At 34.2% G+C, this 72,089-nt stretch overlaps 2 protein-coding genes, 1 long non-coding RNA gene and 2 other non-coding genes across 15 annotated transcripts; 3 read left to right on the plus strand and 2 right to left on the minus strand.

The window, feature by feature from the left end:
• Nucleotides 1–213: 213 nt before the first annotated feature.
• Nucleotides 214–3,483, minus strand: LOC111896524 (putative pentatricopeptide repeat-containing protein At1g68930). 2 transcript variants are annotated; one of them, XM_042900902.2, is made up of 2 exons: nucleotides 1,620–3,483; nucleotides 214–1,484 (listed from the first exon to the last, which is right to left on the minus strand). In XM_042900902.2, the coding sequence occupies exons 1-2, from the start codon at nucleotides 2,824–2,826 to the stop codon at nucleotides 589–591; spliced, it is 2,103 nt and encodes a 700-aa protein (XP_042756836.1). In that variant the 5' UTR covers nucleotides 2,827–3,483; the 3' UTR covers nucleotides 214–588. The 2 variants fall into 2 exon arrangements, with proteins under 2 accessions (XP_042756836.1, XP_023748273.1); XM_023892505.3 differs by having other exon boundaries at nucleotides 214–3,483.
• Nucleotides 3,484–27,055: 23,572 nt separating this feature from the next.
• Nucleotides 27,056–32,530, minus strand: LOC111896527 (uncharacterized). 9 transcript variants are annotated; one of them, XR_002851941.3, is made up of 15 exons: nucleotides 31,799–32,529; nucleotides 31,089–31,339; nucleotides 30,972–30,997; nucleotides 30,580–30,665; nucleotides 30,138–30,479; nucleotides 29,731–29,784; nucleotides 29,497–29,560; nucleotides 29,245–29,379; nucleotides 28,869–29,084; nucleotides 28,661–28,768; nucleotides 28,527–28,568; nucleotides 28,115–28,244; nucleotides 27,654–28,007; nucleotides 27,488–27,550; nucleotides 27,056–27,361 (listed from the first exon to the last, which is right to left on the minus strand). It is a non-coding gene; the product is annotated as an uncharacterized LOC111896527 (long non-coding RNA). The 9 variants fall into 9 exon arrangements; XR_002851939.3 differs by having other exon boundaries at nucleotides 27,458–27,550; XR_008231424.1 differs by having other exon boundaries at nucleotides 27,056–27,550; nucleotides 30,138–30,425; nucleotides 31,799–32,530.
• Nucleotides 32,531–39,403: 6,873 nt separating this feature from the next.
• Nucleotides 39,404–39,513, plus strand: LOC111896533 (small nucleolar RNA R71). Its single transcript, XR_002851947.1, has one exon. It is a non-coding gene; the product is annotated as a small nucleolar RNA R71 (small nucleolar RNA).
• A 10,637-nt stretch (nucleotides 39,514–50,150) lies between these two features.
• On the plus strand, nucleotides 50,151–53,900 carry LOC111896433 (WPP domain-interacting tail-anchored protein 2). 2 transcript variants are annotated; one of them, XM_023892421.3, is made up of 5 exons: nucleotides 50,151–50,376; nucleotides 51,162–51,689; nucleotides 51,792–52,903; nucleotides 53,259–53,402; nucleotides 53,498–53,900. In XM_023892421.3, exons 2-5 carry the CDS (start codon nucleotides 51,182–51,184, stop codon nucleotides 53,705–53,707), a joined length of 1,974 nt encoding a protein of 657 aa, XP_023748189.1. In that variant the 5' UTR covers nucleotides 50,151–50,376; nucleotides 51,162–51,181; the 3' UTR covers nucleotides 53,708–53,900. The 2 variants fall into 2 exon arrangements, with proteins under 2 accessions (XP_023748189.1, XP_023748190.1); XM_023892422.3 differs by having other exon boundaries at nucleotides 53,259–53,406; nucleotides 53,498–53,635.
• A 7,522-nt stretch (nucleotides 53,901–61,422) lies between these two features.
• LOC111896536 (small nucleolar RNA R160) lies at nucleotides 61,423–61,500 on the plus strand. The gene has a single exon (XR_002851949.1). It is a non-coding gene; the product is annotated as a small nucleolar RNA R160 (small nucleolar RNA).
• The last annotated feature ends 10,589 nt before the right edge of the window (nucleotides 61,501–72,089 follow it).

Here is a 72,089-nt window from a genome sequence, read left to right on the forward strand (position 1 = left end):
TATTCATATCTATATCCTTTTTATAACACCTTACATAATCGAATGCATCTCTTAAACACCGAAATCATCGTGTTCTTTGTGTGTTCTTTAATTCCACATGCCAAACCAGTGTTCATAATTCACATCACCATGTTTGAAGTTGGTGAGTAATTAGTTTTGCTCATTGGGCAACATATGTGGCAATATGTGTCAACTAGGTTACCACGTTTGATGTAAGTGTCTCATTAATTTTGCTTATCTGGCAACTGATGTGGCGCTGCTAACGTGCACACTAAAAGAACATTAGAAATCGGTGCGAATAAATCCAAGCTGAGACAATTAAAAGGTAATGCTAACTCCATTTCTATTTCTTTAAACTTGTTTGTTGCAAAAAAGAAAATACATTGCCCATATTTGCATCAAGAGTAAAGTTGCTAACTTTTACAATTTTCCCTAAATAATATATAAAATACTATTAAAAAAATACATGGTAAAGACTCATCCCATTCCATTCCTTAGTGATTCCATTCCATCCATCCAACCAAACACAGAAAAACAAAATCAAATTACTTACTTCCATTAAAACACAAGTATAACGAAAACAAATCATCACCAAAAATCTCCACAAGAACACTTTCCATCTTTAAACAAATGAAACCGAACTAAATCTCTCACAAGAATCTCTCTCTTTGTGATCTTTGAAATCAACTTAGTTGCATTATGACAATCCCCACACACCCTCAAGTTTTTAACAACTCTAATAGTCATACCCTTAGGAATAAAAATCAACCCAAAAGCAATAGCAAGTTTCTCACTATGATGATTAAGCATCCTTATCTTTTCACTCTCCTCCACATTATGAAGAGCAAATCTTACATCAGGAACATACCCTTCTTCTATCATCTTAATGTTTAACTTCTCAAGCTCATCATAAATCTTATCTAAATAAGGACTTGATCTATCATCAGCTGAAAACACATGCACTTTGTTTTTATATTTAATCCAACTAAACCCCGGGGTTTTTCTTATATCTTTATCTCTCATTTCACTTTTTAAATTCGCCACCTCACCCCATATCCCTTTAGCAGCATACATTTCTGATAACAACACATAACTTGCAGGATTCTGAGGCTCTAATTCTTGTAAACACTTTGAAGCCCATTTACCGATTTCAAAATTCCCATGAGATCTACATGAACTAAGTAATGTAGATAATCCAAATGCATCAGGGGAAAAAGGCATATCATTTATAAAACATTTAGCTTCTTCAATATATCCAGCTCTACTCAATAGATCAATCATACAACTATAATGATCAGAAACTGGAACAATTCCATGTTCTTGAATCATTGATTTGAAATATTTTTTACCTTTTTCAACTAATCCTGCTCTACTACAAGCTGAAAGAACACCTATAAATGTTACTCCATCTGGCTTGAGTTGACTAGTCAACATTTTTTCAAAAAGATCGATTGTTTTATTAGCTTCACCGAATTGGGAATACCCTGAAATCAAAGAAGTCCATGACACCTCATCTTTGACTTTCATTTCATTAAACTTTTGACTAGATTTCTCAATTGTTCCACATTTTCCATAGAAGGATACAAGTGAATTGGAAACAGTTATGAAAGAAATCAAACCTGAAACTTGTGCATGACAATGAAACTGTTCGCCTTCTTCTAAACTAGCAAGATTCCCACATGAACTTATGACACTTCCAAGTGTAAAGTCATCTGGATGTATTCCATTTCTTTGCATTTCACAACAACACCTTATTGCTTCTTCACAATGACCGTTTTGCCCATACCCCACTATCAATGCAGTCCAAGAAACAATGTTTTTGACTTTCATTTTACTGAATACTGTTCTTGCATAGTTTAAATGTTTACATTTCACATACATGTCAACAAGGGAGCTTCCAACGTATACATTGTCCATGATGTCAGTTCTTATGATGTATGCATGGATTTGGGAACCTTCTTTTAGAGACAGAGTTCCTCCACAAGCTTTCAAGATGCTTCCAATTGTGAACTGATCTATATTGAATCCTTGCTTTCTCATTTCTCTGAATATATCGATTGCTTTTTTGGATAAACCGTTTTCGGTAAACCCTGTAATCATGGTTGTCCAAGTGATTGAATCTTTTTCAGGTGTGAGATGAAATAATTGCTCTGAATCTTCAATCATGCCACTACGGAGAAGATTGATAATCATTGTGTTATACATTACGATATTTCTCTCAGGCAATTCATCGAACACTTGTCTTGCATCGTTTATAATACCTGCTTTTGAGTACATTTCAACCAATGGACTACCCACAAATACGTAAGATTGAAACCCATGAGATACTATCTGCGCATGGATCTGTTTACCCAAATCAAGAAACCCGTTGTTTGTGGATAAACTGAGCATAGTCGAAAATGTAATCCTATTCAAATTCACAGATTTTCCGTCTTTTAACATCGACTTATACGCCTTTAATGCTTTATCACAAGAACCAAAACTAGCGTAACCGGAAATAACTGAGTTCCATGAGACACCATCTCGTTTCGGCATGCCATGAAAGATCTTTTCCATTTCCAGTAGGTTCCCTGATTTCGAATAAGCAGAAAGTATGGTGTTCCATGAAAAAAGATTTGGTTGAGGAATTTGATCAAACACTTTGCGTGCATAAGTAATATTGCCCAATTTGTGATAACTGCTGATGAAATTATTGAGCAAAAAGGTCTCGATATCTACTATGGTTTTAATTATAAAGCAATGGAGCTTCTTTGCTTGAAGTTGGTTACGGGTTTCACAACAGAGCTTGAGCAGTGAACAGTAGGAGTTTGATACGGAAATACACATGCTTTAATTTAGCGGGTAGAACTCTTTGATTATCAAAGCGCGAAACGCCAATAAAAGACGTCAACTTAGATTCAAAGTCCCAACGCACCAAATATATCGTGTAAATGTAAACGATCTTCGAGAGAAAGGGGAAGCAAACAGATCATTCCATAAAATCGTGTCTGGTTAGAAATATGAAAAGCATTGAACAATTCCCTAAAGAGTAAATTCCATAAAATCGTGTCTGGTTAGAAATATGAAAAGCATTGAACAATTCCCCAAAGAGTAAATTACTAAAATCCATTTGGTCAAAATTACATGTTTGTTTTTTTTTTTTTTTTTTTTGCACTTCGATCGGTCGTTCCTTCTGGTTTGATTTTGTTGTGTTTTTCGTCCTTATGGTTTGCTTAAAATTGCACGTTTGGTCCCTAACTTTATGTATGTAAATGACGAAGTACATAACAATTTGCATAAGCAAAGTCGAATATTTGTTACAAATCTAGATCCTGCACTCTCATCTTTAGTCTCTATCTATCATCTTAGTATATTAGTCAAGCTATATCTTGTATTTTCTTGGGCCTAACTAAGAAAAGAGAACAAAAAAAGCAAAAGCAAATACGACTTTCAGCCAGGCTGCTTCATTCAAGTCTAGGACTTAGGCAAGACTTATAAATCGAGCAGTTATAAATATGGTTCGCGAAGCATCTGGCTTACCGGTAATCTCCCATTCCCGCCGTCGAGAGACTTAAATAACTATAGCATGCTAGAAACCAGCCCAGCAAGAAGCTCAATTCTTCTATAACATAACGGGGTGGGGTTGCGCACGAGCCGAGTGATGTAGGTGCACAAGAGTACTTCGCGCCACAACCATCTCTTTTTTTATTGGCTTCTTTTCAGGCTTGAACAAGCAAGTACGCAAACAGCCATCTTCCTTGAAGGTTCTAGCAAACGAAGACGGAAGACATTGATCTAGTTATCTTTGTCTCTATCCTCTTTCTAAAGATAGATAAGCAAGGTTTTTCTCACTACTGGCAAGAAGCAACTTTTGGGGAAATGATAGCAAGAAGGATATCGTTGTCTACATTCTACACGGCACTAGAAGGTCGACCCCACTTTCCACACTATGTTGACTTTACTCCTGAGCCCAGTCATTCCCCGCTACTCTTTCACACAGCATTGAAGGCTTTTTCTGTAACCAGCTGAGCTACCTGGACCTCTTTCCTAAAATATGCTTTTTGCTTACGCTTCTTCGTCAAACTTTCGAGCAGAATATCCTAGTCGATAGTTTGTTTCAGTTGAAGGGAGGTTTGTAAATAAACCTTTTGTCGTGTATTCCCGATTAATGCAGCCTTAGATGCTTCAAGTTCGGTATTTACTAGCAAGGAAAAGGGTAGGATCTACCAAGACGGGTGGCATGTGAACCGCTTTGGAGTGAATCGGTTAAGAACGCCATTTTTTTTTATTTTTTGTTAGTTTAGCCAATTTATCATAAAAGGTAAAAGGGGGTAAAGGAACCATGTGTTGATTGAAACGCAACAAAATTAAACCACAAGGACGATCCGAATGCAAAAAAAAAAAAAAAAAAAAAAAAAAAAAATTAGAGACCAAACATACAATTTTGACCAAACTATAAGACGGTTTGAGTAATTTACTCTTCCCTAAATAATAGTATCATTCACTTAAAACATATTTTTTGCATTAGATTAGTTGTATGTATAATGTTTGATAAAACTAGTACAACTAAATGTTAAAATTTAAATGTTTATCATAATATTATTGAATTCTTAGTTTATTTTATCATATAATAATAATAAATGACATGTATTTAAATTGTTTTGTTAAAATAATATCTATATATAATTTGTTAAGATATTATGTTTGCTGGGATTACTTTGTTGACAAAAAATGATTTTAATAAATACTAAACAAATAAAGAATGTGTGGAATACACATTTGTTTAAGTTTGATCAAGTTTCAAAGTACATTGTCATTTATGGCGAAGCCTCTGAACGAACGAGGGTCTGGGGGCAGTGCCCCTGGGAGCGGGGTGCCGGGGTCCAACGGGCGGCAGCCCTTGGCGGGGTACAAGAGGCAGAGCCTCTGGTTAGGTTCGACCCTTGGTTTGACCTTTATCCAAATATTCATTTTTATGTCGGTTTTTATGGTTTTATGACAGTTTGAAACGGTCATATGACAGTTTTCAGACAGAGATCTTAAAGTCTGTTTTGGTCTCATTTCTGGTACATACAAAAATATCATCAAAACATCATCTGTTCTTGTCTCTCTGAGTCTTATCCGATTAATAAATATTGGGAGTACAACCCTAATACTTTAATCTCAGAGTGTTTAACATAATTTTTAGAATTTCTAAGTCTTTTTATACTCAAATTTCTAACAATTTTTATTTTATTAGCATGATTTTTTTTGGGGTATCCAAGACATGGAGCAGGATTTGAGTCTCATTCCAAGTGATTCCTCTTGTCAGGGCCGGTCCTTTAATTTTGAAGGCCCTATGCGAATAATAAAATATGAGCCCATATATATATATATATATATATATATATATATATATATATATATATATATATATATATATATATATATAGGGTGAGATTCAATAGAGAACCATAACTAACCAAGGAATCAAGAAACCAATTTTTTTTCAACTTTTAGAATTTATTTTTTATCAAAAAAAAAACTAAAAATACAGAAATTCATAACTTTTTATCCTTTTTCCAATGATATAAAATTCGATTTCTTTTACGTCAAATTCACAATGTGAATCTTCGAAAATTCACAACATGAATCCAGATTCACACGGTGAATCCGAAAATATTTTTAACATTCATAATGTTAATATATGAATTTAGATATTTTTAGATTTTTTTTTCAATAAAGAATAAGCTCTAGAAATTGAAAAAAAGATTTGGTTTCTTGAAAAACTCATAATTATGGTTCTCTATTGAACTTTTCCTTATATAAGTAAAATAAATCTAACGGTGTGATGAAATGAATGAGGAAAAACAAAAGAATTATTAAATTGATTAAATGTAAATTTGCCAAAGTTAGAAAGGTTAAACTTGTAACTTATTGAAATTGATTTAGTAAACGAAAATAATTATTAAATTTGAAGGGCCAAGAATGTACCTTCCTTAGAAGTACGTAAAAAAGATGTAAATTTGAGAATGGTGAGGATCGAACCAACGCCAAAACAGCAAAAGGAACGCATAAGAGCATTGGGTGTGAGCAACAAGGTGCAACACTAAGTTGTGTCACCTCACATGCCACATAAGCAAATAATGTTATAACATCAAGTGAGGAAATGAGCAACAAGATGTAACAAGATGTAACACCAACTTTTTGAAAATAAATATTTTTATTTTTGTATTTCTTTTTTACTATTTCGTTTTTTTACCTTTTTTTGTTTTCGTTTTTTTTCTTTTTGCGTTTTTTTAATAACTAATATATTTTTTTTATAAAACATATAATTTTAAAAACAAAAAAAAAAGACATAATATTTAAAATCTAAAATCCGATTACAATTAAAAAAACATAATTTTAAACCTAAATTAATAACTAAAATACCATTGAAATCACTACTAAATAACACACACAAATCTTAATTAACCCAAATACTTTTTCCTAATTTGTTCATTCATTGCTTGTAGCACCGCTAGATCAGCAGGTGCTAAACCCTCATCGCTTGTCCGAAGAATTGACAACTGTTGTGTCATTAGTTCCCTTTCTTTTTGCTCCCGCTTCTCTCGTGCCTAACTTTCCAGGAATTCCAAATGACGACGTTTCAACTCATTTTTTTCTTTTATTAATAAATTATGTTCGTCGAATTTCGCTCTCATTTCCGCCGCATCTTTTGCTCTCGTCTCCACCTCCTCCGTATGTCTTGCAGCGCGCCTCGCTTTGTCGCGTCTGGGCGGTCGTCGTGGTGGGGATATCTCTTGGATATCATCCGGGATCTCATCGTCATTGGCGTTTAGGTCGATGTTAGTCCGTGCGTCCAACACGTCGACCGAGCTAGAATTGCGAGACCTTTTGGATTGAACCTCCGACGATGTAGGCGTTTTATTCCACTTTGGATCCGCTCGCAACAATTCCCATGATTTTTCAAAGTCGAAAACATGACCCATTTTGACCCGATATTGTTCCTTAGCAGCTTTGAACAAATCAAAGTCGTTGGGTCTACTTTGTTGTTGCGCCGCAATCCGGTTGTAAATACTGTTGAATTTGCTGCACCGCTTAGTTATCATACCCCATTTGCTGCTCAACATGTCGTTGCGATACAGATTTTTCTTTAAAATAACGTGAAACTTGTTAAGCACCACCCCCCCCCCCCCCAATAAGCTCCTTTTTTCATTCCATTTCCCGCGAAGTTCGTCCTTTGAAGTAGCACACCAAACCGCCGTCAAAGCGTATTCCTCCTCCGATGTCCACCATTGTGGAACGTCTGTATTTTCAGATTCCACCGCTATTGATTTCCCTTTTGATTTTCCTTTCCTTTTCCCTTTCCTACTACTTCCTGCTTCCACTTGAACTGTTGGTTGTGTTGTAGGCGACGGTTGATTGGTTGTTTGTTGCATTGAACCAAAAGTAGAGAAAAGATTTTGTTGTAAATTTGGGTTTTGACCAAATTGATTTTGTTGAACGTAAGGTGAGTTGGGAAATTGCAGTGGCGGTGAAGCGGTATTGAAAGCGGCACCTTGGTATGGTATTTGTGGTGAACCTTGAGACGACAAAAGGTTGAAATAATTTTCATACCCCGCAAATCCGAGAGGCGAGGTTGTGTTTGGGTTTGATGATGGAGGGGGGGGGTGTTTGGGTTTTGCTCCATTTTTTGAAACTTTAATGAAAAATGTGTATAAGATATAGAGAGAATGAGAGAAAGGTATATAAAAATTGAAATAAAGTATATGTATATATATAGATGGTAAAAAAGTAAGTTTTTTTTTTTTTTTTTTTTTGAAATTGACCGTTTAATAACGGTAAAATATGGGGGCAACAGATACTTTTTTGGCGTTACAACTCGTTTCCAAAGCAACAAGATCCGGGCGACGAGATGCAACGGCTAGGGGGGGGGGGGGGGTGTTCCCCGCGTTACGACGGCGTCACGGACCGCCACGTGGGTATCGTCGCTTCTCGTCGAGGCCCATACCGACTACTCTAAAAGATCCCTCTGGCCGGCTGAGCTAACTAAACTTAAAATTCTTAGTTGACAATATAATATATATACAGATTTAACTATATAATTTTTGGTAAAACTCGGGCCCTATTTTTTTCTAGGCTCTGTACGGCTGCACACTTTGCACAACGGCTAGGGGGGGGGGGGGTGTTCCCCGCGTTACGACTGCGTCACGGACCGCCACGTGGGTATCGTCGCTTCTCGTCGAGGCCCATACCGACTACTCTAAAAGATCCCTCTGGCCGGCTGAGCTAACTAAACTTAAAATTCTTAGTTGACAATATAATATATATACAGATATTAACTATATAATTTTTGGTAAAACTCGGGCCCTATTTTTTTCTAGGCCTTGTACGACTGCACACTTTGCACACCCTTAGGTCGGCCCTGCCTTTTGTATTTTCTTTTATTGTGCTTAATTAATTATTTGGTATACATCGACACATTGGATACATATTCTGTGCATGGGATTAAAAGCCACTCGTATGGAGTGGTTTAGTGGGTATATTGTTGTACAGGGATTCCTTTGTATTCATTGGTTCACGTCATTTTTCAAATATGCAAAAATTAACGGCCACTTGAGCATAATATATATTAGTCATTTGAGTTTAAGGGTTAGTTATAATTTTAGAGTTAAGGTTTTAATTGGAAATTTTTGTGTCTTTTTAAAAGAACATGTAATGTAAGATCTTTTTGAAATTAACATTTTTTATTTTAAAATAAAAACTTCATTTTCGATAGAGTAGATTTTTAATTAAAAGATAAATTCCTAACTCTAATCAAATAGAATTTAATGGGCAAAGTGGTTATAATATTACAAATATTTTTCTAATACTTTTTTAAAATCGTGATCGTAAGATCGAATCTTATGTGGTTCACACCAACAAAGATATTTTCCACATTCAAAAACCTTTGAATGCAGTTTTATGGGATTTTATTGTTTCTCACTCGTTTTTTTGAATTAATACACAACAATACATCTATAAAGAAATTATAATGATAAGCAATTATATTTGCAAAGGGAAATGTTTTATGAGACAAAATTATAAATATAATATGGTAAATATGATTATACAATTGTATTTACTAAAATAATAATTATATATCAAACACGATATTTAAAACTTTGCAAGCTTTTAATACATTTTGGATGACATTCGACCTGTTTGATGTATTTAATTTTAACAAGTATTATATAAATTAGTTTGAAATATCAGCATAAAATATAGCAAATATTTCATATTTTAGATAAATTGGTCACAATTGCTACCTTATTTATTATTAACATTATTACTATATTTATAATGACATTAAAAACCAATAATATTTCTTTAAATATCATTATGGTACAAAACATATCTTTTTATTTATAAATATAGTCGTTGTGCTTTATACGTTTGATTTCTTAATAGGTTTAAATAAATCAATACAATTCAAAAAAAATGATATAGAAACTAAAATGAATTTGAAGAAGGGATAATGACTTAAAATGGTAATATATTTTTCGATTTGTATACATTTGATCACCGAGTTTTTTTATCTATATTTGCTCCTTCAACATGTTTTACTGTCTATATTCAATCCTTATAACCGTCTACTCTAGATGAGTCAGAAAAATTAACTTAATAGGGTAATATATTTCTCACTTTATAAACATTTAGTCCTTAATATTTTTGTTGCACATTTAGTCATTGATATTTTTTTTTGTAAAAAAAGTTCTTATTGCTTTTATACACATTCAGTACTTATAACCAATTTCTTTAGGTTTTCTCACGACATGTTATGTTGGACAATTATTAATGAAATGTTCAAGATTATTGATGCTTAATTTGTAAAGGAAAATGCAAATTTGAACTAAAAATCCAAATTAAATTTATAAAATTTTTTTAATTTTTAGTTTAAATAAAATGTTCAAAATATAAATGTTAATGAATGTAACGTTACTTTAAGTTGTGGGCCATATGTTTTTAGGTTATTGAGCCTCATTTAATCTTTATTCTTTGTGTTGTGGGCTATGTGGCTTTGTGAATCTCCATGAGAAAAAAGTGTCTACATTTAGAATTTATGGATTCCTTTGCAAAATAAAGGAACACTAATTAATATAATCAATTTTCTTTAAAAGAAACTTCACCACTAAAAATTAAATGTATAGATATAATTATGTATAATTCATTTTTCCTAGGGTTATTTTACATAAATTGACCTTAGTTACCATGGAACATTCATAACAATTTCCATAACACACGAATGGGAAGTGCTTCACTTCTATTCGTAATCTATTATATATCTATATATGGGAATGATAGTATTGAGAAAAGTTTAATAGATAATTATTATTAGATATATCTATATATGGGAATGATAGTATTGAGAAAAGTTTAATAGATAATTATTATTAGAGTAAATAACTGAAATCGTCCTTATGGTTTGGTCAAAATTATATGTTTGATCCCTAATTTTTTTTTACACTCGGATCGTCCCTGTGGTTTAATTTTGTTGCGTTTTTCGTCCTTTACTTACATAAAGTTAGGGACCAAACGTGAAATTTTGACCAAATCATAGGGACGAAAAACGCAACAAAATCAAACCATAGGGACGATCCGAGTGCAAAAAAAAATTAGAGACCAAACATGTAATTTTGACCAAACCACAGGGACGATTTCAGTAATTTACTCTTATTAGTAGTGAAGGAACCAAATAACCAATCTAAAGCGTCGAAATTTAAAGCGATCAACGTAAAAGGAATGTTTGTAGACTTTTACAATGGATGCACATGCACCGGATTATAACAAAACTCACTTCCTTTTTTAGTTTAATTTTTTTAGACAATGTTTTTTTTCAAAAAAAAAAAAAAAACAAATATACCGTTGTTCGGGTTTTTTCGTCTCTTCTCCATAGAGATCTATATTGATATATAAAAAATAAATTTTTTTTTTAGAAAACTCACCTCATTTTCTTTGTTTGTTGAAAAGTTAAGATCTATTTTTTTTTGTAGAAAACAATGAATAAATATATCAAAATGCATATTTTTTGGTACTCTTTAAGCATAGATTCATATTGATGTTTAAAAAAACAAAATTTTAGTTCAAATTCGTATTGTAAACTTGTTCAGATTCATATTGTGAACCTGCTCAGATTCACATTGTGAACCTGCTCATATTCACAGTGTGAATAATAATAAGTCGGATTCACAATGTGAATAAATCTATTTGTTGATTTTACAAAACTAATTTATGATTAATGAAAACGTTAAAATATTATAAAACTACATTTAATATATTTCGATTCATATGGGAATTTCACTAAGTTAATTTGCGGATGATCACAGAGTTGAAATAGTAACTCAAATTCATATTGTAAATGTTACAAAATGAAATATTTATAATTTAGATTCACAGTGTAAATCTGAACTGATCAAGTTTTTTCATATTATGAATATTACAAATTAAAATATCTAAAGTTTAGATTCACAGTGTGAACTGATCGAATCCTTTTTTAAGCGTTGTTGACGTTTATTAATAGACTACACAAAATTAATATTTTTGATATAACTTTGATCAACTTTCTAATATCATGATCGTCTTTTGGTATAACTTTGCTGACATGAATCAGTTACTTTGATCAACTTTCTAATATCATGGTCGTCAATAATAACACAATAATACAGTTCCATACTACATTTTGATTCCTTTTGATTCATTTGGAATAATAGTCCTACTTTTCACCAAATAACTCATAAAATTCCACACCATAACAAAACATTATCGACATATATCCAGGTGCAATGCATATGATAGTTGGGAATTAACAAAATCTTATCTTCCATCGGCAATAAGCAAGACGAAATACTCGGTTGAACTCATAGTATGATTTTTGAGAGAAAAAATTAGGAAAAAAAACACTTACGTTTAATCTAAAAATAACCTTCTTTTAACATACACTAGTAAAAATATGTAAGATATAGTAGTCAAAACGAACATAAAATAACACTCAACTTTTATCAAATAGTAGTTAACTACTAAAAAGATAAGAATAAAAACAAAAAAAAATCATGAAACCGTATTTTACGGCCTAAACCCATGGGTTTCTAAAAAATAATCTTTGAAAACCATATTTTACCCTGAGCATACTGTAGATAAACTTATAAACTACAGTTATTTTTTTTAATTAAGCGAAAATTCATTAACCGATCTGGTTAGATTAGTAATTTTCTGATCGTATATGTACATGGTTTGGCCGTTTGGGTTTTTTACTTTTTTGTTTCAAGAGGATGTTTTGCTGTCATCGTAGTACTGTGTGCTGAAAAATATGTACAGAGAACAACACAGACCTTTCTTTTTCTATTACCAGAGTGATTACCGTTAAAACCTACCGCTTTTCACGTAAGTATACGTTTTTTTCTTGTTCAAAATCAAGAACTACCACTTTCCTCGTCTATATATAATAAGAACCCGATTAGGGTAATTATGCATACACAAGTTCACATTCTTATTCCCCTTAGATCTTCCTTCGATTCTTTTAGAAATTCCACAGAAGTTCTTAATTCTTCATTACAAAAACAATGAAAAGTACTCCCCAAGATTCAAAAACAAGGAGAAAGCGTGATCATTCCGCTGCTAGGGGATACAACAAAGAGGCTGAGGATGAATATTATCTGAAAAAGATCCAGGAATTAGTAAACAAAAAGATGGAGTTGTTAGCAGTGCAACAAGAAAAAGACTCCAAGAAGACATTGAAGCCTCCCACTGCGAAGACAAAAATGAACAGTAAGCGAAAGGTGAGCACTCGGAGGTTGAAGAATTTCATCACGACTGTCATGAATGGCAAAGATATGACACTCGTCATCAACAAAAAATTGTATGAAAGCGATCTTTTGGAAAGTCAGAACAGGTTGAGTATGCCGATGAAACAACTGAAAACGGATGAGTTCTTGACAGAAACTGAGAAACAAGATCTGGAGAATGGAAAGGAGTTTGAGGTGGGATTATTGGGGCCAACATTGCGATTGCATCAGAAACCATTGGTGATGAAGATGTGGCGATTGAAAAGCACAGGCAGACGCAGTTATGTGTTGAAGACTAACTGGAATGAGTTTGTGAAAGAGAACGAGAAGGAAATGAAGCGACATTCAAAGATTCAGGTCTGGTCTTTTCGTAAAGACAACCGGTTGTTCTTTGCTCTTTCATGCGTATAGAGAGTTTTTAGTTCAACTGTTTATATTTGATTAATCGAGAGAAGAATTATCAGAAGTTGTATATGGATTTAACAATTGAATTTTGATATCAGATTTCAAAAACCCTAAATCTTTGAAGTTTTCCGCTTATGCTAAAAGTCCTGATTCGCTATAATCAAATACATTCTTTATAAACATAAAATTTTGATTGAACAAGTTTGACGGTTGTTCATGCTTGAAGATGGCGACAAACAGGTTTAAAATTTCCGACGATCTTGGATCAGAAACTGTTCGTCTTTTCATTGTTGATTTCGATTCTTCATCTGGTGATTTGAATTCGAGCAAGTTTGATGTTTTGGGTGAGATCTGGAAATGAAATCGTTTTCTTCATCCTCGATTTCGTCATTCTCAATGGGTATCGAAGTTTCCGGCGACTTGAAGTCCATCAACTTTTTTTTGTTTGTTTGTTTGTTTTTCATTCTTGATTAGGGCAGCAGCACTGCAACAGATTTTGAAATGGAAGTGATGATGCTTCTAATTCAAGTTTATACTTTTCTTAATTGTAACTTCTCTGATAATTTCCTTATTATTTTCATATTTTGTTTGATATAATCTGTTTATCTTTTTAATATTTTGTTTTTGGTATAAATACAATATTTCTTTAAGTCATTTTCTAAACAAGTAAATCATACACCCACTATTGTTGTCCTCCTACATCGGGAAAAAAAATATCAGTTGTCGAAGATATGTTTGGTTGTGGGATAATTTTAGATTTTTCTTAACGTGTATCATGGTTGAGGGATTGATATGATCATTTGCATCTTGGTCATTTATAATCTTGGATTTTGTATGGAAATATGATAAACCCTCTTATAATTATGCTCGGTCCATAACAAAGATTGTGTAAAACACATTTATTTGTTTGGGGAGTTGATATTTCTAGTTATTTTAAACATTTTATGAATTTTGTTTTATTTGTATTGTACTTTTTCTGACCTGATGCCATTGTAATAGAAAGAATTTGAAGAAGCAAAAAAAGAGTTGCATGGGAACTAGAAAATGGTAAATCTTTTGAGCACATAAGGAAGAAAACTCTATAAAAGCTTTAACCAAAACAATTATTTGCATTGCAGTTGCTCTCTAAAGGAAGAGGATAACAAGTTGAAAACTTTATCTCGATATGAACCTGAATCCATTAAACAAAAACTCATTTGTAACAAGAATTAGAACAAAAAAACTTACTTACGGTTGAAGAATGATGGCGACCGACGACTTGGAAGAAGCAATGGCGGACAACAATTCATGAACAACAACGAGGAATCAACGTTAGTCGCTTGGGAAGAAGAGTTAGTGTCAAAGGAAGAAACGGAGGGTGTTTGGGATTACTTTTCAAAGTGACAGTTTTGGATTTTTGGCTTTTTGAAAAGGTGTTGGGCAAACCCTAAACCCTAAACACAAATCTAAAAAAAAAAAATTTAAATGACTTTTTTGGAAAAAGAAAAAGAATTTGTTTTAAAAGTCATGATTTTGTGATTTTTCGGTGACTTTTGGCTTTTTGGCTCTTACTTTCTCAAAAGTTAATCCAAATACATTTTAAAACCTCATTTTGAAGAAAAAAAAAACTATAAGCCAAAAAATCATTTTGTCAAAAAGGACATTTTAGACAAAAAAAAAAAAAAAAAAAAAAAAAAAAAGACAATCATTCCAAAGTTTGGGATCTTTCTTTGTCTTTTCAAAAACAAAATAAGGGCAAAAAGGTAACAACACTTTAATTTTAAGTGGAATGATTAAAAATTGGAGTGGATATATCAGCTCCCATTTGTTAGAGATTTTTTTGTTTGACATATTTAAGTGTGTCGGGGTTTCCGTCAAAAAAGAAGCGTTTGTGAATTTCTTGACTGACCCAATAGAAGAAAGGTCAATCCTTAAACTGACTGACGTTTCGACTTTTGGATGGGTTGGATGGAAACACGCATGTGTGGACCTTACAGAGGTATTCCCTCTCGTGGGCTTGAGGGTTAAGGTTTCACGGTAGGACATACTGCTTTAAAAGTTGTTACATGCAAAGTCATCAAACATGAGAAATCGTGCATGAAAAATCAACACGTGTTCATACGATTTACATTTGATACGTTTGGTTTCCTAGCGCCGGATGCAGTGAAGCTTCTTAATAGAGTACAACGGATCTTGAATATCAATGTTATATCCCCTAGATCTATAGATGTGGTTTTCAAAAGAATTAGTTTTATCATACAAAAAGACTTAGCTGCACAACTTGTTGCCCGTTTGTCATCTCACTTATTGTACGATAATAATTAAATTAATAAAAATTTAATAACCAATCCCGGTATATTTTATAAGACTAAATCAAACCATTGTTAAAAAAAAAAAATACTACTTAAATAAAACATAATAAAAAGTCAATGAACCTTATAAAACAAAATACTACTTGATAAATAAAAAATAATAAAATGACAAAATAAACCTTATAAAACAAAATACTACTTGATAAATAAAAAATAATAAAATGACAAAATAAACTTATAAAACAAGGCTTGATTACTTTCGGTTAAGAAGGTTTCGGTTGTTGGGCCTCAATCGATTCATATTCTTCGAATCTTTATGTTGTGGGCTTGTCTCTTTGTGAAAAAAAAATGAATGCATTTTGAATTTATGGGTTCAAAGTAAATTAATTCGTTTATGGTTGATGTTAAATTGTATGTTTAGGTTTTCCAAAAATTAATTCGAGTCATTCATCGTTAATTTAAAACTTACACGTTTTGTTCCTCAAAAAACTATTTTGTCCTTATTAATTTCTTTTTGATTTATTTCTAATTTGTGTATTGTTTAATAATTAGATTTTTTTAGAAAAAGAAAAGGCACACCATTCTTATACCTATCCCTTAGTTTTTCAAGAACACACCCTCCATCCGGTCGGCTTCTCTACTTCATCGACGACATGACCTTCTTCATCTCCATGGTTCCACCGACAACATCACTTTATCTCACATCTCCCTCTTTTGTCGTTGCTCTCTTTCTCTCTCTCTCTCTCTCTCTCTCACACACACACACACACTCACACACTCACTCTCTCACTCTCTCTTTCTCTCTCTCACACACACTTAAGTTATGTTGTTACTCCACCTCTTTCTCTCTCAAAAGTTTTCTTTATCTCAAATTCTACCGCCAATCCAAACACGAAATTATCAACTCTAGTTGGGTTTATGATTTGTTTATATAATTTTTGGCAACAAATTTCATATGATTTTTGGCAGATTTTGGGTTACCCACTCTTCCACATGCAGCCCCTAAACTGCAACCTCTCTAAACTCTATTGTAACGCTCATGTTTCCAGGCTAGGCATTATCATTGATGTAATAGTCTAGGTTAACCTTTGTAACCCATTTTGAAATAATAGAAGTATATTATTTGAGTATTATGTGTTTTGTGCTTAATTGCTTAATTATGTGATTCGATTAATTAAGAATAAAAATAAGCGTCAAAATTTAAGTGAAAAATAAACTCGTTATCTTTGGATAATGTTGTAGTAGTTGAAACGGGGTTTCCGAATATATATAGAACGCCCAAATATAACTTCGTATGAGGAAGTTATGATTTATTGAAGTTTCGATTTAGCGGTATGCAGCCCGAAATACTCGATTTGAGATCGAGCGGTTTTTAGTCGAATCGATCTAAACGAGAATCGAAGATCTCGTTGTTGGTATCGAAACGATGAAAAGTTAGGCAAGAACGGATGTCAAACGAAGAAGTTATGAATTTATAACGAAGTTTTTCTGTCCCGGCCTACTAAAGTTTATTAAATAATTTGTATTTAACTTTAATCTTTATTTCGGATGTATATCCGAAGGAGTCACCGATCTGATCCGAAGTACGCCCAGCGTACCGCGAAGCATGATGCACCTCGCACTCGAATTCTTCGGATGACGCATGCCATGACGATTCGGACGCGTACGCCCAGCGTACTCTGAGGCTCCAGCCTCCTATAAATAGGATGCGAGGGCAACCGGCTCATTTGCTCTTTTTCTCTTTTCTCTCTCCCGTTTTGCATCGTTTTGCGTGCTAGAAGTACCCCGAAGCCCCGGTATTATTCCCGAGCCCCGAAGCAAGTTTCGAAGTCCCGAAGATCCCGAGAAGTAAGATTCCCGAGCCGAAGCTTTGCCCGCGAGGAGTCCGGTTTTTGTGAAGATCTTCCAGATCTGCTGAAGAATACTACTTCTACAAGCCGTAGTGCTGTCCGATCATCTTCTGATCAAGTGAGTGTGTAGTTACTTTCTTCTAACACATAATTATGAAGTATTTTATACGAAATACGTGTTATGTGTATAATTTTGTTGTTATGTGCGTGAATGTATATTCACTCTCTTCTATCTCATAGATCTGATTTACTTTCTATGAAATACGTGTTATGTGGGTGTGCCTCATCTGTTATGTGGAATATGTATTGAATGAAAATGCTATACAGGTTTTAAACTATGTATGAAAATATATATTTTTATCTACTAATACGTTGGGTAGAACATGGGTAGATAGTTGGTGTGTAATAAACAGATAAGAGGCCTCGATGTTGTTGTTGTTGTTGATCTAGTTATTCAACGGAGTATGGATGACGACCACAGACTCTTTCTAGACAGTCTTGTGGAACGCTAGCAGGTTCATAACCTGTAGGTGTTGTGAACGATGTGTTCACCGGTGTACTCTATCCCCCTCATGGTTGCCTTTAGGATATCTATTGTTGAGGAAACCCCTTAGCAGTAATGTCCGTCCCGATGAATATCCTAGATTAGGTCCCTTGAGATAGATGTTGTTTTAAGGACGTAAAGTGAGGATAACGGGAATGGGTAATCGGGATATTGTTGGTTGGTGAAATTAAATATAATTATTTATTGTGGGTTGAAAACCCTATATGCTCACCAGGCTCCCAAGCCTGACCCACTCAGTTTTATTTGTATTACAGGAAGTGGCGCAAGGGCGTAATATGGATGAATCATCGAGTTGTTTTGTTTACAAGTTTGTATATGTATATATTTGTTGAATGACTTGTAATGTTATCGTTTATGCTTTATGGTCTGTATCGGAACATGACATCCCGAGTTTTGATTATATAATGAAAATGCATCTCTTGATGAAATGCTTTGATAAATATTATTTTATCATGTTTTGTTTTGAGAACAAATTCCGCAACACTTTTAAATCAAAAGGATTTACTCTGAAATTATTTTAAAAAGCATAAATGAAATCGGTCTTTTCTGGCCGTGATTTTGGGGATGTCACATCTATACAAATGAAAACCAATGAACAATGAACAATAAGGTTTTTTCTGGATTTACATAAATGAAAAATGATTTTATAGATTTTGAGATTGTTTTGAAATTCATGGCTTTGTTTGAAACGAATGATTGTTCGTATGCATATTTCGGAAATTCATGGGTTTGTTCTTTAGCTTTTACAAAAAGTTTATGATTGTTGGGATTTTTATAGGTTTCGTTGAGTTTTTTTGTCTTAGATAGGAAATTAGAATGTTGATATATAGATTTTCAATCATTACGTTGTTCTCTTAATCTCCGATGAGTGAGGGGTGAGAGTATGTAACACCTGTTTTCCAAAATAGATCGTTTGAGGGAATTTGTAGGATTTCTAGACTTAAACTTAGAATGCTAAGTGGAAATTTGAGTTAAGTGTTTGTTGGATTTTGGACACGAGCACTAGTTTATTTTAGGAAAGTCGTCTAAAATGCTTTTATGTGCTAAATGTTATATGTTGCCATATATGATATTAATTTTTCGGATCTACGGTCTGTTGCCGACCGGATCTGGAAACCTTATGTGTGTATGATTCTAAGCGTATGTCTACGGTATTAGAACTAGCATGTAAACGTTTCGAAGTAATAAGGATGATTTGAATATCTATCGTGAATGAAGATCTAAATTTCACCTTATTCGGTGTGTAGATCAAAAATGGTGAGAACAAGGAGTGGCGTTGGAAACGCGGATGAAAACAGGAATCAACCGCCAGTAATTGAGCAAATACCTGTTGTAGCAGCAGCACCAGAACCAATAACAATGGCTGGGGTGCAAGCCATGATTCGGGCTACGTTAGCCAAACAAAGGGATGAGATGCGACAGATGTTGCATGATAATAGGGACGAACCTATCATACCTATTGAGGAACCCGAATTGATTCCCGAGCAATCGGAGGAAGGGAACAATAGTCGCATTATGAGTCAAGTTGGGACTCAAGGAGAACAAAGGAACGATCCGGAAAAGAGAAACAACAAGGATGGGCGAATGTACAAGAATTTCTTGGGCGCCAAGCCGCCAAGTCTTTCTGGGAGCCCAAAGCCTGTTGAGATAATGGATTGAATCTCCGAAATGGAGATGGTATTTGAAAGTTGCGACTATAGCAACAAACAGAAGATTGTCTTTGCAGTTAGACAACTGAAGACTGGAGTATTGAGTTGGTGGAAGTTGTTGGCAGATACTATGCCATGAGGGGAAGCCCTGAAAATGTCATGGGAGGAGTTCTTGGAACAACTAAGGGTGCAGCATTGTTCAGAGATAGATCTGATTGATCTAAACAATGAGTTCCAAAACTTGAAGAAGGGGAGGATGAGCATAGATGACTATGCTACTGCATTCACTGAGAAAATGAAGTTATTTCCGTACCTAGTGCCAACGGAACTCTCCAAGATTGAGAGGTTTTCTAATGGACTGCCTGCCGACTTTGGTCCGACAGTCAAGATGGCAACTATTCTGAAAACGGCTGTTCGTGCAGCTAAGAATGTGGAGGCCCAGCAGAAGGAAAAGGGTCTGGAAAGGATATAAGTTGGTGAAAAGAGGAAGTTCGATGGAACTTCAGGGTCCAATAAGAAAAACAAGTTCTCGAAGTCTAGTTCGAGGGGAAGTGGAGGCGAAGCGAAATGGTGCGACAAATGTAAGAAGAAGCATCATCGAAAATGTAAGGTAGCGGCCACATGCTACAAATGTGGAAAGCCAGGGCACTATGCAAATGAATGCACCCTCTCTAAGAAGGTTTGCTATGGTTGTGGTGAGTAGGGACACATGTCAAGGGACATCCCGAAGAAGGAGGAGGTAGCTAGACCCAACATTCCGCCAAAGCCGAAGGCGAGAGCATTCCAGATGACACTGGAAGCTGCTAAAGATGAAGTTGATGTCGCTTCAGGTACCTTTCTCGTAAACACATTGCCTGCCCAAATTTTATTTGATTCTGGAGCCAACTACTCCTTTATATCGCATGAATTTGGTAGAAAACTAGCTTTGCCTGTTGTTAGACTAGATAATTCCTTATTAGTCGAAGTTGCTAGTGGCAAGTTTGTACCTGTTAGCCATCGTATGAAAAACATCTTAATTGATCTGAATGGGAATAAGTTCTATGAGGAATTATTGCCTATCGAACTTAATGGTTTCGACATCGTGCTTGGAATGGATTGGCTTAGCGCTAATGATGCCCAAATTTTATGCAAGAAGAAGATAGTTAAAGTAAACCCGCCTGGGAAAGATTCGTTTATGGTGTATGGGGACAAACGCAGAGTAAATTCTGGAATCATTTCTCTAATGAAAGCCAGAAAGTGTTTGACCAAGGGGTGTACATCATATTTAGCATTCGTGATCGATGCTAAGAAGGAAAAGAAGGTGATGCAGAGTATACCAGTGGTGTGTGATTATCCGGAAGTATTTCCCGAAGATCTTCTTGGATTACCGCCTGGTCGACAAGTGGAATTCCGTATTGACTTGTTGCCCGGAACAACGCCAATTGCAAAAGCACCTTATCGATTAGCACCGAAGGAGATGAAGGAGTTAATGATGCAACTTCAGGAGTTATTGGACAAAGGTTTCATTAGACCTAGTTCATCACCCTGGGGAGCTCCGGTGTTATTTGTGAAGAAGAAAGATGGAAGTATGAGAATGTGCATTGATTATAGAGAGCTGAATAAGGCAACAATAAAGAATAGATATCCGTTTCCAAGGATTGATGACCTATTCGATCAACTACAAGGTTCAAGTTATTTTTCAAAGATCGACCTAAGGTCAGGATATCATCAGCTGAAGGTGAAAGAGCAGGATATAGAGAAGATTGCATTCAGAACGCGATATGGACACTACGAGTTCTTGGTTATGTCGTTAGGACTAACTAATGCTCCAGCAGCATTCATGGATTTGATGAATAGGGTTTGTAATCCGTTCCTTGATAAATCCGTGATAGTGTTCATTGACGACATTCTGATGTATTCAAAGAGCCAAGAAGAGCATGGTAGACACTTGCGAGAAGTGTTGGAAATCTTGAAAAAGGAGAAGCTGTATGCTAAGTTCTCCAAATGTGATTTTTGGATTCGAGAAGTCCAATTCTTGGGTCACGTGGTCAACCAAGAAGGTATAATGGTTGATCCGACAAAGATTGAAGCAGTAACAAAGTGGGAGCAACCGAAGAGTCCCACGGAGATCCAAAGCTTTTTGGGATTAGCCAGATATTACCGAAGGTTTATCCAAGGCTTTTCTTCGATCTCTACTCCATTGACAGCTTTGACCCACAAAGGAGCTACTTATTCTTGGAATGATAAGCATAAAGAAGCATTCGAGAAGCTAAAGAAGAAACTATGCGAGGCACCGATACTTTCTCTACCTGATGGAGTTGAAGACTTCGCTATTTATAGCGATGCGTCTGGGGTTGGATTGGGTTGTGTTTTGACCCAACGAGAAAAGGTGATTGCATATGCGTATCGACAATTGAAAGAGCATGAAAGGAACTACCCGACTCATGATTTGGAGTTGGCAGCGGTAGTTTTCGCTCTTAAAATATGGAGGCATTACCTCTATGGCACGAAGTGAAAACTTTTCACTGATCATAAGAGTCTCCAATATCTCTTTAATCAGAAATAATTGAATATGAGGCAATGACGCTCGCTAGAGTTACTCAAGGACTACGACTGTGAGATACTTTACCATCCCGGTAAAGCTAATGTTGTTGTTGATGCTCTCAGTCGGAAAGTCAATCTTGAATGGAAAAGGCCAAGAGCGTTGAGAATTGAAGTTGTCTCGACCATTGTGGAAAGTATAAAGAAAGTTCAAGAGGAAGCTTCTGAAAAGAATAACCGAAAGGAGGAACGTTTGGGCAAAACGTTGGTGTTCGGTGTAAACAATCATGGACTGAAGGTGTTCCAAGATCGGATTTGGATACCTAAGACAGGAGGAGTCAGAGATCTTCTGATGGAAGAAGCTCACAAAACCATGTACTCGATTCATCCTGGTAGCACTAAAATGTATAGGGACCTAAAACCCTACTACTGGTGGCCGACGATGAAGCTTGATGTTGCAAAGTATGTGGCTGAGTGTGTGACTTGTGCGAGAGTAAAGACACAACATCAGAAACCGTACGGGATTTTAGAACCATTGCATGTGCCTATGGGTAAGTGGGAAGACATTGCTATGGATTTTGTCACTAAACTGCCCAGAACAAAGAATGGTCACGACATGATTTGGGTGGTCGTTGATCGATTCACTAAGAGTGCGCATTTCATAGCAGCCAAGGAGAAATGGTCTATGGAGAAGCTTGCAAATTCTTACGTGAAGGAAATTGTGAGGCTTCACGGTGTTCCGTTAACGATTGTGTCGGATCGTGATAGCCGTTTCACTTTGCGATTTTTGGAAAAGTCTACAAGAGGAATTGGGTACCAAGTTGTGTTTAAGTACAGCTTACCATCCGCAGACTGATGGTCAGAGCGAACGGACGATACAAACGCTTGAAGATATGCTGAGAGCATGTACTCTGGAATTCCTAGGTAATTGGGATGAACATTTACCTTTGGTAGAATTTTCCTATAATAATAGTTTTCACTCGAGCATTAAGATGGCACCTTACCAAGCTTTGTATGGACAGAAGTGTCGTACGCCGTCTTGTTGGCTTGAGGCTGGGGAAAAGCAGTTTATGGGACCGGAGATGGTTCATCAAACTACTGAAAAGTTGAAAATAATTAGGGAAAGAATGTTAGCAGCTCAGGATCGTCAAAAGAGCTATGCTGACAAAAAGCGAAGACCGATGACTTTTGAAATTGGAGATTCGGTTTTGCTTAAAGTCTCGCCGTGGAAGGGACTTATAAGATTTGGTAAAAGGGGAAAGTTGAGTCCAAGGTTTATTGGACCGTTTAAAGTTCTTCAAAGGATTGGGAACCAAGCTTACAAGCTCGAACTACCAGAAGAACTGAATGGAATTCATAACATTTTTCATGTGTGTTATTTGAGGAAGTTCACGGGGGAAGTTCCCGACATGATTCCACTTTCGAGAGTTGAGAATCGATGAGAACAAAAGGTTGGTTGAAGAACCAGAGGCAATCATTGACCGAAAGACTAAGAAGTTGCGACGCAAGATGGTCGAGTTAGTGCTTGTCCGATGGAAACACACGAATGGGCCGAATCTCACATGGGAGACGGAGAGTGACATGATGGGTCGCTATCCGCATTTGTTTGTTGATGTGTGATTCCGGGGACGGAATCATTCTAAGGTGGAGAGAATTGTAACGCCCGCGTTTCCAGGCTAGGCATTATTATTGATGTAATAGTCTAGGTTAACCTTTGTAACCCATTTTGAAATAATAGAAGTGTATTATTTGAGTATTATGTGTTTTGTGCTTAATTGCTTAATTATGTGATTCGATTAATTAAGAATAAAAATAAGCGTCAAAATTTAAGTGAAAAATAAACTCGTTATCTTTGGATAATGTTGTAGTAGTTGAAACGAGGTTTCCGAATATATATAGAACGTCCAAATATGACTTCGTATGAGGAAGTTATGATTTATTGAAGTTTCGACTTAGCGGTATGCAGCCCGAAATACTCGATTTGAGATCGAGCGGTTTTTAGTCGAATCGATCTAAACGAGAATCGAAGATCTCGTTGTTGGTATCGAAACGATGAAAAGTTAGGCGAGAACGGACGTCAAACGAAGAAGTTATGAATTTATAACGAAGTTTTTCTGTCCCGGCCTACTAAAAATAATTAATAAAAATAAAGTCAAAATTAGCCATCGGAGTCTAAACGAAAGTTGTAGAGCGTAGTCTCACCTACGCGTGGATATAAAGAACGTCAAAAACGGAGTTCGTATGAAGAAGATATGAATTTCCGAAGTTTATTAAATAATTTGTATTTAACTTTAATCTTTATTTCGGATGTATATCCGAAGGAGTCACCGATCTGATCCGAAGTACGCCCAGCGTACTGGCGTACGCCCGGCGTACCGCGAAGCATGACGCACCTCGCACTCGAGTTCTTCGGATGACGCATGCCATGACGATTCGGACGCGTACGCCCCACGTACTGCTGTACGCCCAGCGTACTCCGAGGCTCCAGCCTCCTATAAATAGGATGCGAGGGCAGCCGGCTCATTTGCTCTTTTTCTCTCTTCTCTCTCCGGTTTTACATCGTTTTGCGTGCCAGAAGTACCCCGAAGCGCCGGTATTATTCCCGAGCCCCGAAGCAAGTTTCGAAGTCCCGAAGATCCCGAGAAGTAAGATTCCCGAGCCGAAGCTCTGCCCGCGAGGAGTCCGGTTTTTGTGAAGATCTTCCAGATCTGCCGAAGAATACTACTTCTACAAGCCGTAGTGCTGTCCAATCATCTTCTGATCAAGTGAGTGTATAGTTACTTTCTTCTAACGCATAATTATGAAGTATTTTATACGAAATACGTGTTATGTGTATAATTTTGTTGTTATGTGCGTGAATGTATATTCACTCTCTTCTGTCTCATAGATCTGATTTACTTTCTATGAAATACGTGTTATGTGGGTGTGCCTCATCTGTTATGTGAATATGTATTGAATGAAAATGATATACAGGTTTTAAACTATGTATGAAAATATATATTTTTATCTACTAATATGTTGGGTAGAACATGGGTAGATAGTTGGTATGTAATAAACAGATGAGAGGCCTCGATGTTGTTGTTGTTGTTGATCTAGTTATTCAGCGGAGTATGGATAACGACCACAGACTCTTTCTAGACAGTCCTGTGGAACGCTAGCAGGTTCATAACCTGTAGGTGTTGTGAACGATGTGTTCACCGGTGTACTCTATCCCCCTCATGGTTGCCTTTAGGATATCTATTGTTGAGGAAACCCCTTAGCAGTAATGTCCGTCCCGATGAAAATCCTAGATTAGGTCCCTTGAGATAGATGTTGTTTTAGGGACGTAAAGTGAGGATAACGGGAATGGGTAATCGGGATATTGTTGGTTGGTGAAATTAAATATAATTATTTATTGTGGGTTGAAAACCCTATATGCTCACCAGGCTCCCAAGCCTGACCCACTCAGTTTTATTTGTATTACAGGAAGTGGCGCAAGGGCGTAATATGGATGAATCATCGAGTTGTTTTGTTTACAAGTCTGTATATGTATATATTTGTTGAATGACTTGTAATGTTATCGTTTATGCTTTATGGTCTGTATCGGAACATGACATCCCGAGTTTTGATTATATAATGAAAATGCATCTCTTGATGAAATGCTTTGATAAATATTATTTTATCATGTTTTGTTTTGGGAACAAATTCCGCAACACTTTTAAATCAAAAGGATTTACTCTGAAATTATTTTAAAAAGCATAAATGAAATCGGTCTTTTCTGGCTGTGATTTTGGGGATGTCACATCTATACAAATGAAAACCAATGAACAATGAACAATAAGGTTTTTTCTAGATTTACATAAATGAAAAATGATTTTATAGATTTTGAGATTGTTTTGAAATTCATGGCTTTGTTTGAAACGAATGATTGTTCGTATGCATATTTCGGAAATTCATGGGTTTGTTCTTTAGCTTTTACAAAAAGTTTATGATTGTTGGGATTTTTATAGGTTTCGTTGAGTTTTTTTTGTCTTAGATAGGACATTAGAATGTTGATATATAGATTTTCAATCATTACGTTGTTCTCTTAATCTCCGATGAGTGAGGGGTGAGAGTATGTAACACCTGTTTTCCAAAATAGATCGTTTGAGGGATTAGTAGGATAAAAGGTAAGGTTTTTAGGAAAAACCTTGTGCCAAAACATGGTGAATGGAGAACCACGACATGGCATGCCAATTACATAAACACGTATCCGGATGACCGCCACGACGTAGCAAGAGGTAGGCCGACACATGATAGTAGTTGCAGCCCAAGCCCATGATTTTTAGGGTTTCTTCCATATTTAAGCACCTAATCTCGATGGTTAGGGCATCCACTTTAGCCTATAACCCTTTACCACCAAACCCTAGCCTTTATGAGTGAATAAAAGCTTGGTTGCTTGATTGAAGACCTTATTCTTGAATTTTTGTGAAGCTTGAGAAAGGAGGAAGATCATTTTGGTTCAAGGAATCAAGGAATTAGCTTGGATCAATCGTCTTGTTCACAATTTTGATTTGTTGGAGGTATAAAGCTCTCATCATGATTTTTGTTCTTCTTAATGCAAGTAAATGAGTTTTAGACCCTCACTACTAGAAAAATAGCCTTTTACGACACTCATTACGCATCGTAAAAGGCTCAGACAACGTGCAAATGCGCGTCAAGGAAGGCCCTGTCATAAAGAGAGACGACGTGCATTTACGACGTGCGTTTACAACACGCAATGCGTATCAAGGAAGGCCCTGTCATAAAGGAAGATGACACGTATTCGCGTGTCGTAACCTTACGATGCGCGTGTTAATGACACGCAATGCGTATCAAGAAAGCCCCTGTCAAGAAAGGCCATGTCATTAATGAAGACGACACACATTTTTGCGTATCATAATTTTAAATGTTTAAAAAAATATTATTTATAGATTTACTTATTTTCAAATTAAATATGTATTTAATGTTTCATAATAGAAAATAAAATATCATATACAAAAAATAGAATCCATTGCATAAATTTAATGTCATACAATTCTATTTCTTACAATATATAAATTTGCATCTAATCTATTATGTACATCAAATTCCAACTAAGTAAAGTTGCATCTTGCCTTTCATAATTCTTTAAGACTAATGCTACAAACAGCTGATTATATGGATAAGCAGTTGTACATTGGCCCATCTCACTCAATAATGACTTAGCCAAATTCAACTCCAAGTCTTTACTGCATCTTGCTGATAATGCTGCAAGATTTAAATCAAGTGGCTTCATATTCCTTTCTTCCATCAACTTTACCTGATGCACAAAATACACAGAAACAAAAAAAACATTGTAGAGGAAGGGGTAATTTGGGAAAATGTAAGGGGTATAATATAATAAGAATGCAAATACTTAATATCACTTTCATGCCATCATGGAAACCTGTTGTGCATTACATAAAGGCCCTACACCAACACAAGGCTTGGGTTTGATTATGATCCTCAGCTGTTAAACCAAATACAAAAAGCATGTCAGAAGAATAAAACTAGATGTAGATGAAACTTTAAAAGAGGTTGATCCATCACATTACATAAAGGCCCTCCATTACCTTAAGCAACATTTGTAGAAAAAGTACTTCTTCAGGGCTAAGGTTGCCTACATAAACGGTGTGTGAACCTTCGATTTTCACAACTATATAGTTTTTAAGTTTTTAAACAAGAAGAAAAAGTGTATATATACAAACAACATGAGATACTTATCTTCTTTGGTGTCATTTCTCTTCGACAAAATCTACACTAAAAGAAATGTGCCCATGTATGTTGATGTCAAAATTTCTATGAGAGCAAAATGGTCATAATAATTCAGAACAATCCTGAAGAGTATTAGGTCCCTGGCTATCTTTTTAGCTACCCAACCTTGAAGCAATTTGGTATACTAAGGGTACAAACTTGCAAGACTACACCTGAAAATACAAGTGAGAAGTTTCAGTTATAAATCTTAGATCTTTTCCCCATCTGATAATGAAGACATTAATAGGATTATGATTTATCTTTGCCTTTTCCAAATTACTTTTTTGATCAGTTTGTTGGAGAAAAAGTTACGCATGCGCTTTTTCAATGTTTGAAGGTGATTGCTTGTATTGGGGAGACTCTTCAAGAGCGGGAAGATGGAACAACTATGAAAGTTGTTGCTGCACAAACTAAGGCAATTAAAGGTGATTTGGAAATGAATATATGTTTTATTTTTCATTTTTAAATTGTTTAATCATTTTTTTACAATGTGAAAGTAACAAACATCTATCATTTTCATGAATTTTTTTTAATTTGCAGATAAGATAAAAAACTGGGATAATGTTTGGGCTATTGGAACCGGAAAGGTTGCTACCCCGGCTCAGGCTCAGGAAGTAAGTAGAAGGGTATTGGAACAGGTTGCATTCTATTCTAACAGATCAGATCAACAGGTTTGAAACACAAATACTAACCTTTATATCAAGCTTCGGATACTTTTCTCTCAATGTGCGTACCTAAAACCAAATTCAGGGAAAATACAAAGTTCCACATCACTTCTTCTTCAAATTCACTGCTTATGGTTGTCATTTTAAAAAACATAACATACGTTTTCAATAAGCTCCATTGCCAGATCCTTTGCTGATTCTCCATCAGACTAATATACATAACCAATCAGATTGCTAAACTTGTCAACGCCCTCCAGAACAATCCGAACCTGTTTTATAATAAACATAGAAATAATCAAATCCAATGTATTTTATGTCAACTTAATAAGGGGAAATTGCAGGAAATAGAGAAAATAAGATATTACTCACATCTTTATTTAGAACATGGATCTCGGTAAAATGTTTAGCTTCCCTCCTATAAGGATCAGGGGACACTTCATTGAAGCCTGATGAGGCTGAGATTCTTTGGGCTGATGTTAAGGTCCCACGTGACCCTGAATTATTATTTTCTCCAGTTGTCTCTTCGGATGGGACCTCAATTGGTATTGTAGGTTCTTGTGTTGTGCTTCTCCCCATTGATGGTGCCTAGTAAACAATTAGATAAATTAGAATTAAATATATAATTAAATTGATTGATAATGAAAATATGTAATTTTATAAAATAAACTTTAATTAAATACATATATATTGTTAAATAGATATTTATCAGTTAAAAAAAGTTTGCAGAAAAGGATGCATGTGGTACCTAGATTCTAGCAACAAATACTTGGACAAACTGAAACTCTGGAAGCAGATAAACACGAAGTGAACTTCCATCACGAACTTGTTCTACAATGGCTTCCAAGGATTGTGGATTTCCAAAGTTCCAGTATAGTATCATCTATAATTAGCAAAAAAAAATATAAGAATCAACAACATTTACAATAAGAAATCAACATCAATTGCAGCAACAATTGCAGGAATCAGAAAAAAAAAACCCAACTAAAAAATAACTCACTTGGGAATCGACATTAGGGGATTCGACCAACAACTCCAAAATCGACTTTTGAGGAGTAACTTCACTGATTTATCATGCCAAAGAATCAATTTTTAAATTGAAGAGAAAACTTCACTAACTTATCAGGATTATTCAATGATTTTTTTCACAGGTCCTAGTAACGAGCTGATACCTAAAACATATCATGATTTTTCAAGATTTAGATACGATTGTATACTTGTATTGTCAGTTTACCATGAAATGGCAGTAGTGATCTCCTGATATAAGCTGCTGGAAGAAGTATCTAGCCTGAAATATTGACAGATAATATCAATAAAGTGATGAAGGTAAAAGAAATATGCTTTCACTTGAAGGAGGTAAAAGACAGTTGATGTGATGTTATTAATATCTTATATATTTATATATTAATTAATTTTCTTATGACAGATTAGCACAACAAGTTTGGAATAAATTAAAAACATGGAGCAAACCATAAATCTTATGAAGTATCCAGTACAGATACACACTTGATAAGATTGACAGATGTTTCTTATGAAGTATCCCTAATACGAGTGTTTCCTTTTCACTTAATGCAAAAAGAATGACGTAATAGAAAAAAAGTAAGGAATGATAAATAACAAATAAATAATAAATAATAATACCTCTCAAACATGATGTTACACTTCCATTAGCCATGTAGGGGTGAACAAGTAATCTTTCAGTTGGTGTCATACAAAAGCCCCTTAATCGAAGGAGATTTCTGTGTACAGCCATACTAATCATCTCAACTTCTATTTGAAACTGGAGCTCGCCACTTGGCGTCCTCTCTTCTTTCAATATTTTTACAGCAACGAGGGACTTGTCTGCTAATCGCCCTTTTAAGACTTTTCCAAATCTGCCCCTACCCAATATGTTTTTATTGCTGAAACCATCCGTCGCCACTTGTAATTCTGTTAAAGAAAATCTTTTAAGTTCTCCTAAATTAACTTTTGGATCCTCTTCAGCTGTACACACATGTTTTCAAGTCAATTAACTGAATATGTTTTTTTAACCATTTGAAGAAAAAAAACTTTTAAGTTCTCCTAAATGAACTTCTTCCCCTACCCAATATGTTTTTATTGCTGAAACAGCAGTGCTGCCCTAGCCGCCACCTCTCCGACTATAGCTCCGGTGACCGGGGTGCCTGGTGACTGGGCCACAAAGATCCAGGTTGTTAGCAAAACTAAGAGTTTGACATTAATCTTGTATCAGTTATATTCTTGAAGAAAAAATGAAATAAGAATAAGATTATTTTATTAGCAAACAAGATTGGTGTAAATAGTGAAAAAAATCCATTGTTTGGAGTTGATCCTGACTGACGATTATTTGATAAATCCCTAAAATGACAAATTAGAAAATGAGAAATAGCACAGAAAAATGCTATCTGAATGATAAAATTGTAATGAAATAGCACAGAAACATCTTGTTTATTGTGAAAAACTAAGTCCAATGATTACCTTCAACTGTCTGGCATCATACACAGCTACAAAAAAACAACTCATGAAAAAAATCAGTAATAAAAACATATAAACTCAAGCTCAAAAGCACTAGAGAATGTTTATGAATCAGTATACCTTTCTTCATCCAGTCAATTACTCTTTTGGATTCTGCATCCATAGGTATAAAAGATGACCAACATAACACGTTGTGTTTCTAGTTCCTGAGAGTAGCAGTGTTGTGTTTGTTTCCAGTATTCAACTGCATGCCCTTCTTTATACCTCCCACACCCAACAAACTCACATAGAAGACATATCCACAAATTTTCTGATGTTTTACAAATCAAACATTTTGACTTTTTAGGTTGCTGTTGACAATAACGAAATACCTACAGCAACATTATTACCATCAGCATTGAAAACTAAAATACCTAAATGAATGGAATGAAAATAATTTACAATGACAAAAATACCCTTCCAACACAAAGATCACATAATTCGATAAATTCAACATTATCTGGTCAAAAAATTTAGTTTCTATAACTAATAAAAAAAACTATTACATAAACATAAATGGTTTATAGAAATATAAAATTGTATTCATAATAAAAAACTTTGTCAAAAAACATATCAAGGTCAAACCAACATTAGCAATTTAGGAAATTAAAGACAGAATAAAAACAATTTTGATATGTAAAAACATATCACAATAGCTAGAAAAGATAGATAACAACAACACAAATAGCAAAATGAATACAAAATAATTTCAAGAATACAAACAAGTGAACAACCTTATCAGATGAAAGTCAATAACAGAGAATACAACAAACCAAAAAAAAAAAGCTAACCTCGAAATTCTTGGAGCTGTGATGAAATATACTTGAAATTGTCTTGAAGCTTTGGTGGTCGATCACGTAATGATTCACAAAAAACAATATTCTAATGATTTCGTTGGAAATTAGTCGGCGTTTGTGAGGGAAAACGCTGCGATTATGATATCCAAATGCAAAATCGATATCTTTTCCTCAATCAATTGAAGATGTGATGATGATTTTTAGTGATTTCGTGCCTACGCTTCCGATTTGAAAGGCTGATAGAGGGCAATCTCAGAAGATACAATTTTAGGGAGGGAATGGAATGAAAAAAACGGGGGTACCCCATGGAATGAAAATCCCGTGTTTTGGGGGAATGAGATTGCTTCAAGAATAGGGCTTTCATTTCCTTATACGTACCAAACATGTTTTTTTTTTCATTACCCCTGAATATCCCATTTCATTCCTCCCTTTATTCTTGCCTACAAAACATCCCCTAACTGTTATGAGAGAGATTATGAGAGGTGAAAGATTAGTCTGGTTTTTAGGGTATTGAATAAGGTTGTGGTTTGTTGGTGGCAGCGGGGGACAAGAAGATAGCTCCGACGAAGGTCAAAAATATGGAGCAAGGAAGAAGGAAAGGGTAAGAAGACATCGTCGTGAATGGCCAGTGGCTGTGTCTAGGGTTTGAGAGAGAGAGAATGGCTCTATGCGATTTTATGAGAGATAAGGTGATCCAGAGGAGAGAGTGCAGAAGCGGGGTATTCAAAATTTTAGAATTTTAGAATTTTAGTGGATCCCTGTTTAAAAACGCACGTTTAGTTAAAAAAAAATATAAAGTGACATTTGTAGACGACACACACTTAAAATAAGCGCCCTCCGTGTTTTTAATTTTGTTTTGTTTGACACTTATTCAGGGCACGCACAAATACGTGTCCTCTATCCTTCATATTTTGGAAAATTGACATTAGTTTTTTGGGCACGCACCAATGCGCGCCCTCTATCAGTGTGTGTCATTATTTGCGCGTCGTAAAAGGTTGTTTTTCTAGTAGTGCCTTTTTGGCCCCATGAATGAGATCTACTGGTTTGATACCACTCTAGGAGATATGAGTTACCACTGTTGGTGTTTCTAAGGTTCAAAGTCCATAAAGTTGGCACCTTTAGGGTTTAGAATCACCCATTCATGAGATTATGTCCATTTAGTGAAAGTAAAGTGTTATATCTTGTAGTTGGGTCCTTTTGGGGAATACAAAGTCACCAAGTCAGTGAATTTATGGTTCTAGATACTTATTCGGATTCAGATCTGTGGTTTGGACTTCTGGACTTAAGCATTAAGTGCTTAAGGAGGATCTTGGCTTAATGGATTAATAAGTTGGGTGTACAAGTCTATACGCACGGTATAGAAGCCATACACCATATACGCTTAGCGTATAGCTGAGTACGCCACGCGTACTCAGTCAAATGGGTTTTTGTATTTTGGGCTTTGAGATTGGGCTTTCGGTTGGGATTAGGTGTTTGAGTTCTTATTGGGACATCTGAGTGCAAGTGGTTTGGACTTGGAAAAATTGTTGGGCTTTAGGGTAAGGCCAATGTAGAGGTTTGGGCCCAATTTAGAAAATTAGGCCATAAGGGGGCCTTGGATGATTATTTGGTTTTGGGCCTTTTAGATCGTGAGTTCGGGCCTTAGTCTTGGACCAAAATAGGAAAGGGGTAAAATGGTCTTTTTACCCTAAGTATGGATTGTTGGATATGGATAGGAACCAATGCAAAATTTTAATTGGGTGGTATTTTGTATTGATAGCTTGGGGATTCGTCAGACCAGCAACCAAGGATTTTCAAGGAGATTCAACAGTCGAGGTGAGTTTCCTCACTTGGTTTAGCAAGTCTAAGGCACCAATGTTGGCCCTTATTGTTTATGTTAGGATGTTATGAGTCTGTGTGACCCTTACATGTGTTATGTGTTGCTATATATACCAGGTGGGGCTCGATGTTGGGCAAGGCCCGATGACTGAAACGAATGCTATGGTTTTATGATCATTGTACGAGTTAGCATGATTATGTGATATATATTTTATGTGTATAGTGGGCGGGGCCTATGTAACATTCATAAAATTCTTGAAAATTTTAAACTTTTTAAACAACTCAAAACCAACATTGTTTACAAATTGTTTTCAAATTAAGTTTCACATCAGAGGAATCCCAAAATCGTACAACAAAAATATGAGGAGGTGCACGATTATGCCTTCGTCTTGCCGCAATCCCCTGAAGTACCTGAAACGCAATCTAAAACTGTAAGCCCAAAGCTTAGTGAGTTCCCCTCAAATGCTAATACATAGCAACAGTACAGATGTATAATAACATACTGTGGGCCCAATCAACCATTGGGTTGGAATACCCAGACCCCTCAACCATCGGGTTGGAATGCCAACATACTATGGGTCCAATCATCCTCGGGATGGAATACCCCAGTCCCCTCAACCATCAGGTTGGAATGCCAACATATTATCGGTCCAATCATCCTCAGGATGGAATACCCTAGGCCCTCAACCATCGGTTGGAATGCCTCGGCCTGATGGCTTATGCACAAAGCAGTGAAGCCTCAGCCACCAACCAATCATGTGCATATAATACAGATAAGCATACTACTAACCAGTCAGCAAGCAGGCAGATAGATCTCACAGATCGCTAAGCATAGCAACATCCTAAATACTAGGATACAGATCTTAACGTATGACTACAACGCTATAGCATGCATAGCAGGATATCAAATCCAAAGGGTTGACCTTGGTGCCTTCGACCCACAAGTATAGTGGGGAAGACTTACCTCACAAGTAGTACAAAACTAATATGGTATGACTCCGAATCTCAACGCTCGACTCAATGCCTACAACCATCATGACCAATTCAATCAAAATCCCGGAATATCCAAAATGCCCTCAAAAGTCCAACTTGGTTAACCATGGTCAATGTCAAAGTCAACAGTCCATGTTGAACCAACTCGTCGAGTGCACCAACGAACTCGTCGAGTTTCTATAGTATTCAGAAGGTCGGGAAAACCCCAACCAACTCGCCGAGTTGTCTAGAAACTCGTCGGGTTTTCCCCAGCTTAGCTCATTCAACTGATTCTTTGATTCCAGAGACTCTAAGCTCAGATCTAAACTCCAAGTGTTGTCTAAAAGGATAAAGTTTGCAACTTTATCCTTTAGGGCTACTCCAAGTGCTCAAAACCCCTCCACAACGCTTGGAAACTCAAGGGCTTAACTATTAAGCACAAAATCCATGAGATCTGAGACCCAACTTTTCTAGAAGATATCCTAGCCTAAAAAGCATCCCAAATGTTGGTGCTTTATAGACATGCATGTCCATTGCATGTCTTGAACCTAAAATGGGTAAAAAGGGAAAATATGACCTAAACTCCTTGCGTGGCATCAAGGCTTGGCTAAAGACCAGATCCAACTCACTATAAGGTCACCTTGACCTGGAGATTCATAAAGTTGCAACCTTTATGAAGTCTATCCATTGCAACATCCAAGAATAAGGAGAAAAAGGGACAAAACTCAAGATCTAGCTACATAGATAGATAAAAACTGGGTCTTGAACACTCACAAAGGTCCAGAAGAGATCCAAACCGAAGATAGGAGCTTTGCTTGCTAGATCCTTGCTTCCTTCTCCCAATCTTCTCCTTTTACTCCAAAATGACATACTAGCTCACAAAATGAGTGAGAATGATGATTAGGGTTCACAAAAGACGATATAGGGGTTTGGATCCCGATATAAGATCAACCTCAAGGACTTAAGGAGATTATATAGGGTGCAAAACCCTAAAATTTAAGGTTTCTCACCCAGCCGCCAACACGTCGAGTTTTCCTCACCAACTCGACGAGATTGTCCAAAAAGATGCGCGACCCAAAAGCCTTCAACACGACGAGTTGAGGCCATCAACTCGCCGAGTTCCAAAGGAAACTTTCTTTTTAAAGAATAAATCTCATACCTGGAAATCAGGATGTTACACCTAAAAACAGATATGTATACCGAGTGGGGCCCGATGTAGGGCGGAGGCCATGTATGTGATTTTTTATGTATGGAGTGGGGAACTCACTAAGCTTAGTGCTTACGGTTTTCAGTTTATGTTTCAGGTACTTCTGGTTCCAAGGGGAAGAGCCCGAGATGACTGCATCACACACGCCACATAGTTCTGCTTTTGTGATTTACTCTGATTGATATGATGTTAATACACTTAGCTTCACTTGGATTGTATTGATGATGTTTTCGGAATACTGTTTTATTTAAATTAAAATTGAAAATTTTGGGTCATTTTTTTGGGACGTTTCAAGATGGCTTTCTAAGGTCAATAAACTTTTAGTGAATAAGAAAAAGAGTCATGTTTGGATTTCCTTGTGTCCATGCTCAAGTTATAGCCTCATTAAGGACTTAATGGACATATAATTGTAGATCTTGGCTTATAGTGGAGTTCAAATGGATAAAGTTGGAAACTTTATCCATTAAGTCATTGAAATAGACTAAATATGAAGTTATGGATTTAGATGTGTAAGGGTTAATCTCTTAATGAAGTATATGGCTTTCTGCCAGTTTCCAAGATATGGAAATTGGCTTGCCATCATGTGGTGGTTCTCAGTTTTGCAACTATTTTGTCATGATATTCCCACAACATGACCAAGAGGCCTACACAACATGGTAGGTATTGATGAAACATCCCAAAAATACAGTCCAAAAATTTCAAATATCACGAGAAATGTCGTTTGGAAATTCGTAGAATGAGTGGAGGTTAGACACGTAACCTCAGGACCGTTGAATTGATTTTCTAAGAGCCATTAAACCTGCAAAATAATAAACAAACAAAACCAAAGAAATATTTCAAGATTAAGCAATTGGAAAGAAAAATGGGGTTGTTTTCCCAGTTCTCACATCGTGAGACTCAAAGCTCACGTCATGAGCTCAGTTCGTTGGAAGAATTAAAATTGGTCTTTGTTTTGTCCAAATCAAGCCAAAATACATTCATGGGGTTTACTTTAGCAGTCAATCTAAGGTAATAAGCACACATACAACACCTATTTTACAGAAAAATGCATCAATTCGACACTAAGAAACCAAAAAATGAACCCTAACTTATAAATGCATAAAATCAGTAAAATAAAAGTCTTAAACACATAAATCTTACCTTTTGATGAATGAAAATCACAAATTTTAAAAGGAGCACACATTTAAAAACCAAAAAAATCCAAGTGGGGGACCAAGGGGTGATTTTTCGTTCGTCTCACGTCGTAAGTGGTGGTTTGGGATATAAAAGTATAAACGTATAAAAGAACTAGTCCCCTTTGGAGTTCACATTGTGAGGGGTTATGCCTCATGTCATTAGTTTTAAATTGAGGAAATAATTGGTATTCTTTTGATGCCCTACATCGTAAGGATTTATTCACACATCGTGGGAGCTTATTTCTTGACAAAAATTCCATTTTTTTCTTAAAAATTCTACCACTCACAATTTGGATACCACACTTGAATTTTTAAATAGAAGATGAACAAATGAATAATCATAAAAAGCAAATAAATCAATGCAAATCAAATAAACTAAAAAGAAAGGGAAAAGAAAAATGCAAGCCAAGCTCGGGTTGCCTTCCGATAAGCACTTCTTTGATGGAGTCGTGAGCCAGACTCCTTTCCGCTCTACGTTGCGTCGGCTGGGAGAGGAATCTCTCCTGTCTCCTTTTGTTCCTTCCACCTTCTCTTGTAGGCCGCAACTCTCCTTATGTATGCTTTCTTTGAATTTTCTTTCTTCCTTGTATTGTCGCAAGCATCATATTTTCTTTTGACTCCTTGAGATTGCTAAACATTTGTGCTCTTCTCTTTATCTTTAGCGAGTTCCTTCTTATCCACTTCCATCTTATCAAGCTTGTTCTTCTTGCTTTCTTGATCCTCATCTTCTTCACTTGAACAGAAATCTTCAATTCCACTAGCCTCCCCAACTTGAGCTTTCAGTGTAGTGAAGGCAAAAACTTCAAAAATAATTGGAATTGAGGGTCTTGTGTTGGTAATCTTGACTTCTTCTCTCCATTATTTCTCCAATTCTACAAGCTCATTGTCTTCATTCATTCCATCCATAAAGAATATTTCATATTGTGCCTTCGAGATCTTGAATTTATCATCAACCTCGAATGTAATCTCTTTTGTCCCCACTCGTAAGGTAAGCTTTGACTCACGAGTATCCACCAAGGCTCTTGCGGTGTTGAGAAGTGGGATTCCAAGAATAATTGGTAAATCTTCATCTTCTTTCATATCTATAACTACAAAATCAATTGGAAAAATGAAGTTCCTAATTTTAACCAATAAGACTTCTACTATTCCTCGAAGATATGTTACCGAACGGTTAGCCATATGGATTGTGATTCTTGTGGTCTTCAATTCCAGAAGTTCAAACTTTTGATAAAAAGAATAAGGCATTAACTTTATGCTAGCTCCAAAATCGGCTAATGCAAATGTCTTCGTGGCATTTCCAAATTCACGTGGCAACGTAAGGCGTTCTGGATCTCCCATCTTCGGTGGAATTCCTTCCATGATAACTGTAGGACATTGTTCATTAAGAACAAACTTGGATGACTTCTCTAGTTATTGTCGAGTATCAAGAAAATCTTGAAGGAATTTCGTGTATTCAGGCATTTTAGCCAATGCTTAAATAAATGGGGTATTAATTGAAATACCCTTTACTTGATTGATGAACCTTTTATACTCTTGATCCAGTAGATGTGCTCTTGACCGAGAAGGAAAAGGTAACAAAGGCTAATAAGGCTTTATGAAAGAACCATTTTTCTTATTATATTGGTTGCACGACGTGAGAGGTAGCTGCTCACGTCGTGAATCCTAGGCACCAGTTTGATTTTATTTTTCGGTCTTCACTTATAACTTTCGAGAAACCACTTACTTTGTGTCTTCATTAAAGATCACTATAGGCCCTCAATAGGGGTATTCATCAGTAGAGATTGTCATGCCGTGAGGTTTCGGTTTTGGATCAGAATTTTAGGATGGTAATCGTTTGTTAACGAGATTAGTCAATTGTCCAAGTTGACTCACGATGTTTTTAATGAAAGATTGTTGGTTTCTTATCGTAGCATCAATAACATCATGTCTTTTCTGAGAATCTTCCATGAATCTATTGAGCATTGACTCAAAGTTCGATTTCTTCTCGGGTGGTGGTTGTTCCTTTTGGTAGTAGCCTCGCCCGATTTGTCGATACTTTTCTTCTTTGGCATTCTTGTATTCATCATAAGGCAACCATTCTCTCTTTGGATTCCTCGAATCTTCATCAAATTGATCACCACTAGAGTATCAAATGCATGCTTTTGGCTTCTATTTTCATCCAAGTCGCAATCTTTCATTAAATGTGGTCCACTTCAATTATTGCAAATGATTTGTATGACATGTATAGATTGACCCATCTTAGTAACTCTTCTATCCATATTATTTAACTTCACTATCACCGCTGTGAAATTCTCACTTTCTCAATCTCCACCTCCTTTTCTTCTCGTAATGTCTTCACGAGGGTTGTGGTACTCGCATGAATGTTTGACAAATTCCTCAATTAAAGCTTTTATGGTGGCGGGATCCTTCCTTGTCATTGGTACGTGCAAATCAAGGTGTTGAGTGTAATTTCTTAAAAGACCTTTGTATCTCCCCCATGATTCGTATAAGGACTCGTCGTCGTTTTGTTGAAAATTAGCAATATTTTTCTTGAGTTTGACTATCTTTGAAGGAAGGTTGTATTGCTCTATGAATGCTTCACGAAGATTGGTCCAAGTTCTAATTTTCCCAGGTGCAAGTGCCTACAACCGAAAATTTGCATCAGAAGTAAATGTCACTGGAAGTATCCTCAGTAAAACCACATCTCTTGAAACGTTTAGAACATTGAAGTAGTTTGTAATGTCCGAAACTTGATCGATATTCTTGAAAGCATCTTCATAGTCTTTCCCGAAAAATGGTATATCTTTGAGCATTAAAAAGTTATGTCCTTTGAGCTTAAAACCTGTTGCAGTTGGAATTTTCGGTGGAACTAGACTGGGACCCTTGACATTATGCACTCTCTTTTTGTCCTCCTCCATCTTCATTGTCGTGATATCCTCTATCTCTTCTACCTCGCTCTAAACCTCTTCTTCCGATTCTCTTTCAGTTCCTGGCTCGTATTCGATACCTTTCTTATTTGGAGTTCTCTTAAAGCTTTCAAACTTGTCAAATTGGAAGGTGCTACTCGATTCATCAACCTTTTTATCCTTCTTTCTATGGAAAGTCGATTCATGATCTTTAAGTGGTGGCACTATTGGATTTCTGGATCCTCGGGTCATAAATCACCAAAACAAAGCAGAAACAAAAACATAAAAACGAACTAAAAAGTAAATAATCGAAAAAAAAACTGAAAAATCAGATCTCACATCGTGAGGAGTATATGTTTACCTCATGAGAATTGTAAAAACAAAAAAAATTAATTTTTGCAAAAAATTAACTTTTTACGGTTTTTACCTCACAAAAAAGGATCGATTAACCTAAAGCAGTTAAATTAACAACAGAAAGTAGTCGTTTCCCGACAACGGCGCCAAAAACTTGATGTGTTGTGCAATATTACCTACCAGTTTTAAATTTATAAACATAACTAACTTATCTACTAATGCACTTATAGGCTGTGTACCTAGTCAGTTTATAGTATAGTAAAGTAAGTTGGGTAATTTAGCTAATAAGTAACTACTAAAAATTAATCTAAAAACAATAATTAAAATGGGGGGTTTTATCTAATTTGCAAGTTTAGATTAACTTAACTACTCAATTAGCTCAAAACTAAGCAAACAACTTAACTAAAAATAATTGTAATCAGAATAATGAAGACATTTCCGTTCAGCTTTGAATCACCATTTTCCCTATGGTTAGTTTCTAAACATGGATTAATTCAGTTGGTTACCAATATAAATATTATCAAGAATTTTGATCCGGTTTCATAATGGGGGTTTTATCTAATTTTGAAGTTCAGGTTAACTTAACGACTCAATTAACTCAAAACTAAGCAAACAACTTAACTAAGAACGACTGTAATCAGAATAATGAAGATATTCCATTTAGCTTTGAATCACCATTTTTCCTGTGGTTAGTTTCTAAACATGGATTAATTCAGTTGGTTACCAATATAAATATTATCAAGAATCTTGATTCGATCTCCTAATGTTTTTACAAATTCATGAACGTACTGTTCAATGATCATACACAAGTAAGCACATAATTAATTATTAAAGATAAATGGACTTTGTAAGATATATCTAATATTATTATCTATGATCAAGACAAATAATCAAACACAATTATGATCAAATTATATTCTCTAACACAGTTAAAATTGTTACCTTTATCACCTAATCTAAGATTTGGTCAATTATAACTCTAGCAATTTAATGATCATAAACTACTAGGTAAACAAGTTCATGCAATTGGAATGGTCATTCAACTACATTTAACTTGAATTAAAGCAAAAAAGATTGAAACTTTAATATGCTAGCTAATGATAATCAAACACAAGCTAAACCAACTTCATAAAATCCATATAAAGCAAGAAACTAACACATAGTATTTGGGTTCATCTACACTAAACGAAAGCCTAATGATTTAGCTTCTCATTGCAGAAAGTAAACACACAAAAACATAAGAAATTAAGCTAGACATGATTAATCTAAAGAAAACCGAATGTAATGTGTTAATGCTTTCAACAATCTTCAAAACTCTTAAACTTCAATCTTTTTCTCCTTCCAAAAGTTGATTTTCACAACTTTCTGTCTTTAAGGTCGATTTAGATTTTCAGAAATATATCTCTCATCCCACCTTAAAGTTGATCTAATAAACGATATTTATAGTTTCCATAAAAAGCTCCTCACGTCGTGAGGAATAAGGTGACACAACGTAAGATCAGTAGATATCAGTAATTGAACAGGAAACTTGTACTCCATGTATTAATCTTCTGGAACATGCTTCTCACGACGTGAACAGTAATAGCTCACCTTGTAAGCTTCTATTTCATGAATATCATCCAGATCTTTCTTGATGTCATGCCGTGGGCTTCATGCCACATACTTGTTCTTGCATGATCTTTTCTTTTTATAAACTTCAAGTTCAACTCCAGTCCTTTTAGGTTCTAGTGTTTGTCATTTTCAGTCCCTTTTCTTGAAAAGTGTCATTTTTTGCTGAAAAATATAATTAAACTTAATAAGTGCCATATATATATATATATATATATATATATATATATATATATATATATATATATATATATATATATATATATATATATATATATATATATAACCAAATGATAGCTTAAAATGTATTAAAATAATGCTTAGAAATGTGTATAAATATGATAATATCAACTAGTAACATATTAATAAATATTCTTAAGATTATCAAAAGGTCCGGTTTAAATATATTTTAGGCCAAATGAAAAAAAAAAAAAAAAAAAGTCTTCTACAAAGGCAAATTCAAAAAATCCATTACATCATGAAAAATATTTTTTTTTCTTATAATTTTTTATACAAAATCACTAATAACAATAGAAAAAACAACTAACAGGTAGTAACATAACAAAAACAAGTTTATCAGTAAAGTGGTATGAATTGTATATATTTTAAAATTTTCCCTTGAAACTTCAAATACCACTATAACAAAAAAAAAAGTAATTAAAAAACAGCAACAAATTAAAACTTAAATAAAAATACATGCAAAAAAAATGGAGACCCAATTTGTAATTCACACACTTACAACATGAGATTACAAAGTATGAATCAACAGGAACAAAATTTCAAAATCAACTATTAACAATGAATGTATTTTAGATTGATGACACGTAGATTATAAAACCATTGAAAAACAAAAAATATGGTAAAAATAAAATCATATATTCAAATTAATATACTTACAAGATAATTAGAAAGTATTATTATAACCTATGATAAGAGTCGATCCTGAGAAACTAAATATTCTGAAAGGTTTAGGACAAACTAGAAAAAATGACATTTATTGTTATTATAAGTTTTCATTTTTAAATAAAAATATATAATAAAAACATATGGGCCATTCGTTTTATCTGTATCATTTGATGGTGACAACCATATAAACCAAACTATGAAACTATCAAATTACTAATCATCAACCTAACAAACTATTTAATTATAAACTATCAAATGGATGTATCAATTGGTGGTGGCAACGAGTAGCCTGTGTTGCTCATTTTTTAGACTAAAGATGATAATAAACTATCTCTTGATGTTATCATCTGTTTGGTTTGATCATGTAGTTGCTATATTTCAAAATAACATATAAAATTGAGTAATATTTGTGGAGTCACATATTAACTCTCCAAACGAGTTTTTATGGAGAAAGGAAAGACTCCAACATATATAGTCACTTACAAGACTATATCACACCAATATAGGATACACTAACATGGAGTTTAACAATTTTCTTGCATTTTATAGAAAAACTTTACATTTTATGAACGTAATGTGGGCAAAAGTTAAGCAAGCATGAAATTGGGGGTTATAAATGCAAATAAGATATATATATGGAAGGTTAAAATAGAAAATTTACACTGCAAACTTTATTGGAATCTTTAGGGATGATGCTGAATGATGCTAGCTGGTATACCTTGAATTCGGTCTATAATGGTTTGTATAAGAATCTCTTGGTTGCTATCGTACGCAACGGGACACCGGACACATTTATTTTTACTTTTTTTTTTTCTATCTTGAGAGTGTAAAATATGTCTAAACTACTAGTATTCTTTTAAATCACAATGCTAACACCTTTAGGTTCTATTTTAATAACAGCTTTTATAATCACATACTGACTATTTATAAAATAACAAAAAAGTTTGTTGGTCAAACTGAGAAACTTCAACATTTTTACCCATTCTAATCGATCAATAATGATTTATGATTTTTTTTAAACGTCAAATCTATCAAACTCTTAATTTTAAACGGGAATTAAATCTTTGATATTTTCAATTTCAAAAAATATGACAACATTTGATATCCTTGTACTAAAAACATTTGGTGTGTCTATTTTACTATCCTAATAACATTCTTAATTTTTTTTAAACATAATAGATTAATAGTAATATTATATATAAAGTATTCATAAAATCATGCAAATGATGGTTTTAATTTTATTATTATAAAAAGATTTATCAAATTGATTAAAAGGGTTTACTTTACCAAATTAACAAATGATTAATACCTAACGTGTATAGTAGTTAACTATAAAAAGCAATTTCTCACTAAATTTTGTCTACAATGGGGCCAAAGTGTACAGAACCATCGAGTACCACGGAATCTTACTTTAATAGTTAAGGGTTAGGTGGATGTAAATTTTATAATTTTTTAACTTTAGCTATAGATTTATCTATCTGTTTCTTTTTCAAATCCAGGTCTAAAAGTATGATATATGTTTATTATCTTTATTATTTCTAGGTATTTTCCGTGACAGGATTATACGACCAATAGAAATTGTATCAAAAATCAACTGGATAAACATGCACAGGACATTTAAACCACAGCATATATAGTTATAGACATAAAAATAAACATTTAACTAACATTTTTTTTGAATATATTACGAATTAGAAATCTTATATTTACATATTACAAAGTTTCATTGAAAGTTATTACAACTTTAGAGTACAATCAAAGATTTTTTTTTGGAACCGATGAATTTTTATAAAAAACAAAAAAGCCTTATCAACAAGCTAAAGGCGAAACGAAACAATTACATCAAAAAGTTAAATGAGGTTTTGAAGACATAAATTTAACGAAAAATAGAATTTATGCTTTCGATGCACAACCAATTAAAAAAAACAACAATATCTTCAAATAATTTTTATTGTCACGATTTAAGACATGAATAATATTGGTTTAAATAAAATGGTTCCATAAAATACCATACATACATTTTGACTTTTTCTGTTTTAGACCTAACATGTTATTTATTTAAAAAGGTACTTATTTTTTATCTATTCATCGTTATTTCAGTCATGAAACCGACTAACAACAGGTAAATTTGGGTTATTCCATATAAAACACTATATTTTTTCCGTTTTAGACCTATTTTTTTTAAAAGTGAACTATTCCATGTTATTTCATTAATAATAGGGTGTCAATCCTGTCGTGTTTGGGTTGACAATTCGGAAAGATCAACATGGACACGACCCATATAAATATTTGTATCGTCTTATTCAACCCTAAAATAACACAGATAAGCCAAACTTAGACACGACCTACTTAACCGGTTTATTTATACGGGTTTGTGGGTCACACTTGTTCAACTAGGGACAATTTTAGAAAAATAAAACAACTAAGCACATTCAAATTCCAAAAAGATATCACATAAAGTGAAAAATATATCCAAATTCCATAAATTTCTTGAGTCAGTTGTATGAATAATCATCAATAGCTTGAATGTTTGATGTGTACATCTTGAACTGAAGTTTGGATCATTGTAAAAAAATCGAGACTCAACGGTTGCGAGAACGTGAATACTGATTACGTGATTTAGACCTAGAGCAAAAAGAAAAAAGATATCTAAATATCACATATTTACAAATTAGTCCTTACTCTCTCCTTTACTTAATAAATATTTTTAATATAATAAAATAAATGAGTTTTCAAGACAACCCACGAAAATATTTGCAAACTCAAACATGAACCGTATAATAAATGGGTTGGCAAGTTGCGGATTTGTGGATCAGAAAAAATCGACCAAACTCGTTTATGTGTTGTGTCGGGTTCATGTTGTGTCACGGGTTGTGTCTAGAGCTTTCAACCCTAATTAATGGAGTCGATTACCAATAGGTAACCCTATATCTCACTAACTCATGTACGTCCTAAACACCGATCACCGATAATAATAATTGATTCTAAAACCCCAGGTCGTGTTTCTTCTTTGGACAAATGCGATCACATTTTTGGTCAAAACGCATCTTCGACCACTTAAATAAAGTACATTAAATGTCAAACTAACCAACTCTTAATTTTAAACGGGACTTAAATCTTCGATATCTTCAATTTCAAGAAATGATGACAAAATTTGATATTGTTGTACTAAAAACATTTGGTTTGTCGATTTTACTATCCGGACAACATTCTTAATTTTTTAAACATAATAGTAATATTATATATAAAGTATTCATAAAATCATGCAAATAATGGTAATCTATTTCATTACAAAATTCATAAGAAATATTTACATAGACGTTGCGGGTAAACGAGCAACAAGCTGTGTCGCAACCCCTTTTTGGATGGCAAAACCAATTCTTTTAAAAACAACATCTATAGATCTTGGAGTCATAACATTACTATGCATGACTCGTTGGACTCTATTGAGTAGCTCTACAGCTTCTGGCGCAAGGAAACCGAAAGTATCAAATGTAAAGGGTATAAACGTGTGTTGATTTTCCATGCACGCTTTCTCATATTTTTTCACTTTGCTTGATGCGGCTTTTAAAACAGCTTCCCCCTGTTAGATCCACGCATATTCCTCTCATCTTCATTACCACCCCAAAAGAAATGAGACTTTATGGATTCAAGATCTTTAGCAACTTTAATCGACATTAAAAAAAAAAGGACACATAATACAAGCCTAGCGGTCCCAAAACACATTTAACTAATGTTAAACGACCGCATTTGCCAAAGACGATCACATCATGTACATAGAACAAATGAGAGATACTAATGTGATTACTACCAAATTCATTCCAAAAAATAAACTCTTGGCAACTACATCTTCAATGGCAATATGTAACCCCTCCATTACTAAAATAAACAAGAAATGACACAAATGATCTCGTTTCCTAAGACCCCTCTGCAATTGGAATTAGTCCGTAGGACTGCCATTTACAAGAACCGGAGCTCTAGCCGACACCAATCAAACATGTATCCAAGATCGCTGCTTACTGTTAGGAAAATATAACCCACAATTATACGAAAGAACAAAACCATAAAATTCTTGACTAGGCTTGTGTTTAACACAATTTCCTTAAAACAAATTCGCCCTATATGGGTGTTTGTTTCCTAGGATACAACAGTAGAAGGCAATTATTCTAGATTACCCGAACCCTCACTTGGCCCGGATTATACCTTGGTTGCAGCAAGAGAGAAAAGATGAAGCAGAAGCGTAAGAGAGGAAGAGAGTGATTTCGTTTCATCCGGTGTGTTAAATCAATCACATAGGTGTTGTATACATATTACCCAATGTAATTAAAACGAAATTGTAACTGTCACGATTAAATAAGAAAATTAATCAAGAAATCAAAACTGAAATCTATGATTAATCACTCTTAATTCGTTTTTGTAACTGTTAACCAAAAGGAAAAAAATGCAAAAAAGATCCTTAAACTTTTCTGGTCGACCGGTGGTGCATTCGTGCCCTCGCACACAAGTGCAATGGCCCGAACCCAATTTGGCTGGTATTTGCACCCCCCTGTGTGCACGCGCAAGAGAGAGCCTTGGTTTTAATAAGCCTTACAAAGGTAGCTAGTCTTTGTAGTTGTAAACCGAATTCCTTTTTATTCTCCCACCAATGTGGGATGATTTAACTCCTTTAAGAGAGAGCCTTGGTTTTAATAAACCTTACAAAGGTAGCTAGTCTTTGTAGTTATAAACCAATTTCCTTTTTATTCTCCCACCAATGTGGGATGACTTTTAAAACTCATTTAACTCCTTTACTTTCTCTTCCAATTGCCCTACTTTGACAAGTAATTTCTCATTCATTTTTAATCCGTTTTGGACGTGTGATATATCAAAACGAAGATATCACGGAGGAGAACACGAATATATAATCAATAACTCGTTTTGATTATCTTTAGAGTCCAAAATTTGTGCTCAAAGATGAAGAAAATCCATTTTTGGAAATGAACAAAATTAATTTTCCACCGCTTATAACCAAAATGAAGAAAACACATCATACGATCCAAAAACTTCCAACTAACCGAATCATAAGTCTTTTCAAAGTCAATCTTGAGCAACAATATCTTTTTCTTTTTCTTTTTCTTTTTCTTTTTATACTATTCAGCTATCTCGTTTACCATTAGCAGACCATCTAGAATTTGACATTTTTTTTACAAACGATGATTGTTTCATACTAACCACTGAATATAACAAATATAACAGAAGCAATCCGTAAAGCTAAAATCTTAGCAATAATCATACACTGAATTCCAATAAGACTGATAGGATGGAAATCGGTAACCACCATTGGATTACCGGTTTTAGGAATCAATGTAATAATTTATCTAAGCAACATTAGTATGAAATCAAAAAATACACCATCAGAGCCATGGTATAATACATGTATAAGTTCACGTATCGTAATAATGCTTCAAATTCAAACCGATTCAACATTGTATGGTGTATGAAATCACATCATACCTAACTATGAAACATATACCAAATACCAAAATATCAAACCATTTCAAAATGTTATTTGGATTTCGAACTTGGGTTTACTTTTCAGAAGTTGTTTTTTATAATTTTTCAACGTAACTGCAAAATACAACCACCACTCATATAACCTATATTCTACAAATGACATGCAAAATACCTTTTTGATCATCAAACTCACCTAAGTTTGGAAATGTTTGCATTTCATACTTGGGTTTTCATTCCCAAAACATTTTTATTATTAATTTTACCATCAAAGTTGGACATAAAAAGGGATAATGACTTAAAAGGATAATATATTTTTTGATTTGTACACATTTAGTCATTGATTTTTTTCGTCCACATTTACCCCTTCAACTTGTTAAACTATACATATTTAGTCTTTATGACCGGCTACTTCATGTTAGCCGGTAAAAAGGACTTAATAGACTAATATATTTTTCACTTTGTATACATTTAGTCCTAAATATTTTTGTACACATTTAGTCCTTAATATATTTTTTTGTTGCAAAAAAAGTCATCTTTGTTTTTGTACTCATTTGGTACTTATAAATGATTTATTTAGATTTTTCTCACAACATCTTACGTGGGATAGTCATATGGTGGCGGGATAGGTTGAGGTAGTCCTGCTATATGTTGTAGGTCAAGATACCTTGTGTGGGTCGGCTTTAATCCGTAGACATGGAGGCTTGAGAAGAGCGGTTGGTTTAAAGCAGCATGCCGACAAACCCTGAGTATTACAGTTCGATGGTTGATTGGACCTGTTGTGTGTTGCATTCCAGTCGGATAACTGATTGGGCCAAAGTATTCCAAACTTATGAGTGTGGGCCCGTTATGCATGATATTGCGTTTGTTGTATCGGGTATTTTAGGGGAAACTCATTAAACTTTGTGCTTACCCAGTTGTTTATGTTTTCAGGTTCTATCGTTGATCGTGGGAAGGCGAATGCATGACTGTACACACTCGTCAACAGTATTGTCGATTTCACATTTCTTATATTACTCTGATTTTCGATAAATGTATTTTGGAATAAAAGTTTTTTTTTAATAATGAATTTATAATTAAGGAGTTTTGCCTTATTTAAAAATGAAAATTTTTTGTTGTGAAAATGAGACGTCACACATAAACATCAACAGCCGCACACACTTAATCAATGATTGTCCCACGTAAGATGTTGTGAAAAAACCTAAAGAAATCATTCATAAGTACTGAATGAGTACAAAAACAAAAATAACTTATTTTGAAACAAAAAAAAAATATTAATGACTAAATGTATACAAAAATATTAAGAACTAAATGTGTACAAATGAGAAATATATTACTCTATTAAGTCATTTTCCCGGTTAACCTGAAGTAATCGGTCATAAATATTGAATGTGTACAGTTTAACAAGTTGAAGGGGTAAATATGAATGAAAAAAAAAACCCAAATAACCAAATATATACAAATCGAAAAATATATTACCCTTTTAATTATTTATCCCACGTAAAAACCATAGAATTAACCCACTATATGGTAATGTTTACAAATATGATGGTAATGTTTACAAATATGCTGAAACACCGTTCTAGGATGTAGTGGCAATACATTCATATGTTTCTTAAAATAATATGACCACCAAAATGGTTAAACATAAAGTGGATATATGTCCATCGGTTATCATTCCAAAACGATTAAATTTCAAATTTGGTGCTCATTTCTTAAAAATATAAAGTTCTTGACTATTTTATATAATTTTAAAAAACGTGTGATTATTTTTTGTGAACGACAAAAATAGTAAAAAGGTTTTGGCCATATGTAGTTTTCGCTTAAATTACAATCATTGTCGCCGTGGCAAACTGTTATTGGTAAAACAGACAAGTGGATCCCACGTTTGGAGAATCTTCGCCCATAACCGATACGCTCCTCCAATTGCACACAAGCTTTCCAAGTTGACCGTTTTTGTATTTAGGAATAAACCATTTCACGAGTTCGTATAACGCGCACGTTAGCATTACAATCTCGATTAAATGGCAGAGATCCCTTTTGCTCGATTACCAGTAAACACCAAATGATGTCGAATTGATTGGGATTTGGGAGTTGTAATTTCCCAATCTTTATTGAGAAATCAACCCGACCCGACCCCAATTCTGAATTCTGCAGGTAGGTGTCTGTTCATATGCTCTTCACTCTGTTCGACTTTGTTTCGGTTGTTTTCTACTCAACTGCATATGACGATGGAGAAGATTTTGTACTTGAATCTGATGGATTTTTTTTTGAGTTTTTCTATTTAAGTTGAAATTTCTGTGGTCTTTAGGTGATTTAGGTTAGAAAACTCGAATATTGTGATGATTAGTTGGTGGGAATTCGCCATGCTTTAAATTAATTTCTTTCTATTAAATTCGGTCGTGCTATGGGTTTAGGGTTTATGTATTATTGAGAATTCTAGAGTTGTGATTGTGTGAATTTATGGGAAGCGTATTTATTGTTTTCTTTTTTCTTTTCCTTCTATTTTTGGATAATTTAGGAGACTTGTTCTTCTCAAAATATTCCCATCTTGATTTCGAAATCTAAACCAGTATTTATCGAATTCTGTTTTGCTAGTTCAGATTGGTGAACTCAGTTTCGATATAATAGGCAATTTTCTGCTTAATTTTATGCCTATACCCTCTAATTTCAAGACAAGAAGCTAACTTTTCCTTTTAAGGTCAAGATAAGATTCTTGAATTTCACAACTTATTTAACTGTTTGTGGTATATCTTTCATGATGTCTAATTATAGTTAATAAGCTTTTTTCCTCAATAATCATGAATTAATGTAAACTTTTTAGTTGGAAATTAGTATGCTAAGCTTAAAAGAGCAAAAAAAAAAAAAGGCTTTCTATTTGATCTCAAAAGTCATACTTTGATACGTTTCATTTTGCTTTTTATGATCTGTTTTTTTTACAGATTGAGAAAAAGGAATAAAAATGGATTCACTTAATGATATTAATCCAGAACTGGTTCGATTTCACGAGGGCACCATTACCGATTCCAAAGACATGGGAGAAATCGGAATCTCCATGGAAATTCTAACGAAAGTAGACCTGCATTTGGCGTATTCATCAGAGAAATTACTTAATTTGGAAAGTCTTTTATTACACATATTATCATGGGAAAACGACTTTGAAGCCATGGATTCTGACGATGTCTCAGTGGAATTCGTTGAAAAATCGCTCACAATCGATCTCTTATTCAGTTTCGTGGATTCCGAGGTTAAAGAGTTTGACGGGTCAATGGATTTGATTCGAGTTGACCTTGTTGACACTCATCAAAGGCTCTCATCATGTAAACATCTTGGAGAATTATTCTCAATCGTTGAAGGGAAACTGCATGATTCTGAGGATTCTTTGAAGCAATCACAAGAACATGTTCTTGAGATGAAGATGAAATTGGCCAAATTGCAAATGACTTCATTCGCTTTCAATAACAATGAATGTAAGTTAGTTAGTTAGTTCATCACCTATTCATTGAAATCCTTATCTGATTTGATTTGATTTGATTTGATTTGATTTGATTTATTTACATGAAATTATAAAGGTTTCTCGGAAGATTTTCAAGGTTTGGACATTGAAGCGAAGCCAAGATTACAAACGATTGATAAAGTTCATGTTCTTAGAATGCTGGAGAAATCGTTATCAAGAGAGCTTGATCTCGAGAAGAAATTAACAGAATCAAAGCAAAACGAAGAAGACTTGAAGCTAAAATTACGATTAACAGAACAGGTCGCGTTCATCATGGAAGAAGCAGCAGAAGTCGTTTGGGGTCGTTTTTTGGAAGCGGAGAATGCTTCTGTTGTGCTCATGGGGGTTTCAAGAGATCTGGTAGCTCGACATCAACTCATTCAATTTAATCTCAATGGTGTCAATCATCGAGAAGATGGATTTAGGTTAAAACTTGAAAACTGTATCAAATTATTGAACACAAAAGACGCTTCAATCGAGAAACTCAATAGCAGAATCACACAGCTCGTTGCAGATAATCTCGAAGTTTCAACTTTGAGAGAAAAACTCAAATCGCTAGAAGAAAAAGTCAACGAATCAGAATCTAACCTGAAGAAAGCGAATTCAACAAACGAATCGATCCAAGAACGCGTAAGAGAAATGGAAAACATGATAGAGTCGTTAAAAGATAACCTTTACACAGCAGAAACTAGGGCTGAAACAGCCGAAGGGAAGGTGGCTCAATTGACCGATTCAAACATTGAATTAACTGACGAATTAGGGTTTCTAAAAGGAAGCCATGAAAGCAGCTCGAAGAAGATGACTACACTTGAGAAACAATCGAGAGAACTCGAGCTTCAGTTGCAATATGCAAAGGCGTCTTCTGAAGCAGGTCAAGAACAGCAAAACATGTTGTATTCTGCAATTTGGGATATGGAGACTTTGATCGATGAACTGAAGCAAAAGGTCTCCATAGCTGAAATCAAAGCTGAAAACGCTGAGGATCAGTGTTTGTTGTTGACTGATACAAATTCAGAGTTGACCAAAGAGGTTGACTTTCTTAGAGCTGAAGTTGAATCACTTGAAGCTTCTTTGACTGAGGCTAATCTTGATAAAGTGGCTAATGCTAAAGATATTGGTATTAAGACAAAGCTTATTATGGATACAGTCTTGCAACTTGCTACAGAACGTGAGCGTATAACAAAACAGGTATCCCTTACTTTTGTCAAAAATATATAATCGTTAAATACATAGGGTCGTTGATTTTATTTACAAAAAAATATTTGTGGAGAGAGAAAATACTCAAAACATATATAAAGGTAGATTAGACTGTGTCTAGCTGGGGTGATAGAGGACTCCAATACGTCTTGTCAGATGATGACATGTGTGTAGAGCCTTGAGTTGCTAAGATGCATGCTCTGATACCATGTTAGATATGTGGAGTTTGATTAATCTCCAAAAAAAAAAAGCATTTGAGGAGAGAGAAAACTCCAACATGTGACTGTGTCTAGATGATGTGGAACAATATCATTTATTATGTGCATACTTTCTCTCAATCTTCCAGTTGTGTTCTCAAACGGAGAAAAATAGGGTTTTGATGGAAGCCCTAAAAAGAAACACAGCATTTTCCAATCAAGAAATGAAAGTTGCAACGTTGAGTGAAAAGTTACCACAAAACTTGACAAAATCGTCATCAGAATGTATAAAGGCAGGTACACTATTCACAATCTTAACGAATTTGACTTGTGGGAAGTTGTTATATATCTAATGGTTGTATATGATTTTATCAATATCATGACTCAGGTTGAAGAAATAGAAGTGGTGAATGACCCTGAACCAGAGTCATCGATTACTGATTCAGACTCGAGTTTGGATGAAATAGAAGTAGAAGAACCGGAATCGAGAACTAAAAGAATGCTTGTGATTAGAGCGATTTTTGTGTTGTTGATCTCGGTTTTGGCAGCGTTTTTTGTCAACTGGAAACCGGTTGGTTTTGATGTTAATGTAGGTTGAAGTTTTGGATTTGTGTCCGGTAACTTTTGTTTTTTTATGTAGCATATTTTTTTTTTTTTTTTGTGGCAAGTGTTTAATTTGTGTATATGTATATGTAAATGATTGTTTTTCATAAGTGAGGCTGAAGTGTGAACATATTGTACATGTATTTTTGCTTTGTTAGATTGAATCAACGATGATGGTTTTTGTTTGATGCGATAAAATGAAATTACAAATAAATTTAAATGAAATAATAAAAATAACAACATATAAAGACTTAAACAAAATTAAAGTGAAAAAATAATAATAAAATGTTGTGTCATAGAGTAAATTTTAATCAAAATATATATATATATATATATATATATATATATATATATATATATATATATATATATATATATATATATATATATTGTATAACCTATACAATTAATGTAGGGTGATGTGACAATAATGTCACACTATAACATGATTAACAATAAATCTTGTTAGTGTACAAAAAATTTATATAGGAGTTATAAATGATAGTGGCATCTAGCCACATGGTCATGATTAACAATAAATCTTGTTAGTGTACAAAAAATTTATATCTTGTTAGTGTACAAAAAATTTATATAGGAGTTATAAATGATAGTGGCATCTAGCCACATGGTTTGAGGGTGCTTTGTTATAAAAGAGATATGAGTTTGAATTTCTTATGTTACATAGTTAAATGTATCACAATCATTATTAGAAGTAAAGTTGGTCAGACTTTTCATAATCCATACTTTTTAATATATATATATATATATATATATATATATATATATATATATATATATATATATATATATATATATATCTTCTCTCCCTATTCTAATAAAAGAGTAGTTTTTAATCTTTTTTGACATGTATCACCATATTAAGCCTCATAATTAATGCAAATTTTAATTTTCTTTTGTCATATTTCAACTTATTATGTCTTATAATTAATGCATACCATTTGTCAACATATTGATTCTCTATTTCAAATTTTAAATTTCTCATTATAATTACATTAAATTAACAACATTAGAATAAAAATTAAAATAAAATTAATACAAATTACAAAGTGATATAATTTTATATATTTATATTTAAATCAATGATTATAATTTTATATAACTAAAAAAAAACTCTTAATTAATAATTTATTTAAAATAAATTATTAATAATTTTAAATTTTAACTATTAAAGTTTAATTAATTTTATAACCGTAGTTCCCACGGGTTATAAACTACTATCCTAATAAATAAGTACCCAATTGCCACGTGGCAATTGCTGAGCCCCTCATAAGCGAATTTTCCCGCTCAAAGTTTCAATATGAAGTTCCGAAAATGACCTTCCGCCTCTTTAACACCCCATCCGCCTTCTTCTCCCATCATCTTGAATATCTCCTGTTACTTCCTAAATTACATTTTGGATTCAAATTTTGAAATCCTAAAATGGTAGATATCCCTAAATCTCGGAAATTATCGACATTCATCTTTTTTCTCCATTGATCCGAAAATGGTAGGTCCAACTATTACCGTCAAAAGAAACCTAGCCACGAATCTCCGACCAACTCATCAATCACTATGCATGCTTTGGCATTCAAAGCACCTTCTAGCCACATGCATCCTCTGGTACCATCAATTGTGGAGCTCAATTTTCTGAAATCAAGAATTTCCCTTTACACAATTACGTTCTTCGCTTTCACCCTCGTCACATATTTCCCATTTTATTCGGTTCAATCGTTGTTTGTATCAACTTTAAGATAATCATTGCTTCACACTTCAGGTTAATCGGTGGATTCTTCTTCTTATTGGCTCGAAGACTACATCTTCTTTAGGTTAGTAGTTTCTTTCAACAAATCCTTTTGATTTAATGGCACTCTACTCATTGAAAGTGTTAAAATTGAAATTGATAGTTTTCTTCAATAGCTTCTTCAGGTTCTGCAACTTGTAATTAAAATTGATGCTTCAAGTCTATGGTTCGACAGTCTATAATGGAAATGGTTCGACAATCTACTATTGAAATTGATCTGCATTATACGATTTGAGGGTACAAATTAACAGGTAATGTTGTGTTTCATAATTTTAATGAATGTGTAGATAAAATCGATGAGATTTTAACTTTATTAAACTGGTTTTCAATTCTTAAATAGGAGTAATAAGATTATTGTTTTTAGGCATACATATTGGAGATTGGGACCAAAGTTGTGTTTTTTCTAAATGGTTATTAAAATTACTGATTTTTGAAATGGGAAGTTGATTGAAGTTTTGATTATTGTTCAAATGGGCATTTCAGAATATTGGTTTTTGGACATTGGTTTTAAAAGTTGGGATCAAAGCTGTGATTTTCCCTTATGGGTATCTTGGGTGGTCAGGTTATTGATTTTGGACATGGGTTGGTTAAATTGGTATAAAAATATTTGATTACTTTTTTAATTTTTATTTTAGCTTATTGACGTTTAGACACAAGTTTTTAAAATTTAAAATAAAATTTTCTTGCTTCTTGATGTTTTGTGAGTCTTTGATTTCTTGATTATTCTAATTGCAGTCCATATTTAAGTCTACATAATGATTATGCTTTTTGGGTTTTTAATTTTGAATTGATCTTTGCATGGATGTTCTTTAATGAACCTCCACTGACCCCTAATGGAGATTAAGCCAAATAAATATTCATCTACAAATGAGCCTTCTGATGTTAAATACTTATGGTAGTTTTCCATGTTAAACTACTATTTTCAGCGGTGGGGCAGAAGAAGCGTGTTATGAAGGTTCAATGAAATTTGCTGATTACTTGAGGTGGATTTTGGATTTTACACGATATGTTGAAGTACCATCCTAAGGTGATCTTGGCTTGCTTCCTGAAGTTGTGGATCATATTGCCCATGGGTAAAAAGGTAATTAGATTCATTTTTGTGGTTTTATTATGATGATTGAAGATTAAATAGAAAGCACTGATTAGAGGTAAGGGTATGGGTAAGTAAAAAATTAAGACATTATATGATTACAAATGACCAAATTGCCCCAAATACCTTCATCATCAGCTCATGCATTAGAAATTAGTTACTATAAATTGAATTTTGACCTTCAAAATCAGAGAACACAATGTGAAAGAGCTTCATAAAAAAAAAAAATAAAAAAAAAACTATTGCAGGCTTTTAATCGGCATAAAAAAAATAGTGATGCTGGAAGATTTGCTAGAACCTATAAGTTTACCTGTCACTACTCAGCAATGGAACTGATTTGCAGGTAAATATATTTGGTTTATCATGAAATTTTGATATATTGAGAGTGAAATTGGACCAATCCATGAGACTGATTAAGCAGTATGATCAAATTTTCAATAGAATACCCCAAATGCTATTTCTTGAAAGTTGCATTTGTGTTTGTTCTAAGCATAGATGGAAGTCTTGACTCTTGATGGAAGCTTTTGTTTTAATTTGGTTTTCGTTTGAGTTTGACTTTTTTGTTTTATTAAACCACTTTTTTTAATGGCTCTTCGCCCCTTCCTGAGTGCACTCACTGCTTTTGATTTAGAATATTGAATTGAATTTTCATGAATTTGGAATTTGTTGTTCCTATTATATTTAACTTTTTGTATTGAACTTTTGGTTTGATGTACTTGTAGTTCATATCAATGTCATGTCTTTTTTGAAATAAGAATTGTCAAAGTCATATCATTATTGTATATCCTTTTTATGAGTTAGTAGTGGTGATTTCGTTCAAAATTATTTGTGTTTATATTAAATTGTTACATTAAGTTATTGTTATAAAAATCCCGACATTTGGAACAACTTAATTAAAGATAACTATGATTTTAATTGTTGTTATATTAAGTTATTGTTATAATAATCTGGGGCATTTTCGAGCAAATTAAATTAAGATAAGGGCTATGATTATAACTGTAAACGTTGGAGAAAAAATAATTTTGAATGTTTAGTTGTATACTTTATTATAAGCATCTTAAACATAATAATTGTTTTTATATTTAACTATTATTATATTATCACTTTTATTTTATATAGATATTATAGATTTTATTAGTAACTATTTTTATTTTCTATAAAACTATTGTTATTATAGTTCAAGAGAAAAAAATTGACACTATATTAGCCATGATAATTATTATTATTGAAATATGTATGTTATTCTAATTTAGAAGAAAAAAAAAACTAAACATCGACATAAAATCAAAAGGACGGTTAGATTTTTTTTAAATCGTTATATTTTTAAGCTTAAATCAATATAATATAACTTTAAGATAAAATTACATAAATGGTTAGATTTTTTTCAATCATTATATTTTTAAGCTTAAATCAATATAATATGACTTTAAGACAAAATTACATAAATGGTACCAAAGGTCAGAAGATTATTTTTTATTTTACAAATAATGTTTGTTGGTTTTCAAAACTTGTGTGAATAATCCATTTTTCTCACATGTTACTTGTGTCTATTAGTGTAAGGTTAATTTGGTCTTTTCTTATCCGTCGATGTGAGGCTAATTTTGTCTTTACTTGACTAATAAGACTCAGTTTATGATCATGGTAATTGGTAAACTATATGGACCATTTATGTAATTTTGTCTTTTCAATAGTGTTTTTTTTTACCCGTGGTTTCCACGGATTTTAACCTAGTATATATATATATATATATATATATATATATATATATATATATATATATATATATATATATATATATATATATATATATATATATATAATATAATATAAAGACAAAATTGCAAAAATGGTCCCTATGGTATGCATTTTTTTGGGATTTTAGTCCAAACCACGACTTTTTTGGATTCGTGGTCCTTTTGGACTAGTTTGTATGTGAAAACAGTCCCTCCGAAAATTAAAATGACTATAATACCCTTGGGGTATTTATTTTTCATTTTTCTTTCATTTTTTAAAATTTAATATTAGTTAATTTATTTTAATAATTAAAAAATAAAAAACCATTCTCTCTCTCTCCCTCTCTCTCTCTCTCTCTCTCTAGGAATCAAGATGGTATCATCTTCTTCAACACCACTTATTCAAAACCCAACTTATATAAACTCATCACCGGTCACCACCGTCCCTCTTTCCAGCCACCAAAAATCATCAACCGAAACCCGATCATAAATCAAAATCACTACACCTCTTCCTGTTTCGTTGCCTCCGGTAGAAACTCCACAGTACCTCATTCCAGCACAACTAAACCTGCATCTTACTATCAGATCGCTGATGGATCTACCCCTGCCGATAGATCGTCTCTTCACCCTTTCTTCTCGCTGGAAAATGCTCCCACCTCCATTCTTTTCTCGGCCTATTTCTACTCTCTGCCATTGCAAAACCCCGATACCCTTTACAAAATCATGTTTCTCTATTCTCTATTTACCACCGACAACGACGTCTTGCTAGAGAATATCAATATCGCCGGTCGCCGGAGCTCTCAGAAAGGAGAAACCAGTTGGGGGGATTTAACCTAGATCTTTCAGGTAAATCAAACGTCCCAGATGCAAGAAGGAGGCAACTCGTTTCCTTCGCCACCCACCCAGATGCATAATTGATATTTTTTTGTAGGATTTGGTTTTGATTTGGGGTTAAATTTAAATGTAAGGTTTTCATGTATGTATTTGAGTTGAGTATCAGTAAAGATGGTTTCTTGATCCACCGAAAAACAAGTTATTGTGATGATGTAAAATTGGTGGCGGTCAGATTTGATGGTGACGAAGGCAATGGTGGTGTTGGTATGCGATGATGAGATTGAAGTGTGTATGTATTTTAATTTTAGAGATTGCAGGTATTTCTAAGGAGAGAGAGAAAGAGAGAGAGAGAGAGAGAGAGAGAGAGAGAGAGAGAGAGAGAGAGAAAATGGTTTTTTATTTTTTAATTATTAACATAAATAAATAAATATTAAATATTTAAAAAAATGAAAGAAAAATGAAAAATAAATACCCCAAGGGTATATTCAATTTTCGGAGGGACTATTTTCACATACAAATTACTCCAAAAGGACTATGAATCCAAAAAACTCGATGTTTGGACTAAAACCTCAAAAATTTGCATACCACAGGGACCATTTTTGCAATTTTGTCTATATAAAATAGCTTTTGGTGTTTTAGTTTTGAGAAGAAACTTGGATAAACCTATCAAGAGCCCACTTTTTAGACTTTCGTAATTTTTCATCTCTTTTTTTTTTATTATTTTTTTTTGTGTATATTTTACTATACAATAAACGTTTTTGTAGGCATATTTTCTAAAAATTATAGAGTAAATTACACAAATGGTCCCTATGGTTTTGGATAATTTGTATGTTTGGCCTATAACTTATTTTTTTTAACTTGGAAGGTCCCTACAGTTTGTTTTTGTTGCGTGCTTGGTCCCTGTCTTACTTAAAAGACTATTTTGCCATTGATTTTATAATTTATTTAAATAAACACGCTCCCAACCTCACTTCCATCTCACCTTACCTAACTCAATTTATTTAAATAAATTAAAAAATCAAGGGCAAAATAGTATTTTTAGGTAAGATAGGGACCAAACGCGCAACAAAAACAAACTATAGGGACCTTACGGGTTAAAAAAATAAGTTAGGGACTAAACGTATAAACTACCACAAACCATAGGGACCATTCTTGTAATTTACTCAAAATTATATATTTGATATAACATTAACAATAATTTGTTAATGAGAAAGTTATAAATATTATTCTTATCAACCAAGTAAATGTCACAAGACAATAATAGAACTACAAAAACTAGAACTACAAAAACTAAAGGGAATTAGCAATCGGGGAAAATTTTCAAATCACTCAAAACTGAAATCAAATTCAAAATTCATGATAATGTGCTTCGTTCTTTAATCACTAATCAACAACAACAACTAGAATATAAAAAAATAGGCTATCAAATTCAAAAATCATGAATAATGGAATACTTGTATCAATGTATGATTTCATTCGATAGTCAAAACGATATCAAAAATACAACCAGAAAGATGAAGTTTAGTGGAATCAAAAAACCGAGAAACAAGAAATGTTGATGAGCTTTGTAGTTGGTGCAAATTTAAAATTTTGGAATCGGAACAAAAGGTGATCTCTTGTTGCAATGTTTAATTTCACTGTGAGCCCTTCTTGAATGAGAACAAAACATGACCTTTTGTCTTTGGATTATTGAATGGCTGATTGTTGGACAACAGATTGGATTATATGCAACGATAAAACATATCAATTTTTTTTATCAAGACCAAAACGAAGAATTTGACAAAAGTAGATCATTTGTGTAAGTTACTCTTAAAAAAAAAAGGTTTAATATTCCCCCAAAAAAACTGCCCATTTTATTCACAGCCAACACCCACTTTCTTTCAACGTGAGCAAAAACGACGACGTAGCATTTTGAAACCCTAGATGTCTAGAACTAACGCTTGTATAAAATCACTCCAGCATACGACTGAAAATCTCGCAGCCGCATCCACTTTCTTTCAACAAAATCTCAAACTCGGCGATTAAGTATGTCAAAGTGTAGTTATTTGCACGACATAGCCCCTTTCAACTTGAAGCTCATAGTTGTGAGGAATCATCGAGATCAAAGGGTATTATTTGTGCTAAATCAAATATAAGCTTTTGGTAAAAATCTATTCGTATATATCGAACGTTATGCAGTTCGATTCTGTTTTGCCAAAATCACAATTAATCCCTTCTTTTTATCTCAGTTAGATCTTGATACTAGAAGCAAATGCAAAATGATGAGAAACTTTAATCTGAATTTTAATTGTTGAATTCATTTATATTACCTTCAAAGTTCTCTGATTGCTTTGCATATTATTTCGTGATCTTTCATGTGTGTTCATCTTTTTTGATTCGATGATGGTTCTGTTTAGGGTTTTGCAAACTGTCAAAAAACAAATGAATAATCATGTTTTCATAGACATTTCTGCAATTTCGTTTGTGCGAATTTAGGGCACCTATTTTCATAGTCTGATGCGAATCAAACGATCAGATTATACGAGCATGGTGCAACATTAATATTTTTTTCTTTTATGATTATTGTTTGACCCCTTTATGTCAAAATAATAATTACTGGAAAAAAGACATTTGTATGATAAATGTTGTATAGGCTAACACCAGATGGATTGGTAACAATGGAAAACAGGGTGTCTAAGTAGAAAAATAGATTGTTTTTTTAACCAACCTCGGTCACAATATAGTCATGTCATTTTTTTAGTGCCACAATTTTTTTTTATCTTAGCGTCTTTCATAGGTAATGGTGACTAGGGATGCAAGCGGATGTTGGCGGGGGCTGCAATCCCTGTCCCCGTCCCCGACTTTCGATTCCCACATCCGCCCCGCTAAATCCCTGACGGATTCGGGTAAAAAAATCCCCGAACCCGATGGACATTTGTTTAATAAATAAAATCGGTTTTTTATAAATATGAAAACTCAAAAAATATAAACTATAATCACAATAACTACAAAGTTTAATGATTCATATTTCATTCTTAAAGCCGGATAAAATACAAAAAAGATATCATATATTCTTAAGTTTATTAAAATAAAAACTTCGGTCTAATCTTATTCAAAAAATAGTCTTTAGCCTTCATCACCAATTCACCATCATTCGCCAACAAATCTTGAAAAACTTAGTCAAAATCTACATGGCTTGGACCCTAAACCATCAATTAAAATTTAAAGTCAAATAGTAAATTACAGTGCAACATTAAAGTCAAATAGTAGATTACAATGCAACATTATTTGTTCCATAAAGATACAAAAGAAGAAATTAAAATATACAAATGCAACATTATTTGTTCCAGGAACCTTAGAATTTGGTTGCCCGGGTTGTTGAACTTGATCTTGAGTCTCACTACAATACAAATTACACTAACACAAACAAGAAATTATATCACATGTAATGAAAAACTCATATCAGGTAACTAAAAAAACTCATATCAGGCAACTAAAAACTCAAATGAAACAGATAATTAGCAAGCTCCTGAATTTCTGAAAAATTCATATAAGGTAACTAAAAACACATATGCAAAATAAATAATTACCAAGCTCTTTTTTTTTTTTTTTGAGAAACTTCATAGTAGGTGAATAAAAACATATATGCAATACATATGAAACAAAATGCAGGTATTTTCTTATTTTATATTGCAACAATTGGCATGATAAAAAATAGATTGCATATGAATAATTGTGTTGAATTGTTGATTTAATCAGAAATCAACCATGCATAAAATATCAAAACATATCAATTTAAAGTTTAAACAATTAAGGTATTATATAGCAAGGAAGTACTTAGTAATTGTCTAGGCTTTTGACTATAGTAAACCAAAACATATTAATTTAAACAGTTAAGGAGTTACATAAAATTGTTTACATGAAATCGATTACAACAAATACCATGGATAGATTACAGAGAAAACCAATATCAGTAGATAGATTGTATGAAATCAATTAAGAAAATCGATCACAACAAATAGATAACAACAAATGGCCAGGATAAATCACGTGACTTCCATTAAGAGAAATGATTATATGAAATCGATTAAGAAAAAAAATATGGAGAAAATGACAAAAATAGCAATTTACACTAATTACATTACAAAAATAGCCAAAAAAAAAACCGAAGTTGCAAAAATAACCATGAATTTCGCAGATGGAATAGTCCCATCTGCGAAATGGGCTTCCATTTGTACATTCGCAGGTGGTTTATTTATTTATTTATTTTTTATTTTTTTTTCTCTATATATATTGAAATTGTAGGGTAAAATCGCAGATGGAATAGCCCCATCTGCGATTTACTCTGATTCCATCTGTGAAATTGCGGTTATTTTTTAATTTTTTTTTTTAGTTTGACTATGAAATCAATTGGTTTGACTACGAAATAATGTTGCCGAACAAGAAGTTAAAGTTATGAATAAGCGTGTGGTAGATAAAACTAAAAAGAAAAAAATTCAAGTAAAAAAAAATGAAAAAATGCATGTTTACGGGCATTATGTTGATGTTGGTGATGTACGTTTAGATATAACCGAGCTACAAACCAATTGATTTCATAGTTAAACTTAAAAAAAAAATAAAAAAAAATAAAAAAATTAAAAAAATAACCGCAATTTCACAGATGGAATCAGAGTAAATCGCAGATGGGGCTATTCCATCTGTGATTTTACCCTACAATTTCAATATATATAGAGAAAAAAAATAAATAAATAAATAAACCACCTGCGAATGTACAAGCAGCTAAAGCACAACTGTGCTTTAGCTGCTTGTACATTCGCAGATGGAAAGCCCATTTCACAGATGGGACTATTCCATCTGCGAAATTCATGGTTATTTTTGCAACTTCAGTTTTTTTTGGCTATTTTTGTAATATAATTAGTGTAAATGGCTATTTTTGTCATTTTCTCAAAAATATGAGATCAGTTAGAAAAAGATACTTATTGGTCGATTAGGGGATAAACTGGATAATCATTCATGGTAAATTGGTAATGGCCAAATTTTGCCCTCTTGGTGATCAACCGGAGAAGGAGCAGTAGAGAAGTGTAGCCTCAAGCCTAGAATCAGATTTCTTGAGTCTTGATTCTTGAATCAAAGAATTTTGTTAATTAATTTCAGAAAAAGAAATGGAGAACATAAGAAGGGATTGAAGTTGAAATCTAATAGCATTATGTGCTTTCTACATGTCTCTCGCAGATCACATATACAGACATGCTCACAAATTACTAAGAGTCACACGGTGGTTCAATATTCTATGTGTTATGAATTAAAGGCTATTAATTGCAATTGATGTAATTTGAAACTGTATTTAAGATTATATATATATCGGGTCTTCAACGGGGCAGATAGTACTATGCCCGTCCCTGCCCATCCCAACTTCGGGTAAGATATCTAATATCCATCCCCGATCCGTTACCCGCTAAGGCGGGGAATCCCCGATCCGTTTGGGTTGGGTCCCCGCGGGTCTCGGGGAATCCCTGATCCGTTTGCATCCCTAATGGTGACACTCTTAGGCTGGAGGGAGTGGCCCTCGCTAGGGACTCGCCTCCAGCTCGCCAAACTCGTTTCCTCCACTCCTTACAAAGTCTACTTGCCTCGCTAACAATTGCTCACTAACCCAGCAACGAGAAGAAATAGAAAGAGAAAGGGAAGACAAATAGATATGATTGGCGCAAAGAGTTTTCTCTGGGAGGAAGGAGACACAAAATTTACAATTTGGCATTTTTGATCCCTTGATTTTGACCTTATGACAGATTCGACCCTAATTTATAATTTCTTTTACAATATAAATTTTCAGAATTAGCACAGAACCCCCTGAAAAATCTTATTGTAACTTTTTTTTAATTTAATATCAAATGTTTGTGTTTTAGAAAATATAATTTATCTCGTATTAATTATTTGTGGTTTTATAAAAATATAATTTATTTAATATTAATTTTTTGTGTTTTAAAAAAATATATTTTAATTAAATTTGAAAAAGAAAAAAAATTTGGAGTGTTAGGAGTGTTACCACTCCATACTAAATACTAAGAATAAGGTTTTAAGAGAAAAAAATGACATGACACCTAAAAATATGATGTGACAAGGTGTTAGGAGTGTTATCACTCCTCCGAGCCTTAGTATTTCATATCTATTTTTGATTTTTTTAATTTAATTTTATTATATTTTTTTAATACACAAACATTTAATATTACATAAATTATATTTTTTTAATACACGAAATAATATATAAATTCTATTTTTTAATACACAAACATTTAATATTATATAACTTTTACTTTTTTTTAAGACAAACACTTAATATTTAAATAAAAAAATATATTAATATAAAATACAAAATTCATTTAAAAGAATTAAAACATCACTACTTTTTTAAATCTTATATAAAACCTAAAAACTTGATTTAATATTGGAATCACGACTTAATGTTAATACTAGATTAAAACAAGCTTTAATACTTGATTTAAGTCGTGTTTTCGTCTAGTATTAAGTCGTGCTTCTAGTATAGTATTAAGTCAAATTTTTAGATTTTACATAAGTTTTTAGGAAATAAGTAATGCTTTAATTTTTTAATCGTATTTTATGTTTTAAATTAACTTAACCTTATTTATTTAAATATTAATTGATGTTTAGAAAAAAATAGAATTTATGTAATATCAAATGTGTGTATAAAAAAATAGAACTTATGTAATATTTTGTGTATTAAAAAAATATAATTTATGTAATATGAAATGTTTTTGTTGACATAATTGGGATTAATTAAAAGTATAGGGTTTAAAATGTAATTATTTAATAGTTGAGCAAGAGGTATTACTAAACATTCTTAGATGGTTGGACGATTTTATGGAGGTTTTAGAAATCTAGAATTATCCTTAGAGGATAATTACCATAAGGAAATAATATATATATATTTTTTTTAAGGTTATCTAGGGTTTTCTTTGTTACACTATAAATATGATCTTTGAGATGCAAATTTCACCCATGTCTTATGAGAGAAAATAAGGTCAAAATTTCTACCTACCTCCTCTCTCTTTTCAAGCTCCTTGGTTGCTAGGGTTTGATTGTGAACCATTAGAGGCTCGACACTTGTGGTGCTTGTTTCCAAGAGTTCTTAAAATAGGTTTTGATTAGTTATTCACTACAATAACTAAAAGGTAAGTATACTCTAATTTCTTTTTGTGAATTTCGAAAATTAGCCTAATGTCTATAGTTTTGTTGTTCAATAGAATATTACTTCAATAGTGTTATGACATAGATCATTAGGTTGCATGTATCCTTAAGTTGTTAAGGATTTATTGGTGTTAGTGTATGTAAAACCCATCAGTAGTATCAGAGCGTAGGTTGTCTAACAATTGAATGTATATTGCTTGAACCTGAACAAATCAAATTTTTCCTGAAAAACCGATCTCACAACATGAGATTGGATGCTTACGACATGAGCACAGTTAAATTCAGAATTTTGTTTTCTGTCAGACTGATCTAACGACATGAGATTTAGTGCTCATGACATGAGTACAGTATAATTCAGAATTTTGTTTTCTGTCAAACTGGTCTCACGAGGTGAGACTTAATGCTCTCGATGTGAGCACAATATGTCCAGAATTTCGGATTTTTCTACCTAATTTGATTTATATGGTTTTTATTTGGTAAGTATCTCTTATAAAATTTTGCAAATCCTAATTTTTCTTATATTATATAATTAAATCAAAATATCTAGGAGTTTCATAAAATTGAAATTGGTAAAATCTTTACCTACCTAAAATATATTCGAATTTGATTAGGGCATCACTCTTCAAAGTTCGAATCTAAAATATGGATCGTAGCCTTAATTTAAAATTTATAGGTTAATAAATAAGGATTAAAATTATCTAACTTGAATTCTCTCTTCTCCTTTTTATAGATGTCAAGTCAAGACCATAATGGTCTTCCTAATTCTTTTGGAAATAGTTTTTCCTCTATATTCTGAAGATGATCTTCGACTTTCTAATCAAGGTGAAAATATTTTCTTTTCTTTGGTAAATGGTGGAACTGGACGTCATACTTCTCCAACTCCTCCTCTAGTAACTCTCCCCATGTCATGTTCTTCTCGAGTTGAAAGATACGAAACTACTTAAGCCCGATTGATATGTAAACATCAAGATGAAAATTATGTATGTATGCATGTTTTGAAAATGAAATTGTACATTGTCAAATTGGCTGTGTTGGGTGTTGTTTTATAAAGGGAGCAAGCCATTGATCGGGATCTCCTTTCGCTTCCTAAGTCATATAGTCAGTTCGTTGGGAACTTTTATATGAGCGACCTCGACATGACCCTAATTGATCTGGCCCAAATGTTGACTGATGTTGAGGCAGAAATGCTTAAGAGAACAAGTCAAGCAAAAATGCTTGAAGGGTCTAATTCCAAAGTTTCCATGGAGATTGACGATCGTAACAATGGTGGTCTAGAAAAGATTTCTCTTCCCAATGGAAAATGAGCGGCTAAGATCAAAATGTTTGATCATATGTTAAAGAGAAATGCTAGTTTCGAGATAGTTCCATATGCTAACCCTAAATACATTGCTTAGGAAATGTCTAGAAACATAGTTTTCAATTTTATGCATTGTAAGGACAAGTTCAAATTTTCGTTTATTTTTCAATAAAATTGAAATTTTGTGAAACATCCTAAAAATACGGTCCGAAAATTTCATTTTAAATCATTAGTATAAGCCATAATTATCAACCATTTCATTCATAAACAAACCGTTATATCAAATCAGAGTATAATCTCAAAACATGTTCTTTTTATCAGAGTAAACATCCCAGGCTAAAAACTTCTTGGTGTGTGTGCCATGCGATCACCCCGAGCTCTTCCCTCCGCTACCGGAAGTACCTGAAACCAAAACTGAAAGCCATAAGCACGAAGCTTAGTGAGTTTCCCCAATCTACCACATACCATACACTTAACATATAACAAATAACATAACTCAGGGACTACTCCCAACTGCATCGGGACGAATCCCGAGATCGGCTTACCCGACATCAGACTCTTGCCCGACATCCGACCGCATCGGGCATCAATCTCACCCTGACATCGCGCTTGCCCCGACATCGGGCTTACCCTGGCACATACACAACAAACATATATCATAAACACATAACATAATCATATAATATGCATCGGCTTGCCATGACATCGGACCGAAGCCCAGAACATATAAAATATAACATAATCACATAAACTGCATCGGGCCTGCCCCGACATCAGACCGAAGCCCGGAACATATAACATATAACATATAAACTAGCATACATCGGGGTTGCCCCGAAATACATAATACATGACATAATGACTAACATACATCGGGCTTGCCCCGACATCGGGCTTACCCAGGAACACTTAACACATAACCTATAACATAATCGCATATACTGCATCGGGCGTGCCTGACATCGGACCGGAGTCCGGGACACATAACACATATACATACTTAACTACTTCTTGGGACCGCCCCGACATCTGACCAAAGTCCAGAACATATAAACTGTATCGGGCTATCCCCGACATCGGGCTCACCTCGACATACTCTACTACTTAAACGGGCCAACATTAGTGCCTTAGACCTGTCCCTATTGGAGGAAAACTCACCTCGCAAAACTGACTGTAGAATCCTGCGAATAACCCCTCATTGCTAATTGGTAGATCCCCGAACTGTTGATCTCTCGACTCCCCGAGCTATCAATATCCAAAATAACCCTTAGACTACAATACCCTCAAAAGTCAAACTAGGTCAAATTCAACATCCAGTTGACTTGACTCGCCGAGTTGGTCCACCAACTCGTCGAGTCCCTATTCTTTTAAAATGATACAACCCTGACTCTACTCGTCGAGTCTATCAAGAACTCGACGAGTTCACCTTCAACCATAACATCGGGACCATCTTCAACCGACTCGTCGTCTTCATCCTTGAACTTGTCGAGCTCATCTTCATTATATGAATGTGTCCAGTCTATGACCCGCCGAGTTCTATGAACAACTCGTCGAGTCCGTCTTCATGGGTTGGGAGATTGCCTTGGACTCGCCGAGTTCATCCTTGAGTTCGTCGAGTACGATGATCTTCAGGTCCACTATGAACCTAGACTGGCTGAGTTCCTAACCAACTCAACTCATACCTGCTAGCAGAATGGTTTTGGGCAAGGAAACGGCCTGACTCGCCAAGTCCTATAAGTGAATCGCCGAGTCACTCTATGTCCAAATCTATTCAGATGATTTCAGTCGAGCACAAAGCATCTAGGACCCATATCTAACCTTCTAGGGTTGGAATAACACACAAAGCTACTACCTTTACATCCATGCATGTCTCTTTTTGCTCAAAAGGCCATAACAACCTCTTAAACTTTGCATGGGGAGTTCTAATGGCATAAAGCTTCAACCTTTATGCCTTAACTGCCCACAATACTCTCATATCTAAAAGGATCTTGCTTGGAGACGTCCAAATCCCACAAACACCCATTCATGGACCAAAATCTTCATAAAAGGGACTATAAAGAGATCTAATAAATCAAAAGCCAAGATGAAGACTTGATTACCAAGAAATGCAGCCACTGGAGTGTATCCTCTAGATCTAGTTCCTCCTTCTTGAACCTCCAACTTCCTTCTTCTCCTTCTTCCTCTTTAAGAGTACACAAATCACACAAAGGTGGATCAAACACTCACAAGGTGCACTAGGGTTTCGTGGGTTAAGTTCTGGACAATAGGGGCTGGGAATGGAACCAAGAGGAGGAGAATAAGATGCTTAAATAGGGTGCCAAGTCCCGAATTTAGGGTTTCCCAAATCCTGACCAACTCGCCGAGTCGGTCCTCTGACTCGTCGAGTAGGTCACTTAACCCGCGACTCGGAATGCACTCCTACTCGTCGAGTCACCCCACGTACTCGACGAGTCGCCTTTTGGTTTTGAGGTTTTTCTCTCTTTTCCAGGTCTTCTAAATTTGGGGTGTTACAACTCTCCCCCACCTAAACTAGATTTCGTATCAAAGTCTGCTACGACCAAGTACCCCGCAACCTCACACGGTGCTCCGATACGATGCATACTCTATCTGCTCGGTGCAATCCTCGAAGGACCCCCTTCAATTGGCCTTTCGGCCAATCTTCCTGAGCGAACAACTATTCCTCGAAGGTACCCTCTTGATAACCATTCAATCACTATAAACCTTGAGTACATCGCTCCTACCCAATCAACAATCCTTCCGACACTCCCCGAGTACTTACGGTGGACAACAAGGGGGAGGGGGTCATCCCTTTTTCTGCTGCACGATCACTGGCCTTCCCAAGTCAACTCCCCATAAGCAACAACCTTCTCTATCTCTATGAGGGATAACCCTTCATTGTAATTAAATCTCCAGTCACTCCCTATGCTGGTTCCTTCGCTATCAACTACTGAATGCTTCATCTGGATGGGTTTTAGCCATAAGAACATGCTATGTGCTCATGCAAACCCTAATGCTTGGATCTAGGTTTCTCTATTGTACATGCAATGTATGCAAGACTTACAATATTAGATCTAACATATTATAAACTGAAATTAGGGTTTATAGAATTACCTTTGATTGTTATGTAGCAATAACAATCTCAATTCCTCCTTATAATGACTTTAGAAAGCTTAGAGTCACAATTGTCACTCCTCTAATGGCTCACAAACACCAAGAGCAAGAGGATGAAGAATAAGGAGAGATGAGGCTGCCCAAAACGTCCAGAAACCCTAGAGGAACTCTTAGCCACGTTTTTGGGGCTTAAGGGTACTATATATACATGTAGGCTATTAGGGTTTTCAACTAGGAAACCCTAATCTGACTGTTTAAGCCCTAAGCAGCCAATGGACCTTTTTAGAATAACCCTTGGACGATTTCTAATGGGTTTTCCCATAGAATTCGTCCAACCTATTATTCCAAGGTGATCTATAGCCCAAATGCAATTATCTTATAATTACAGTTCCAGTCCCTTAAGTTTAATTAATCTCTTTTAGCCACAAAATTAATTATCAATTAATTCTTGACTAATATCAATATGATTTCTCCTTTAATATATTATTCTCATAATATATTAATAAATCATAATTAATCCTTTCTCTCCATAATTCATCCTATCAAGTTGCTTTGGTGAAGGCAACCCAAAAGGACCATGCACCATCGGGTCAAGTACATACCAAAATAGTTATGGACTTAGACACTAATCCAACAGTCTCCCACTTGGATAAGTCTAATAACTATTCTGCGAATGACTTCAGATCCTGATCTGCAATCGTAGCTTCCAAAAGCCGCTGTCAACTCTGATCTTATCAGAAACGCGTGTCCTTTAGATAATGGATCATATATTCCTCCATTCTAGATATCGTATAGATATGAGACATGAACTTAATCATTCTCTCTATGCTATTTCCCGACTTCCGATTTATGACGACTGATAACAGACTACAAATGATCACATCAAATTAGTCTCGGCTTGGCCAAGCGCTTATGTGCCATCACTAAATCATCGAGGGGCCCAAAGATATCGCTTTTATCCTACTTTGGATAAAAGGAATGGATAAACTTTGATTCAATGCTTGCTTGCACTCACTTACTGAATCACACACAACAATATGTTTTATAACACCAAGTTACTGGTGCGTTTACATATTATCAATGTGTAACCGACTCGCAAGATACAACTCACACATCTCGGTTTCAAGAATATACAATATTATCGTCTCACCAATCACTCGTGATACAATTCATGAAGTGATCCAAGTGAGCGTGGGTTTAATCCAATGCTCAAATCGTATTCATAAGCACTCATGAACGTTGCAACAAACATTTGCTTATGTCTAATACACTTTAGACAATCTACTCACCAATTCACGACAGTCTTCATTCATACCTTATTCCAAC

Source organism: Lactuca sativa, chromosome 4, assembly GCF_002870075.4.
Source record: "Lactuca sativa cultivar Salinas chromosome 4, Lsat_Salinas_v11, whole genome shotgun sequence".
Classification (NCBI taxonomy): domain Eukaryota; kingdom Viridiplantae; phylum Streptophyta; class Magnoliopsida; order Asterales; family Asteraceae; genus Lactuca; species Lactuca sativa.

Excerpts from the sequence above, each read along its gene's own strand:
- LOC111896524 (XM_023892505.3), bottom strand. The coding sequence starts at position 2,826 with ATGTGTATTTCCGTATCAAACTCCTACTGTTCACTGCTCAAGCTCTGT.
- LOC111896433 (XM_023892421.3), top strand. The coding sequence starts at position 51,182 with ATGGATTCACTTAATGATATTAATCCAGAACTGGTTCGATTTCACGAG. Across the intron at positions 52,904-53,258 it reads GTGAGCGTATAACAAAACAG|TTGTGTTCTCAAACGGAGAA; the intron begins GTATCCCTTACT and ends TCAATCTTCCAG. Across the intron at positions 53,403-53,497 it reads CGTCATCAGAATGTATAAAG|GTTGAAGAAATAGAAGTGGT; the intron begins GCAGGTACACTA and ends ATCATGACTCAG.